The following is a 72,089-nucleotide window of genomic DNA, read 5'->3' on the forward strand; positions in this document are numbered from 1 at the left end:
TTTTTTTACGAAAGCGCTTACACATTACATTTTTGTGGAATTGGAATAACAAACAGACTTGTGGAATCTTTACCAGTGTACCTGTTTCCATACCTCGGGAATTTTTCTGATTTATATCTTTGGATTTTGCTCACTTTGGTTTGAGATGGCTTTTTTGCTTATATATATATATATATATATATATATATATATATATATGTATATATATATATATATATATATATATATATATATATATATATATATATATATATATATATATATATATATATATATATATATATATAGATAGATATATATATCTATATCCTTATGTGTAAACATGAGTGTTGTGTATACCTTCCCAGATGTGTCCCACCATATTTATCTATGTGTATATTTAGCTATAAGAACATGACTGATTCAATGCTATTTTCACTTACAAGTACTAAACAATTGTTGTCAAGGCAGTTGTTCACTACTATTCATTATGTGTACTGAATGATATATTTGAAAAAATAACAAGCATCTTCACAGCTTAGTGGTTAACTGGTGTGTCTATAGTGTACAGGGTCCTGGGTTCAAGACCTACAAGGGGTGTTTGTTGTTTTGCTAGGCAGAACAAGGACTGTTGGATACAGAGTGTTTAAGGCAGTTTTGAGCAGCTTTAAGTGGATTTTCGTGGGTTTGCATGATGGTATACTGTGCTAATGTATGGTTAAACAAAAAGGCGCTTACACCATGTAGGCTTCACTTACCAGTGCGCAAATGTGCTTAGCATTTATATTTAAGCAATGCTTACACCTGCTAAACAAAGCTCAGCCCTGGTAACCAGTGATCACATTCCAGTCTGATGAAATAGCAGGGAATGACATCTTTAATAAATGTATTTAATTCAATCTACATAACATGCTTCTATGTGCTGTCATTACAGTAGCTAGGGGTGTGAGTATACTGTATGGGATACCTGAGTATATATGGCTATTACAACAGTCTTTTCTCTTTGTATGTGTTTCATACATGGGTAGTATCCCAGGTCATATGCAGTCACACTTGCATGTATTGTATCATTACATTACTACGGTTAACAGTGCTTTCACAAGTAAGAGTAGATTACAGATTGTAGTACTGGAACCATACACCCCCGCATGGAAAGCTGGACTCTGAGTACTGACTATTGTGTTCTTGGTGTGTGAGCTGTATGTTATTAAATATTTGCTACTGGATATTGATCTGATATGTGGATATCAACTGTAGACTACTATGTGTATAGGACATGTCATTGAGGGCTGCTGTCATGTAGTAATGGCATAAAACATTTTTTGTATTAGAACAAGTTCCCTTGAATCCTAGAGGTGGGGACTGGGAAGCCGCTGTTGAGTACAAAGAATTAACTTGGCAACTTAGGCTAAATGCAACCAAACCACCTGGTTTAAATGATGCCATAAGTATCAGCAGTCTATTGAAATTGAGACGAGCAAAGCTTTAGAACGATTTTATATGGCAAATCTTGTTATAAGGCTTTAACAAGTTGGTTAAGCCTTACAGTTTTTGAAAATTATTGACTTGCTGCTAAGGGGTACATGTATTATTTATTATTTTTTAACATAAAATGTTTAAGTACTGAACTAAGTACCATAATGATCAGTGTAGTAGGATATAGACAAGATTTTATTATTGGCATACATTTTATGACATGTATAGATTCCAGATTTTCACATATTTAATATTTATGGCTGTATATTTATTAAGCTAATTGTTTGTACGATATACTATCAGTTTTTTGACATTAAGAGTTCGTATTAATTTATTTATTCACACACAGTGTATAGAACAACATTTTAATATTTCAAATATTGTTAACAAGTTACACGCATACATTTATCACTGGTGTGGCGTTGAGGTCAAACATATTTATGTAGTACAGTTTTATTTGAAACTATTTATACATGACATCTTAAAATATTTACGTATGATATTTTACGTACATATTGGGGGTTTTTATGACAAAGAGCAATTTTAAAGAAAGAAATTTTACGTTTATGGTTGTTTATGATTTATCACAGTTAACATGTGGTTGAATGTTTGTTTTTATTCATTTTTATTCAATTTTTATTCAACTTTGTAGAAGACACTGTTACAACTATATTCAGTATATTGACAAAAGGTTTTAGTTTAATTTCCAAACAAGTCACCTTGATTAAACCTAATTAAATATGCTAATGGTTAATCAACTGCCCTACTTAAAGGGAATCAAACATCCTGCTGTTGTATCTTGAAAAAGCCTGGTATTTACACAGGCGAAAGCGCTTGATGAAGTTGTTTCTATCTACCTTATTGTGTTGTTCGTTTTAAAATAAAGTTATTTTAGAGTCTTGAAGAGTCTTGGAAGAGTTTATTGGGCATCGACGTGCTGTTTGCAGTATTTTGTGGATCTGTGGGACTCAGTTCATTTTTTTGCTGTTTTATTGGATATTCTACATGGCAGAGAGCACAGATGTTTCCGACTTTCCAAGCACACCACTGATCTTGCGTGATGCGTCAGAGGACACGCCGGTTACGAGAGCTGAATTCCGGCAGGTTGTCTGCCTGCTCACCCAGCTAAGTAACTCTTTAAAAGATAAAGAAAGCAACTCCAATTCTGCTTCTGGAGTTGCAGGAAATCAAATGCAAGAATTTGGTGCGAGCAACACGGGAGTAGAGAAAAACGGAGAAGTACATACTTCAAACGCTAATGGACATTCAGTTGGAACTGTTGCTAAGAACGGATTATCTTTTCAACAGCAGGGTTCATCTAAAGTTGCCGACAACAACCTGAGGGCATTTAATTTTGGGGCATGGACAAGCAAAACATTCACGTTTCAACCAGGTACTGTGGATAATTCTTCGACAATGAATAAAACGGATAATGACTTTTTGTTATTTAAAGAGAAACTGTATGCATTCAAATCAACACAGTTAAAAATAGACTATTTGTATGAATGTGTTAGGGTTAGGAGAGTCCCGAAGGGCCTCCGTTTAAACAAATCCCTTAACAATGCCACTCCTGGGTCACAATTATTTAAGGACATTTCACTTTTATTTGATAATGCAGGTCTAGACATGATCCAACTTATGATTAAAGATTATGAAAAGAAAATAGATGGATTGTTACATGAACTTAATGACTTGAATGATACAATTGTTTCTGATATGCATTTTTCTAGAGTAAAAAAAGAGTATGACAATGTGTTTTTTGATGTTGACCAACATTGTATCAAAATTATGGACAGAAAGATTAGAAAGTTGGAAAGGGATCTGAATGACTACAAAAATGGGGTGGCCTATCAATCGCTTGCCAAAGGAGGGTGGTTCAACAAACAGACTAACAGTAAGGGTGTCAACAAAAATGTTCATAATCATGACAATGTACCCCCCCTTGGATGAACCACCAAGACGTAGTGAACGCTTGGCACAGAAGCAAGGTAACAACAGTAATACAAATACTCCTAACAATAACCCAAATCAGGTTTTTTATTTTCCTCAGGGCAGACAGGGAAACAGGGCTCAGTTTCAGAACAACCACATGTGGGGGAGACCACGGAGATGAGTGTATTATTACCTATTAATGACACAGGCATAGTTGGATCAATCACTGACCCCTATACAATTACAACAAAATGCAATTTTTCAATTTTTAATTTTACTGACATGGATATTTGTGATACACATTTTGAATTGTTTACAAAAGGATTCCACTTTGTTCCAACTAAGCCTTTAGAGATAACTAAAACTATTTTAGAATTAAAATTGTTCACAAGACAACTAAATTTGAACTTATTTTTTAAAGGTGCGTCCTTTACAAAAGAACCAGTTAGTAGAGCTAGTACTTTCAACCCAGCCCTCCACCCGGTTGTTAAGATTTTTGAAGAATTAGTGGAAATGGACATTAGAAAGTTAGGGAAAGCTAACAAGATAACAGAGAATTTATCTGCTAAACTGCCTTTCCCTAATTGATCAACTAAGAGAAGAGCAAATCAGGGTCATGAAACCTGGCAAGGGTGGTGGGGTGGTTTTAATGTACAAGCATGACTATGATGAAAATTTACACAACATACTTCAGGATACTGAGCAATATAGTATCACTTCTTTAAATGAAATTAACATAGCATATGCTAAAATAAAGTTTTTACTACAAGACCACTTGCTACAAGGGGTGATTAATGAAAAATTGTTTAACTTTCTAATGGTCAACAAACCTCTCACACCGGTTATGTTTGGTATTCCCAAGGTCCATAAAGGGTTGGACCCTCTAAAATTTAGACCCATTGTGGCAGGATCTGGAAGCATTACAGAACCTCTGGGCAAATTCGTAGACATTACACTCAAGAAGATGGTTTCATCTTTTAGCCACATTTGCAAGGACTCTTGGGATTTTCTTAGGAACATCAAGAAAGAGTTTTACGAAAGCACTGATTTCATGGTCACCGTGGACGTAGTAGAGTTGTTCCCTAGTATCCCCCATGTTACTGGACTGCAATGGTTCAGTGAAGTTTTAACTGAACATTCAGGTTTAAACACAAATTTAATAAACCTGTTAGTGGATTTTATGGAAATTATTTTAAACAACAATTTTATTTTTTTCAATGGGGAATTTTTTAAGCAAAGAAAAGGTGTTGCAATGGGCACACCTTCTGCCTCTGCATATGCAAACATTGTTTTATTTTATTGGGAAAGCAAGTTCATCCTTACATTACCCTGGAAAGAAAACATTATTCACTACCAAAGATATTTGGATGACATCTGCATATTGTGGAGAGGCAACAAAGAATGTCTCCAAGAGTTTTTAACTTACATTAATAACACTACTCACTTTTTAAGGTTTACATCTAACATCAGTGATTGTTCTTTAAATTATCTAGACGTAATGCTGACCAAGAACATTGAACTAAGGATGTTCCAAACATCGGTTTAGAAAGAGCACCTTTTCAAATGCATTTTTACATTTTTGTAGTGGTCACCCATTTCCACAAAAGAAGGGCATCCTGAAAGGCCAATTTATTAGAGCCTCTAGAATGTGTAACACAGACAAATTGTTTTTTAAGGAAGTGAATACACTAAAGAACTTATTTTTAGAGAGAGGTTACCCCCGGGCCTTGATTGACAAAATGTACCAAGAGGTATTGAGTAAAAGAGTGGATACATACTCTCCTTTATTAGGTTCAGTAAGGGATGATACAACATCTGACAACAACCTAACTCACAAACAAGGTAAAGGGTTTGACTCTCAATCTGCATTTGTGTACACGTTCAACAATGATGCTTACAAAATAAGAAACACTGTTGTAAAATATTGGCCAATTTTAAGATCAAATGAAGACACTAACAAATGGCTACCCACCCAACCAACATTTGTTAATGCAAGGAACATGAACCTTAAGAACATGTTTGAAAGACAAAAGCAACAACTAAAACATACTAAAGGTGCAACAACGGGCACCTTTAAATGCAATTCTTGCAAACAATGTGTATACATAATGAATACTGACTCTTTTTATATTAAATCAAGAAAGTTTAGGGTCAAATCTGATTTGTATTGTAACTGTGCATCTAAAGGGTTAGTCTACTTAGGCGTGTGTCAGGTTTGTGAAAGTTTTTACATTGGCAAAACTGAGAGGACGCTATGTAGAAGGATATACGAGCACCTCTACGACATTCAGAGAAAGAGAGAGTCCAATGCCTTTTACAGACACCTGACAACATGTCCTGAGATGACTTTAAAATTTTTTGTATTAGAACAAGTTCCCTTGAATCCTAGAGGTGGGGACTGGGAAGCCACTGTTGAGTACAAAGAATTAACTTGGCAACTTAGGATAAATGCAACCAAACCACCTGGTTTAAATGATGCCATAAGTATCAGCAGTCTATTGAAATTGAGACGAGCAAAGCTTTAGAACTATTTTATATGGCAAATCTTGTTATAAGGCTTTAACAAGTTGGTTAAGCCTTACAGTTTTTGAAAATTATTGACTTGCTGCTAGGGGGTACATGTATTATTTATTATTTTTTAACATAAAATGTTTAAGCACTGAACTAAGTACCATAATGATCAGTGTAGTAGGATATAGACAAGATTTTGTTATTGGCATACATTTTATCACATGTATAGATTCCAGATTTTCATATATTTAATATTTATGGCTGTATATTTATTAAGCTAATTGTTCGTACGATATACTATCAGTTTTTTGACATTAAGAGTTCGTATTAATTTATTTATTCACACACAGTGTACAGAACAACATTTTAATATTTCAAATATTGTTAACAAGTTACACGCATACATTTATCACTGGTGGTGTATGGCGTTGAGGTCAAACATATTTATGTAGTACAGTTTTATTTGAAACTATTTATACATGACATCTTAAAATATTTACGTATGATATTTTACGTACATATTGGGGGTTTTTATGACAAAGAGCAATTTTAAAGAAAGAAATTTTACGTTTATGGTTGTTTATGATTTATCACAGTTAACATGTGGTTGAATGTTTGTTTTTATTCATTTTTATTCAATTTTTATTCAACTTTGTAGAAGACACTGTTACAACTATATTCAGTATATTGACAAAAGGTTTTAGTTTAATTTCCAAACAAGTCACCTTGATTAAACCTAATTAAATATGCTAATGGTTAATCAACTGCCCTACTTAAAGGGAATCAAACATCCTGCTGTTGTATCTTGAAAAAGCCTGGTATTTACACAGGCGAAAGTGCTTGATGAAGTTGTTTCTATCTACCTTATTGTGTTGTTCGTTTTAAAATAAAGTAATTTTACAGTCTTGAAGAGTCTTGGAAGAGTTTATTGGGCATCGACGTGCTGTTTGCAGTATTTTGTGGATCTGCGGGACTCAGTTCGTTTTTTTGCTGTTTTATAGTAATGGCATACTTATCAGTGTCAGATGTCTATCTGTCAAAACATTCATCCTAATGCATAATCTATTAAGATAGCTGATTTCTGTCTGTCCTCTGTACAAATTTGTAGATGTCAGGTATCCATCTTGGCGGCATACAGGCAATCTATGCTTAACTGACACTGACATGTCTGCCCAGCTGTGTTATGACTGCCACAGCTAGGAAACCCCACCCTGTATGCACCACATGCCATGGATACCTCAATTAGACTACCACAGTCAACAGAACATGCTTGGGTACAGGTATCCAACCCAGACACTGGCCAAGTTATGTAATATATGTTGCATACATGTCAGTTGGAGCCTCTCACTGGCCCTCTGCAAGAGAAAACCAGATGATTGGATATTGCATTTAAATGTCACCCTGGGGATCACTCAAGTGGCATCATTTGATAGATGGCCTGCTGACAAATTTCAGGTGGCATGATACTAGTGTATCCAAATCCCCTACTCTTCTCATCTCTCCATGGGCATTAGCCTGGTACACACCTAAGAACACCTGCACCTATGGAGCCGAGTACTGATAAATGTGTCAGTGTGCATTAATGAGAATAACAGTTTCTGTGTGTTTGTAAACTTGTAGTTGATAACACTCTGAGGGCCTTCTCACCCACTACACTCATCATTTCCATAGTTAGAAAAGGCTGCTGCTATAATTGACATTAAATGTACCTTGTTACACTCTTTTCCCTATGGGCTACCTGGAGCTTACAGTACCAGCATAACACTGTTGTACAAATTGGTAGATAAGTGTGGGTTACCCTCTGAGTCCTGGCAAGTGTGTGTACATGTGCAAGTGTGCATATTTGTAGGATACAGCATTCTGGAGCCACATTCTCCATATACAATACACCTTGCCATACATTATAAGGGGTTGTGACATTAGGAGAGCCATGACAAACCCTCACGTTACAATCCCTGTGGCATGTGCAATAAATGCATATCCCAGTAGTAGCACTGATTAGATAGACAAGGGGTTGTATTTCCATTATGGTCAATGTATGATTGTGGGTATGTCAGAGCATTATCATGGGTTTCAGTGAGTAAAATATCCAATGTGGGGTGTGGGTGCTGGGTATACTGTCTTTACACCATGGTACCCCCAGTATAGGTCCCAAGGTCCACTGTATGAGGACCACTGTCACCATCAATCATACAGGCAACTGATTACACTTTCCAGCCCAATGATGCATGTGCTGTGTGGAAATTCTCTGTAACAGAATGGACTCACTGACAAGGTAGTTAGCACTGATAAACCCAGGTCTCTCAGATGTGTCTATGACTGTTATGTGTTTGTTGATGTGTATATGACAGTATGTCATACTATGTATTGTTCATTAACACCCAGTACATTCCCCATTATCATACTGTACAAGGCCTGGTGATGCTGTTCACTTAACAAGAAACTTGGGACACACATCATCCTAAAAGCTGTGTGGTGTGTGCAATTAAGGCCAAACACATTAGTAACAATAAGTACCTAGGTAGGAGTTCTACTCTCAGTGTTGCCAAGTAAGTGTGTATGTGTATCTGAAGGGATCTACTTCAGTTTGCAGAAAATAGATGTTCCAGGAGATCATTTGTCCGAGAACTGACTCGAAAAAGCTAACATTTCAAAGGGATCATCTTGTGGAAATTCATTCCATCAAAACTAGTAGTAGATGTGTAATTGCCCACTTCCCCACTGTACAGCTGTACAGTGATATTGGAGTTGGTATATATATTTGGGTGTGGATGTTCTGGGCACAGCCACCCTCGTTGGGGTTATTGTTGTGTGTATCCCCCCACTTAGTCTGCTGTAATACTGTACAGTTTATGTTAACAGGTTAAGTAGTTATTAATCACATTATGTGTGGTTCTATGCCACCCCACACCCTCCAAAGTTGAGGGCTGTGCCACCCGCACCAGCACACCTATGTTTACCAACTCCAGGATTGTACTACATTGGGGAAGAGGACATATACCCTGCCAGTACCATCATCAATGACATTAAATGGACAGACTGTTTATTTACTGATGTGATGTTTTGCCTATTTTGTCTTGGTGGAATTACATAGACCAAAATTAGTTAACTGCAAAATTAAGTACATCCATGTGTACAGTATTCTCTATGAATTGCATCAACACCAAAGCCTCTGTGTGTGTGTGTTATTCATAGACATTTGGCATGTGCCACCCAGTACACTTACCATTGTCCACTGTAGATGAGCAGCTGACATCAGCCACCATGCACTCACCTGTATACACCCCTAAGACCTATCAGACATGTGGTACATGCAGTAACTGTTATACAGACCTGTGACTTGTGTTCAGCTATACCCAGGATATGACACAGTCAATATGTCACCACAGTGCCATACCCCTTGTAGGAAACAACAGCCGACCAACATCCTGCTGACACATAGACACCTACAACACAAACTGAATGCATTATGGAGACCACAATCAGTCAGTGTTAATAACAGCTATAATGCATCATGGCTGGATAGCTACACACCCTGACATGTAAGCATTAAACTTTCCAGCTGAAACCATGTTAAACATAATTATACTGCTAAACCTTAATACATTCACTCTGTGCATTAGAACCATATTAGCATGTCCCTGCATCGATGGTATGGATGACAGAGATGTGGCACAGGTATCTTCATATGCACAGGGTGTGTTGTGGGTTTGCCAGAGACCTAGGCTGAGGTGTTTGGTTGACATCATGTGTGTGTTAGGGGGTTCTTTATCAATTGTGCTGTGCAGATGTGGTGTATGTAGGTATGGAGGTGCCCTGGTAGTGTTGGAGATGTGTGTGTGTGTGTGTGTGTGTGTGTGTGTGTGTGTGTGTGTGTGTGTGTGTGTGTGTGTGTGTATGCACACAGTTCTGCCATGTGGTTGCCCTATACAGGGTTTGTTGAACAGCTGCAGACTGTACATGGCAGGGTGTACAGTTCACCATGTCCAGCCATGGACACAGGAACTGTGCCTGCCAGGGGTTCCACGGGCACTACCAGGCAGATGCCCAAATATGGTACTCTCCCTGAAGATGACAAATGTCTGCTGGATCTGCGTCCCTGTTGGGACCGGCCAGGACCATGTGCACGTGGCCTGCTGTGTTGTGGTGTGGACAGCACTCCCCTGCAGTGATGGTGCTGGTAATGCCACTACTGGAGTGGCTGTGACTTGTTGTATGTCCACATAGACCTCCACCTGTTGATGTTGCTGACCTACGTCCACGTGGCTGTCAAACCACTCCCACCATATGCTCTAACAAAGACACCACACAGTCGAGAATTCCCACCATCTTATCCAACCATCTATCCTGGACCTCTGAAAAATAACAGAGGGCACCTGCAAGATCACGGATGTTGTCAAGTACAGCAGAATGAGTAACCCTCTTGAGCCTCAGAATCTGTCTCGTGTAATGTTCCATACATGCCTGTACCTCCATGATGGCCCAAAACATGCGTCTGCTGACAGCTGCTGTGGCACGTCTGCCAGGGGAATGATGGCCAGCAGCCCTCCTATGAGCACCCCTGTACACCTGCCTGTGTGGTGCCTCACTGGTCATCCGGCTATGGCTACTGTGTACAGACACACTTGCCATAGTCACCACACTGTCTTGTTCCATGCAACCACCCACCAACTGTCCTTCCTCTATGGCCACTGCTGATGGGGTATGTATAGGCATTGGGACTGTGTGCAGGGATGGGGTGAATAAAAGTGGGATGTCAACCAATGGCACAGCTACAGCCCCTGACCACCGTTCCTGTGCATCACCACACCTAACATAATTGTCAGAGTCTGTATGGACACTTAACATCAGTTTGCCTGCAGGAGGGACCCTGACCCATCTCACCACCTGTGAGGGGAAAACAAAAAATGTACTTTAAGACCTGTACATCATTGCTTGCCTCTACACATACATTCACGCACACACAAACACACACACACGCACACACATGCACACACGCACACACGCACACATACGTACACACACACACACACACACACACACACACACACACACACACACACACACACACACACACTTACAGGTGAGGTGACACAAAGATATTACACAGACCTCTCATTACCCAATAGTCAACATGCATGACATATAGCACTCAACAGCATGCACTGCAGTTATACAAAATCCTTCTTACCAACTTTATACATCTCTGTGATGCATGAGTTGTGTTAGTAGGTGATGCCCCTTCCCCTGGAACACACTGCATCAATGTACAAAGTATTGCTGTGCACCTGTTCAGCACCCTGGCATGTACTGTGCACCATACCTCACGAGTGTACATACCATTGCTGAATGTATATATGTGTGTGGCAGTTATGTTTGCTCTGTTGCTCACAGCCCCTATGTGTTTGTTTGACACATACCTGGGATGATATGAGGATAGATGTCAATAGTGAATGCATGACCTCTGATTTGCAGATCTCATCAGCAGCAGTGTATGTATGAGCAATAAAATCTGATTACACTGACAACCTTCAAAACTTACTGTGGCTATGAAGAGTTTATACACCCTTGTTGACATGCCAGCCTCTTCCATGATATGCAGTGGAGCCACAATACTGCATATGTTAACATTACACACACCTGATATGTGACATATGACGTGTGCAGCCAAATGCAGTATCAAACAAATGGGTTAGTTGTGCAGATGCTGATTGAGATGCATACAATATGTGGGTTGCATAAGTGTGCACACCCTTAACATAATGGTTTGTTGCAGCACCTGTTAAGTGAACTAAAGCAGTTACTATTCCTGGAAGGGGTATACTAGCATGGCCCATCTTCACTTGCCATTATTTGGTCACTCTGCCCTACAAATGTCCCCCAACTCTGCCGGATTGAAAGGTCAGCTCATGTGCACAGCCCTTGGATTTCACACAGTGCCTTTACTATTGCTGTGGAGTCAGGGTTGTGTCTGGCACAATTCATGACCTTGACTGTGTTCAGATACAGCCATACAGCGAGCTTTGGATGTATGCTTCAGTTCACTGTTGTGTTTCAGGATGACACCCCACTTTATCTTCAGCCTTATTGCAGATGCTTGACAACTATGGGTCACAACACAAGTGCCATTTTGCAGTGTTCCAAATTCAGAACGCCATGTCTACCAGCCTAGTTCTTGCTAATGAACAGCAAACTTAAAAGTGTACACTGGCACCAGCAAGGTAAAGATGGGGATGGTGGGCCTTAGGTGGAGAGAGGTGTTGCTTGTGCACGACAAGTATCTTTATAAATACTGTCTGTAGGTTTCAGCCTTGGTCTCAGTACACCATTACACATTAGGAGACTTTGGGAGACTTGATGTTATGCATATGCTACCTGCAGAGAGCCCTGGATGATGTTTCCTGTGTAAGAGCTCTTCCATCTTATTACCCTAATCCATAGGCCACACTTATGCCGATTCCAGGTGATTGTTGACACAGGCACTGCACAGGCAGTACTTGCAAGACATTCCTGCAAGTCCCTCAGTGCTCCTGCATGTTCCTGGGCAGCCTCCATGACCAGTTTGCAACATGTGTTGTCATCTGTCTTAGATGGGCATCTGTTTATTTTCTACATTAATGTTGTCCCATACTTCATAGTCACATATATGACTGTCTGCCCTGTTTTCCATGGTATATGCAATGGTGAGGTAAGGCTACTTCTCCCACTCCTGAGTGCTACCTTTCGGATGTGGGATCTATTCCATGGTTTGTAAGATGTCTGCAAGCCATGGCTGCCTCTGTTGCAAGTGAGTGGCCAAATGTCTTGGACATACTTCTTGGACAGCAGACCATTACATGGTGTGACATTGAGGCCCTGTACTTGATGGAAGGTGTGTACTCAAGAAGAGTGAATGCTGTTATTACCTCAAAAGCTGCTTCCACAATATGTTGTTTTGTGTGTGTGCACACGTATGCTTCCAGTGATTGTTAAGGTATGTATTCCCCACATTTGTTGTCCTAACATAGGGTTCCATATTACATATTCATTGCTCATGTTAGGATCACATTACAGGTTGTAAAAGGTGTGGAATGCAGTATTGGGATTTGCAGTTGTGTAGATCTGTAACAGTTGCCATTGTAACAGTGGTGTATACACTGTTGCAGTCACTGTATAAGGGTGATGTTTCAGACATGTCCCTACTGTAGGCCATTTATCCCACCATTATGTTAATTTCTGTCCACACATCTTGCACTGACAGGTTGTTAGGTTTACTGCAGGACTCTTACATACCCTTCAGATATGCCATGATAGTGATCACTGTGATGCAGTGCAGTTAACTGCGACAATAAGTGAACATGTACAGCATGCATTATGGGTAGGTGTGTTAAATGTGTGCATGGCAAATACCATGGCCATAACATGACCGGTGTATTGGCAAACCTGAACAAAACAACTCCATACTCATCAGCTACAGGCTGCTGCCCCAGCTGTATACCAGAGGGACCTACATAGTTGTGTGAGATGTAATATCAGTAGCTACATCTGTGGCATTAGAACAGGGTGGGAGCAGCATTTCAGTACATCAACAGTACAAACCCGCAATACTAGAGATTATGCACATCTGTTTATTACTACACTGCAGCAAAAGACTATGTTATCTGAAATATGCATGAAGATACATTACAGATGATGGATAAGCAACAGTGATCTACTAATGTGCCCTGGGGCCTTTCCTTCACACTCCTTATTCATTATGTGGGTGGCACCCACCTCCACAATACTATCTTCAGGTTCCTGGCTTGGCTGGTGGGCAGGTGCCCCAAGGTTGGCGAGGAGCTCCTCAGCATATGTCAGTGGGGGCTGGATGGCATGACCTCCAACTGTGGCTAGCTGGTACCTCCTAACTGTAGCAGCACTCTGACAGGCATGGTGGATGAGATCAGTGCAATGATGTTGCACTTCCTCATAACTGTGGTTATGCAGGCCAACATTATTTACTCTGTGGACAAGCTCATTCCACAGGGCGGTCCTCTCCTGCAGTTCATGGGCCCTGTGTCCAAAGAGGGTTCTGTGATGTAGTACAATGAAGTTTATGATAACATCATTTTCTTGGGGTGTATATGCAGGAAGCCGTTCATGGGGCATTGTATCTGGAAGACATAAACAGGAAAAAGGTCAGTGGACCTCATACTGCAGGGATATAATCGATGTTAATTGACATCCCCCCACCATATCTGCAACAATAATATAAACACACAAATCAATGGGTAAGTTTACACCAAACCTACGGTTGCAACATATAACCTATTGTTCAACAAATATTGAAATGTGTTTCTATTCATGTTCCATGTTGAAACACTATAATTGCTGGCCTGTTGTTATCAATGTAACCTGCATACTGTTGAAATGACACATATCTGCAGCTTAGATGGCTTAGTGGTAAATTGCTGTGGCTGTGGTGTGCAGGGTCCTGGGTTAGACACTTGCAAGGGCTGATAACATTTTTGCTGGCCAGAACAAGGGCTGTTGGATACAGAGTGATTAAGACACTTTTAAGCAGTTGTAAGCGGGTGTGAAATGGACGGTTATGCATGGTGTGAAATTCTTTTTGGGAACAGATTAACCTTTTTTTAAGGTGAGAGTGGAATGTTGTGGAAGGATAGTAGGCATATTTGGGGAGGTAGGTTGGATCAGATGACAGACAAGACAGACAGAATAGCAAACAGGGGTGGTATATGACACATGTGGGGGGGGTAAACACCTTGGATGGGGAGGGGTGTTTGGAAATCGGCCCCCAAATGGAAACAGTGAGACTGAGGTCCCCACCCATGGGCAGTCACCACTGCACCTACACGGCCCTGAAGGCGTCTGTGCTGGGGGCTGAGCAGGAGGGGCAGGCTGGCCCTCTAATTGCACCACAAGGCCATCCAGCTTGTGTAGCAGATCTCCCAATTTTCTGCGGAGCTCTCTACACACCAGACACTGGACCTGATTTCAGGTGACAGGATCTTATCTGTGCCCGCTCCTGGGGGGGGGACAAGCCTCATGAGGTGGTTCCACCTGAAGGTAGTGCAGGACCAGCAGATGAAGAAGTCCCGGGGTGGATACCAGATGTGCTGGAGCCCAGTGCCACAGCCAGATGAGGTGGGAGAGGTGAGTCCGCTGGGACCGGCCTTCCCAAATGTGCTATGGTGTTGCAGTTTTAAAACATATGTGGGTTAGTAATAGTCAACACAATCCAGGTTTAGTTATAACAGCATGCATAGATATTCCCATTAACCCAAAACACCAGATTTGGAACAGTGGCATAGCAAACATATATGGAACCACAATGGCCATTGCAATGGCATGCAGATTACATTGATTGCAACAGGCCACCAATGATAGTATTTCAACATGGAACATTAATAGAAACACATTTCAATATTTATTGAACAATAGGACATATGTCCCAACAGTAAGTTTGGTGTAAACATACCCATTGATTTGTGTATTTAGATTATTGTTGCAGATATGGTGGGGGGGAGATGTCAATTAACAATGTATATATCCTTGTAGTACTCACAACGTTAATGATCATTGCTCTAATCATTACTGTACAGTTATTATTACAATAGCCCATGGCCTTGGTTTGGGCAGTGGTATGTTTGTATACAGTGTATACTTCAACTGTCTTATAGCTAAATTCTACATCTCTTACCTGGTATACCTTGGAGAGAATGCTTCTTAACACTACATGACTGTTTTTACACATATTCCCAGATTCCAAGATAATATTATGGACATACCTCTCAATCTCTTAATGCACACACTCTGGACAAAGCTTGACAACATGGGGTACAAATAGGAACAAATTTTGAATATTGCTCTCATAAACTTGGAGAGTTGCTAGAGTGACAGGATTTGTTTTCTGATTTTTTGAGGTCTGAAAATCAAATGTATGTCATTATTTAGTGACTACTATTCTGAGATCATCCCACTGATTTGTCAGGGGGACATAGGAACAGGCAGAAAATATGAGCCAATTATCTGGACATTCTGAATAAAAATGTGTACAGTTGAGAGGTATGATTATGCATATCGCTAGTACCACTCCCAGGATACGAACCATGGCTGTATCTGCTAAAAACACAATTTAAGTTTCAGCAGAGTGTGCTATTTAAATATTGCTGTCTAGCACTTCAGGGTTTTCTGTCTAAGTCTCTTTTGGTTGTACAATCTGATCTTGTACTTACAACAATCTTATACAGACATTTCTAGACATTTTGTTATGAAACATAGTGTGGGTAACAGTAGTTAACACAGCATTACTATTTAGAGAATGAAACAATAAATGCCATACAATAGCAGAGTAAACACAACCAGTCCAGAATTTAGAGCTTTATTGCCAGGCAGTTACAGTTTTATTTAAATATGACCTGCATGGGACTATCACTGTCATATTGTCTGGTTTATTCAGTACAACCCATACACATTTTTTATACTGCCAGGTGACTTTCTACTACTTTATATTTATTTGGTATGACTACTACAAGCAGAATTGTTACTCACTAGCCTCATGATGTAGCCTTTGTAACCTACTAGCATGGGCTTCCTGATGCATAGCCCATTCATCTGCAGCTGTAAGGGAAATAGAGAAATATTTAGGCATACCTATAAATCATATACACAGGCTGGACATTAGTAAACAGTTATTGGTATGAGTACTTACACACTGCTGGGACATCACCCCTCTGCCTTGCTTCTTGGACCCACTCATTCAAGAGCTCCCTGTTTCTCTACTTCAAGTCGGCATAGAGGTGGCGGACCTGTCCACCAGTCTGAGGGATGCCAGTGGCACTGGTGAGATCAAGGGTGAGATGGTCCCAGGCTTCCACTTTATATTGGGAGCCTTGGTACTGGCCCTGCAGCAGTCTTTTGTTATGGTTTTGTACCAGGAGTCCTACCATGACCTTGGACTCCTGTACGCCCCAGCGCTGTGCACAGAATTGCATGCCCTCACCAACTCCTGCCATACTGTGTACAGTGTAAAGCTGTGACCAGTTATGAGCTGTATTCCTGTCTGTGGGGTTTAAATACGGCCAATTTCCTGCCCTTTGCCATGATTGAACAGTTTTGAATATGCTGAGCTAAGCTAAGATATGGGCAAACCTGCTTAGCTAAGGTTGGCAGTGCTTAAAGGTGCAGGTTCAGCACTGCTTACCAATGGGCAAATCCACTTAGCTAGGTTACTTATTGCTTAGCAGTCATATTTACACAATGCTTACACCTGCTAAGCAGAGCTGTGCAATGCTTAGCATTGCTTATTTTTTCAATTTATAGACTATCTGCTGTATGGTATTGATTCATCATTCATTACATATTATAAATTTGTTTACTATCCCTGACATCCCTGAATGTGCTTTCATTACATTTATTTATGTGTGACTATACTGTATGGGCCACTTGTGTTTATATGGGGGGTTTCATAACTTTATTAAACTGACACCTCATATCTGGACCTAATACAGTACTCTGGTTAACAAATATATATTATTTAGTAGCTAATTATAAAAATAAATATTTATGTACTGCTTTCACATGTAAAATGCAAATTGGTTATAGTGGGGATTGAACCGGGAATGGCTAGCTATAAAGCATATGCTCTAATTACTACACTATTGAAATACTGTTTATGCTGTTGTTGTTGTTGTTGTTGTTATGTTGTCTCTTGCTATTTAACTTCTTGTGCTGTTTAAGCTGGACTAAGCATAGCTAAGCAATGGGGACACCCAAGCAGCCACACTTAAACTTTATCTCATTTATAAAATATATATATATATATATATATATATATATATATATATATATATATATATATATATATTTGTTGTCTTATTTTATTTGTACCCTTCAGAATATCCCTGCTAATGTGGAACCACACTTAAACTTTATCTCATTTATAAAAAAAATATATATATTTGTTGTCTTATTTTATTTGTACCCTTCAGAATATGCTAATGTTGAACCTGTTATTCTATCAACTTTCTGCTTTGTGGGATGATTGTCCCTTTTGGCTTTGTCCACATTCCTTACTCTGATGGGTTGGGAGGTGTGCACTATGTGCTTATGCTACATGTGCTACTCTGACAACATTTGTCTTGGTAGGGACGATTGTCCCTTATCGCTTTGACCATATTTGTTATCCTGATGGGTCGGGGGTCTTACAAGCATTCTTGCTCATTTTAAATTGCCAAAAGGCAATTCTGGAGTGCAGGGGGCATGTATATTGTGAAAGCTCTGCTCTCACACACACCCCCTGTGCTCGTACATGGAACCATGTCCGTTTTAGAGCATGGCAGCACACCTTCATACATATGCATGGGGCGCTGCCATGCTGAACAGGAATGGTCCCTGCCTTGCAGGAATAACTTTTTCCTGCACGGCTGCTTGCTGAATCCCAGGGACTTTAAAACATCACATTCTTTTCTGAAAAGCATATTCTACAGACCTGAAAACAATGGTCTTGAGCATCTGCTCTTTTAAATAAATTGGTATAGTTTTACAAATTCTAGTTAAATGACACCATAAAGTTTCCCATCAGAAATTCATAATAAATTATGCAGGACTCATTTTAAACATTTTAATTTGTTTTTTTTTTTTTTTTTTGCTCACAAGCACTTTCTATCCATCTCATAAGTGAAAGAGGCAATTATTTTTGGGAGCGTCATAAATACTCCTTAAACAGTATACAGATTTGAAGTGCCTGTCATGGAAGATGTCCAAGTAAGTAAGAATAGCAGAGGAGAATAAAGAAATCTTAAGCATAATAAATTGACTCTGGAATTTCATAGGAAGATATTTGTAGTGAGTTTTTATTGTGGATTTATTTATTTTAATTTTCTTATGCAAAAGAATTGGGCAGTTTGAACCCATTTTTTTCAGAGGTTTCCTCCATTTGCTATGCAAAATCTACATTTTTGCAGCAGTTTCTTTTAATTTATTGTCTGAAAAAAAATCTAGGAAAGTTCTTTTTATTTCTTTGTCCTTATGCTGCCTAGATATTATATCTGTTTTTGCATTACTTGTTACTAAATTATTTTGTTTTAGGTACTTGGAGTTGAGTTTGCACTGCCTATACTATTTTTATATCATTCTAATTGTTTTTGGCTAATACTGCCTTGCCTGACTTTACTTTTTGCACTTCAGCTATTCTGAGCTGTTATGTTTTTTTTAATAATGTTTTGTTTTATTTAAATTGCTACCTTGAGCGAACTTCTTTGGCTAGGGGTTGCAGCCATATTAGAATCAACTGTGAGTCATGTATGTGATAGGTAGGCTGATTAATGCAGGCTTTGGGTGGTTTGCAGAACTAGGGCTTCAGATTATCCTAGTATTCATTGGTTATTTTGATTTCTTCTGTTGTATTCACTGTGGTACACAGAGTGCAGTGGTGCAGTAGCAGTATTTCCATAGCTGGTAATACCTGCAAGTATAATTCTCATTTCATGTACTACTGGAAAGGCACCCTCTTATAACATTAGTAAGCTCCTTATCCATTTCCACTTTATGTAAACAGTTTCAGCTGAGTTGTGTGAGTTTTCTCTTAGTTACACTAACCTTCTCATTCTGAGAACCAGTTGTACTGAGCAGCCTAGGCTTATGCAAAGTATATAACCACTGAGCCAGCTTCCATAACTGTAATATATTTTCTTAATCCATCTTTAGGTCCTCACTTACTTTAACTCTAGCAGCACCAGTCATTCCCGGAGTTAAGACACAAACATCTCCTCTATTGCAACATGATAGGACTTGGAGTCTTGAGGCAGTGAATGAACTACCTCACAGTCACTGATAACAAATTCCCACTAAACCCAAAGGACTTCATCTATGAGAGGTACAAATACTTAACTGGAGGTGTCCCTCTCTCAGTTAGCTTTGCACATTGCTCTCAGCACTGTCCTACCTCCACCCACATCTATGCAAAATCCACTGATTCCATTAAATATATTTACCCAAGCTTCCCAAGACTCCCACAACTAGGCATCAACCTTAACGCTCAGATTTACCTTTTGTAGCCAATCCATCACCAGCTTGCATCCAAGATACAGTTCATTCTGAAACTACACAAAATATTGACACTAACAGTGGTCACATAACTATCAACATAAAGCCCTTAATGCATTAAGACCAAGCTAGTCCATCTAGTAATCTAGGTAACTCCATAGTTAGACACAGAAATGTGTAACTCACCAGGTCATGCAAAGACAGGGTAATGGTTAGTTGCCTCTCAGGTGTCAGGATAAGATACATCACAAAAACCATTATGCCCCTTCATCCCAGATACATATACAATTTGCTTATTGTGTGCATGCTAGGGAAAAGGGAATGACTTGAGATGCATGTCCTTGGAGCATATTATGAGGTACATGATGAAGCTAGATTAATATGCATCTGAAAAAGGAATGATACTAGAATTCAGCAGTATCCTACAGGTACCAAGGATAATGACTCCATACAGGTAAAAGAAATTGACTTTATTTGACTACTGGCAGCATTCTAGGGGGCATGCAATATGTATCAGGCTAGGTGAACATGGTTGACAACACCAACACCTTTGCTAGGTATGGTATGCATCGCTTGCTCCTCATGGCCTGCATATACTGGCTAAGACTTTTTTCTTCTCCAATAGTTCCTTTCTTAGGCAAGATCCTTTTCTACAAATTACCCGTATAGCCAACCACAATCAAAATCAGAGGCATTAACATGAAGTTGTACTCATTACAGGCATTCCTAACAAATGAAACAAAATGTATATATGTATATGTGTGTATAGATAGATAGATAGATAGACAAATTGATAGACAGTTAGAAAGATAGGTAGATAGATAGATGGATAGATAGATAGATAGATAGATAGATAGATAGATAGATAGATAGATAGATAGATAGATAGATAGATAGATCAAAACAACTCTCACTTTAACATCACAGCAAAAGACAACACCACTATATACCCAACTGAACACACCAAATTGCTACGAGTGGAAATAAACAATAAACTAAAATTTGACATTCACATATCCATGACCATAAAAAAGCCCACAAAAAACTAGGAGCATTATACAGAAATAAGCATCTTCTCACCAAAGCAGCAAAGATTTCAATAGCAAATTCCCACCTTATCTCCACCCTACTTTATGCCTCTCCAATATATACCAACCTAAGGCAATGCGATCTAAACAAGCTAGAGACCTGCTACAACAAAATTGCCAAATTCACCACAGGGGCATCCTACCATAGTCACCACTGTCTCTCACTTGCTGAACTGGGCTGGCTTGAACTCCCTCACCTCCTTCAATGGTATCAACTCTTACTCACCCACAAACTAGTAAACCATCCACTAAATGTCCCATCCCTCCAGAATCTACTCCAGCCCTATTGCACCACCAGACCACTAAGATCCAGCAACAAAAATCACTTGCAGATCACTAAAGCCAATAACTCTACTGGTGAAGCACTATTCTCTTGCACCATAGCCAAATTATGGAACTCCCTCCCACACACAATTACCACCGTACCATCATGCACCCACTTCAAAACTTTACTAAAAGCGCACCTAAAAACATGCTGGCTATGACCTTGCAACTCCCACTCTAATATCACCCACCCCATCCAACCACTACCTTTCTTTCCACTCCACTAACTACCTTGATTATAGCAAGCTCAGATGCTCATAAGCATAGTACTTATACTTTCCACTCCACTAACTACCTTGATTATAGCAAGCTCAGATGCTCATAAGCATAGTACTTATACAGCAGGAACGTCTTATTTTAACATTTCTTAATGTCTGTTATGTACTTCACAGATAAAGATTCTAGTTGTCTACTGATGTACTATGTTCTTCATCTGTAAATATGTTGTAGGTAATTGCTATGTAAATTGTTAATCGCTATGTAATCCAATGTAACTACTGTCTGTTTATTTTAACTGTGGAGCTTTTCTCCCTGGGCCTCCGCTCCAGGGCAGGAAGCTATAGTTATGAACTGTTAAACAACTTATTCTTGTATTCCAGGAGTCAATTCCCTCAGCTTCCAATTGCCTAAAGTGTCACTCTTAGCAAGACACATAACAAGGCATTGCTTCTAGGTTGCTCTTGAAATGGGACACTTTAGTCCAATGGTCTTACCAAATAACCACAATAAAAAAATATATGTGTGTGTATATATATATATATATATATATATATATATATATATATATATATATATATATCATAAATGCATTGACAGTCTTGACTACTGGTATTCATTAGTCAGTCTGAATGTTTTACTGAAAGCAAAAAGGCTAAGATGGGCAGTTGTCAGTCATTTTGAATATTCATATGTAAGGTCACCTAAGAACATAAACATGTATAAACTTTTTTGTACCTTCCACCATTTTGGGTTCCAAATTTCAGTCATTACCAGCAGTAGGCATAGTATAATTTCAGTCCTTCCTCTGTAAAACCAACGCCCATATTAAAAAAAAAAACATGCAAAATGTTCTTATATTCAAAATATTCTTCAAAAAAAAATCATACAAGCAAACATAATAATTACAGTTCTTCATTCCCAATATGCCATCAAAAATAAACTCATTCTTCCAAGTTCATCCTCAAGAGATGGAAAAAGATTGTTCAAAAATATTATCCTCAACATTCCCCCTAAGACTGACCAACTGCTTATGTAAACTTTTGCTTGCATGCCAGCTGGACATAAATATTGGAAATGGAACTTTGTGCTCCAGTCATCGCAACACCAATGAGTGTCGTGCCACCTGTCCATCTTAACTCTATATTGCCATCAGTAACCATCACACTCAATTCACTTCCATTTTAGTATGCAATATCATACTACAAACTCACCCTAAGTGCTGCTATGAATCATCAAAACCCTTAAAACTTTCTGAAAGCTAAATCATGAAAACTGCTGGATACCATATACAATTTTATATGCATTACCTTAATAAGCCACCCAGACTACTCTCAAAAATATTTTTGTCTCCAATTTGATATACTTTATTAAGGTACCACAACATTGTCAGCATTTCATCTATCCCCATAAATGATTCAAATCTCACCTAGATATGATGGGGGTATTCCATTTGCAGCAGTTGTTCTATATATAAACACTCTGCGGGCCCTTTCTCTTTTAATGCGAGTCACATACAACACAAAATCCTTAGATAGCTTAATCTGTACATAGCTCATCTAATCACTTCCTTCCACCTTCCAGGGAATATGGCAATCTCAATATTCTTTTCTATCTTTCTAGCCTTAAACATTATTTTGATCATTTGGGTAACCTCACCAGGACTGTGGTTGTTTAAACCCTCAAACATGCAAACTTATGTCTGCCACTATTTTGTATATCTTTTATTCAACAGAGCTATAAAGTTGTCCAATCAATCTTTAATCTCCATACATCTCATCAACAATTCCTTCCTTGGCACAGCTTCACCAGAATCTAACCCATTTATCTTTATATTCCTAGGAACATCAGCCACTGTCATGGCCTTTTCAGTCCCTGCCATATGGCTAGTTATCATATCTAGTGTCCCACAAGATATAAGCTGTTTTTGATTAATTTCTTATCCCATTTACCAAGTTTAATCATGGCAGTCATTTCTCAGCAAAAACTGTTTAGAACAGCTGAAAAATATCCTTTATTACATACTGACAGCAATAAACGACAGAAGGATTGTTTACTTACTCCCAAACCATCACTGGAAATTTCAAGTATATCATTATTAAGCTCAGTTGTACCATGTAACACCATACAACTGGTCCAGATCAGTATTATCAACAGGTATGCAGCTTCAATCTTTGGGTCCATTATACCTACAGCAGACCAAATTTGTACAGTCTTGTTTATAGCCATGCAGTAGCACAGATTTTTTTGAAGTTTTCAATGGTTAGATCTCAAGCACAGATAGATTTTTAGAAGGTAGCTTGGTTAAGATTGCGATGGGACGATTAACACCAGCATGTACAGGAAACTGTGCTGGAGAAATAGCATGTTGTACCAGACTAGTGTGTACCCCAGGGGCATCTTTAAGAATGGTGTTAAAGGGAAATGACTGTGAATATCTAGACTGCATACTGATGAGAATTTAGAAGGGGCCTTTGACACGATGGGGGGTGATTTTGGAAATAGAGGCTACTCATCTAATGAAATATTGGAATCTACTGATTAAGTGCATGCTATGAGGAAGGCAAAGGCTAAACCCCAATTCTCAAATATTAGTTAACAACAGAAACAAACATTTGGTTAAAAACACACTAGTAAGCCAGGTAATGCTAAGGTGACATTAACATATTCCAATGATATTAGCTTTATTTGTGATGCTGCGAGGAGAAATTGGCCGATATTAATGGCCAATAGTAATTTAAAGACAATTGTGGGTGATAAACCTGATTTTTGTTTTAAGAATGGACTTTGTTTAAAAAATGTTTGTGCTATGATTTCACTAGATTTACTACTGTTAAATCGGATAGGGTAGGAACCTATCCATGTTGTAACTGTAAAGCCTGTGATTATATTTCATCCAAAAATTGTTTTATACACCCTATTACTGGTAGGAAATACTTGCATACACTTTATGCTGACTGCAGAAGCAGAAAGTTAGTGTATTCAGTGATAGGCAGAAATTGTGCACATTTCTACATTGGGAAAACTAATAGCTCTCCTTATGAGAAAGTATGCGAACATCTAAGTAATATACACAGACAACAAATCTGCAATGCTCTTGCTAAACATATTGCTGAATATGAATCTCATATATTCTGTGTCATGGTATTGCAGCTGGTTAAGAAAGATCTGAGAAAGGGTAGAATACCTAATAGAACTGAAACTGATGAAATTAAATGGATTATAACATTACAAGCAGATTGGGGTTATGACCTTAATGGTCATATAGCTTTAAAGCCAATTCTAAGATCATTAATGCTACATCATTAATCATTAGATGAACTGCTTGATTGGTTATGATTTGTTTTTGATTGTTGTACTATATATATTGTTGATGGTGACTGAGTTTTATATGGTCTGACGAAGCGCAGTATGGGTGAAACCACTTACCTGTTTGCAATAAATTATTTTGCTTTTAGCTTTGGTGGTTCATTTCTTTTCATCTTGTTGCTATAATCATGCAGACACCAGACATTCAAGCAGTATGAGTGATACTTTTCACTGGAAGAGAAACAAGATACCATGGAATGGATTTTTTAGTGACATAGGATGAGGGTTAGTGGAGGGTACTTCTAAAAGTCACAGTTTTGAAAACGTTAATCAAAATTATTTTTGCTAATGATTCAATAGATGTCATTTTCCTTTTTTGATGTAGGGTATACTTATGGTAACTACTGACATTCTGGATACTTATATATTTACCCCAGCAATAAAGTAGCAGGCGGTTTCTCAGATTTCTTGCAGGAGTCTCACATTACTTATTCATTTCCTTGACATCTTTTTACTGCAACAATTGATTTAAGTCTCAGCAGTTACACACACCTTAGAAATAATGGAATTAACATATGCTTTCCTTGATGTTTATTCCATGCCCATTTTTCTTAAAGTTTGCTGCTTGCGGAATAAACTCTGCACTAATAACAGAATGTAGGAATCTCTTTCAACCTTTCAAAGTCTACCAGACCAGAATATTTCAAGGGGATACTCTAGATAAAATAAATTCTTCATAATTACTGTACTTCAAGACATAAAGCAGCTGATGGTGTACCTTTTTAATGAAATAACACCTTATTCACAACTTCTGTATTTATATGATCAATAAAGGACTGTGCTCTAGTTTTAAGTGAGAAAGTAAAATTACTTCATGTGGAACTGTACCTTTGTAATGAAATGTTGCATTTTTCTGAATAGCTTTCAGTCATTGCAAAGTTTGGTTAGACATTCCTCTAGTCTCCCTATGAAGATTATATATATATATATATATATATATATATATATATATATATATATATATATATATATAAAATACGTATGGTTTACTATCAACATGTCGATCGCCCATCTGCGAATGTGCATTTTGTTGACTCCTTTTAGTGAATTCTGTAATGCTGGTTTCTCAGAATGTTGCAAAAACACTGAAAATCAACATTTCCGACTGCTCCACACCTACAAACAGGTGCTAACATGGGTCAAAAATGGGGTGAGATTTTGTGGTTCGGAATGCCGTTGTTTTACATTTCATTTTCATATTTCCAAATATGTTTCATTTCCAATCTAAAGCAATCAGAAACTTTCCTTTTGTGTTTGTGTGTATCTGTTTGTGTTCTAAATGGTGGGAGGAAGAAGAAAGTTATTCTGCAGTATAGACCTTTTTCTGCAGCATTCTACAACTGGACATTTTATTACTTATTTCTCCTTTGCTTTGTTAAAGACAATATGAAGTAAATTAACTGCATGTAATATTGGTGAGACAGGTGCCTTTATTGTCTGTTGGTGGCATGAACATTCTTCAGCCAATATGCAGAGAGTACTTCAGTATTAAGTATTCTATAATTTACTTCATTAACAGCCTTGAGGATACCAGTGTATGTGAATGAAATTTTACCTCTGAAGCCCTCTTAGCATAAAGATTATGAAAGTAAAATCGGTGCACAAATATACAGCACAAATAATAAGAAGACGAATGTAGGTTTTTCAAGGCAATTTTTATTGAGTGCCATTAGTGATTATACTGTTAATTATTGTCTAACAGTGATGAACCGTATTATTATAGAATTTGACATTTGTAATTATTGCTCAGAGGATCACGTGGCAGTCTCAGACTGTTAAATCCACATGGTTTGCAAAGCATGGGTTCTGTAAATATTATTGCATACAGTCATAGCTGTTGCAAACCAGTGACCTTTTTAGTTCAACACCGTAATCTGTAATTGGGATTCCTACTGTACTTTGGGGATTGTTTATATGTGATTAAAATGTCAGATTGCTACAGAGATGCTAGTCTGTGCTGTCTTTGGGATCCAATACAATTTTTCTGCATAACAGTGCTAGAACACACAAGGACCTAGGTGTTCTTTTTTACCTTCCACCATAATTAAAAAGCTAATAGAATAGAATGATCCTCAAAGTTTTTTGGCTTGTGTCCCACTTATCTATACAGACGTACTATGCTTTGAAGGCTGCTTGGGACCTGATATCCCATATCAGTAAGTTTTTTCTTTAGCACTGATACAGTGTGTCTTGCAATTATGATATAGAAAGACGTCATAGCATTAGTCATGGCACCATACACTTTCTGGCTCACACCACAAGGATAATATCCACTTTTGGGGCTGAAGTCTATAAATGTTACACCACCCAGTGTTCTGTGTTATACAGTTATGATAACCATTCTCATGTCAACATTATCATTTCGAGTTCCTGGCAATTTTTGGCTACTTAGCAAAACTTAAATAACTTTGCAAATACCTAAACAATTTTATTGCAAAAATACATTATTGCTGAAGATCATAATTTTGCAGATGTAAAAGTATGAAAACAAACAGGTTATGCTTTTCAACTTCATCTGTACCCCATATTATAGTCTGCCACCCTTAAATGCACACCGTTTACCATCTAAACAGCCGCATAAGAATAAACAGAAACAGAAAAATGTTGCATCTGCTATGCTACTGTATCTTAATTTTCTCACATATGAGGATCTGGGAAAGACTGTAGCATCATAGCTGCATTATTTTGATTTTAACTTGGTATGGACCTTAGCTGTTATGTGTGTGTGTGTGTGTGTGTGTGTGTGTGTGTGTGAGTCTGTGTGTGTGTGTGTGTGTGTGTGTGTGTGTGTGTGTGTGTGTGTGTGTGTGTGTGTGTGTGTGTGTGTGTGTGTGTGCATGTGTGCGTGTTTGCGTGTGTGTAGAGCACCCCACTGCATGGTTCACTATATTCTGAAATGTTGATGCAGAGTGGCAGTATGTGAAATCAACAGAGAGAAGCAGAGATAGTGTGTGTGTGTGTGTGTGTGTGTGTGTGTGTGTGTGTGTGTGTGTGTGTGTGTGTGTGTGTGTGTGTGTGTTTCAGAGGCTACATGGGTTGTGACTATGACTGTACATCTTGTGTTATGTGTGGAACACCCAGATGTACTATTCACTATATTCTGAACTGAAATGTTGATGCAGCGGCAGAATATGAAATTAATAGAAAGAGAGAGAAAGAAAGAGAATGCATATGTTTGTATTTGTTTGTGTGTGTGCATCCATGTGTATGCATGTGTGCCAAAGGCTAAGTGGGTTGTGATTGTACTGCCTGAGGTGTGTGTAGAGCACCACAATGCACAGTTCACTATATTCTGAAGTGAAATGCTAATGCAGAGCATGCAGTATATGACATCAAGAGAAAAAGAGAGAGATGCACAGTGTGTGCGTGTGTGCATGAATATGTGTGTGTGTGTGTGTGTGTGTGTGTGTGTGTGTGTGTGTGTGTGTGTGTGTGTGTGTGTGTGTGTGTGTGTGCACGTGCGCATTTGTGTACACATACCTACATATATTGTGTATGTATTAAACATGAATGAATGCCATTTCTTGTCTTTAATCATCACTTTCCTGCCAATCATCTTGTGGTTCAGTAAATTCCTTATGTTTTCTGAAAATATTTTATTCTAAGAATTGATATTTGTGTTATATTTTCTGAAGCAGTCTATTGAAAAAGGCACTCATTCCATTTTCTACAAACAACTAATTCTTTCTTTTTTTTTGTTTGCCTTTTTTGGTTAAATAAATCAACTCCCTTATTCTGTAAACAGTATTATGTTTTGGTCAGACAAATCGATTCCGTTATTCTGCAAACAGTACTGTGTCAGTGTTAACACTGTAGACAAATTCTTAAAATTCTTCTGCCTGTCACTTTTCCTTTTGCTTCTTCTGCGAACATTATTTTCTTTTGCTTCATTCAGCTTCTGTATTATCTTTGTTGCGCAAGGCCATTAGTAATTGTTTATAGTTTTCATTACCTTTAGTCTTTGGTGTTGAATCGCATCAGTTCTTTAATCATGGTGCTAAGAGTATGACTTCTTTTCCGTATCTGGTTCTTTTTTCTTCCAGCATTTAAATGCGTACTTGATTAATCCAGTTATTTGGCCTGCCTTTATTGGTTAACTGTGAATAATCATTCTTACTGATTAATAGTTTGTCTGTTTAATCTCAGATGGAATAATCACATATGTATTGATTTCTACTTTTAATGCCTTGCCTTTCAATGAAGTCTAATTCATTTTATGCTGACTAATTTACTTACATTAATTTATTTTTGGTCCTTTTCATTTAATACTATTGTGCCCTGTATTACATTATTTGCTTATTGTTCGTCCCACTAAATCTGAAGAACCTTTCATGATATTCTGCCAGCTTTTTTTTTATTTGGTTAAGTTTTGTATGATATTTTATTAAGTGGAGAGGTAATCACTTTGAGTTGTTTAATTTGAGTTTTATATCACTTTCTTTTCCTGATTATGAGTGAAGAATGTGTTTTACAGATAATGAAGCATAGAAGACTTTGATATTTCCTGTATCATGATAAAATACATGGAGGGGAGGGCACTTCTTTACATACAATATAATCATAACTGTTTTTAAGACTCGATTTAAAACTTAGAAAGCTGAATACATTTTTAGAACTTGTGGAACTAGTGGAAATTGTGATGTGTTGTGCGACAAATATACATCAAAGGGGATAGATAGGGCAAAGTGTGAAAGGTAAAATATTTATAGGTTTGCCTCACTGAGGTTTATTTACTTTCTGCTTTGGGTTCATGGGTGAGTACTGGACTAGCTGCACTTGTGGGCCATTTTTTACTCTAGACAAATCTTCTTAAAGATAAGAATCAAACCTTGTACCTCATATCGGTGAAGTAAACACTTTAATCACTATGTCATTCCTCAATCCCCAACCCTGCATTGTGCAAACAAGCCAATGCCTGACCAAAACTGTTGATCTGCTTTCACTAGATAACAAATGTGTAGCTGAACTTCTTAGCAAGTGGTAGGATTTTGAAACCTCTCTGTTAAATAAAGTTATTTTGCCTTTAAATATCGTCAATAAAAGGAAGAAAGGAAGTCTGTACACATCCATTAATCAAAGCTGCTGGAATATCTATGTGCACCTTTTTTAAGCTGAAGATGAGCTATTATCTGTTTAATGTATCTGTGGCCTTTTGTTTCTAGAAATGGGCTACAGTGTAGGCCATAATTTGATGAACCATTGTACATTTTATATATCTTAAGCTGTATTATTACGCATGCATGATTTTGTGAATTATACTGATCAGTCATTATTGAACAAATTGTATATATGATATATATTTTACCCACAGCTGGACATGCCTACGTATGATGCACTGAGTAAAATACCCCCAAACAATTACAAATATAGTTAAAACAATTCAACCACTCACAAAAGACAATTCTAATGTTTCAAGAAACAAAAGAAAGTACAGTTGTGTAAGTAAACTTACCATAACAGTAGATGCTTGAATAATCACTGCTGAAGCAGCCTTAGCTATATGGGGTATATCTTGTCAAGAATATAGTGACCATCCCGCTTCCAAAGCTTCAGGGCACATTTGCATGCCCAAACCATTAGTCAGCTTAAGGTGAGCTGACTAAAAAGACAAGCTTGCATGCCAGACCTTTCAGAACTTTCACGGAGGCTGATCCCCATAAAGACAATGCTAGGAACAACAAAAAATAAATGTCCACACCCCAGCATAAACAATACACTCAAAAAACAAGTGGGATGGAGGGAAGGAGCAGCCACTGCAGCAGAGATCATTTGAACATCTACTGTTATGCTAAGTTTAACTTACACCACTGTACTATGTTCATCATGTTGATCACTGCTGCAGTAGCCTTAGCTATATGAGCAGATTACTTTAGATTACTACAGTTGGGAGGTGGAAGGAGAAGGATCCAGGAGATCCTCAAGAATGGTCCTAGCAAAACCTGATATAGACCTAGAGAAGGAATGAAGCTTGTAGTGTGTTGTAAACATATGTATAGAGGACCAAGTTGCTGCTTTCAGAATGCTTCTAGAATCCAACCCTTTCCAGATGAAGCTGATGTCCTGGAAGAGTGGGCATTGACCCTGCCTGGAATAGTTTTCTTGTGGTGAGTATAATAAAAGGTAATAACATGAGATAATTATTTGGAGATTGTCTATTTTGACACAGGTTGTCTCTTATTCCTGCCTTCACAAAAAATATATGAAAGATTTAGTTTTGTCAACATAGTACATGAGTTGTCTGTGGACATCCATGGTATAAAGTATCTGTCTCCCTCATTTTCAGGTTTAGAAAAGAAAACTGGGAGATGAGCAGTTTGACTTAAAATATACTTGGGGTGGCACAGTGGTGCAGTGGTTAACATTGTCACCTCACAGCAAGAGGTTCTCCGGTTCGATTCTCGGTTGGGGTGCCTTCTGTGTGGATTTTGCATGTTCTCCCTGTGTTCGTGTGGGTTTCCTCCGGGTACTCCGGTTTCCTCCCACATTCCAAAGACATGCATCTGGAGCATTTCTCCCCGGGCCTCCACTGAAAACAGGCTCTGTGGAACCTAGTCGGACATTCCCGGTCAACAAATGTTAAATAAATAAACAAAAAGAAATACTCAGATACCACTTTAGGCATAAAAGAATGATTAGTTTTCATAGAAACTCAATCTATATGGAAAATGAGATAACTTTGACCTAGCATAAGAGCTTGTAACTCAGATATTCTTTTTGCAGAGGTCACAGCAATCAGTAAAACAGTTTTTCATGTTAACAAACTCAACACAGCCATATTAACTGTTGCAAATGGAGCAAGTGTTATCTTTTCTAACACAAACCTAAGATCCCAAGGGGGTGCCAACAGTTTTCTTGAAGGCCCATTATAAAAAATAAAACTTTTAAAAACAGTTAGACATGTGACTGCATTGTAAGAGGAGGGTGTACTGGCAGATATGCTGAACTAGCCAAAAAAATTACCTTGACAGAGGAGTAAGAAAGGCTATAGTTCATAGTTTAGTACTAGCCTAACTGTCCTTGTGAGCCATTTGAAGCCTAACTATTGCCTCATGTGAGAATCAAACCCTGCACCTTGTCTTTATAAGGTAAACACCTTAACCATTATGCCACCTCTTCCAAAAGAAAATGAATCACATAAATATTATAAAACCAGAGAAACACTAGTTGGCACCAGCAAGAAAACCTTTTCAAATTGCTAATATATGATTTTGCAGTAGCAGCCTTTCTTGACTGCATCAGTACCTGCTGCACTTCCTCAGAAAACAGGTGCCTAATGAGAATTAAGACCCAATCATTCAGGCAGTCAGCTGGAGATGATTGGGGTTAGGATTGGAGTTGGGGTGCATCAAACACCACTGATCTTGCATAAAAAGATACATTCTGTGAAGAAGCTTGTGGTAATTGCCCCTGACTATTTCCAAAAGAAGGGAGAACCACTGTTGTCTGGGCCAGAAGGAAGTCACCCCAATGACCTTGAGGGATTCCTTTGGAATCTTAAGAAGTGCCCTAGATATCAGTAGAAAGGCTGGAAAAGCATACAGGAACATCTCTGCTCAAGGAAAGGAAAGGCATCTGTCTTCCAGACCTTCTTGCATGGAGTTCTGGTGCAGAGCTTTCCCATTTGAATGCTCAAAGAGAAGACAAAATGATCTACTTGAAGAACTCCACACAGATGGATCAAATCTTTGAAGACCCGTGATCTAGTTTCTATTTGTGAGGTTCTACCCTTGTCCTTTCACCTTGTCTGCAACACAGTTTTTCTCAGACAGAACTGTACTATGCCTTTTATGGAAAATTTGGATAGGTGTATAACTATGATTAAATAGCTTTTCATCAAACAGAAAAAAGAATCATACAATGTCCCCCCATTAATATTTCAAAACTTGCACGCTGATTGGCCAGCGTGCCCATTGTAAATCCGACAATATACCAAAGGAAAAGGTCTGGTCGCCCGGACTTTTTTTTCCGTTGGTATATTGTCCAAGTTTTCATTTTAAAAGTTACCTGTTTGCTTGTTTTAGTTTATTTTGGAACCTTAGTCTTGTATTTTAATGTGCAGATTTGCAGTTTTTGGAAGACTGTGTTTCTAGATTATTCTATATTACTATTTCCACAAGTAGCATTACTTCTAAAAACTATCCATTTGTATTTTAAACCCTGCTTGTCCATACTCTTGTAGTTTAATTCACAGCTGTGTCAGGACTCTGTACTACTGCAGGATTTGGGACTTAGTAAATTATTATTGCATTTTTCTATAAACAGTGATACTGATATTTCTCAGGATAGTCTGGTTCTTTAAACTGCAGCAAAAGTTCAACAGTGAGAGATTTGTGTTTCAGTGCTTTTATATTCTGCTTATCATTTACCTGCTTAAAGTTGCATTCTATGTCTGTCCCATCACTGACTAACACATTAAGCTAAAGATTTTGAAAAAGCTTCAATTTTGGCTTTATTTGATTGGATGCCTCTCTAGCTAGCCTGCTTGTTCCTTTTTTTTTTTTTTTTTTTTTTTGCAACCCCATACCCTTTTGCTGTGATGATTTAATAAAGATGCGTTTCTGGCCTCCACCCATACCTCTCAACCTCTTAACCTCTTAGAGCATAAAATCTGGACAAAGCCATAAATAAAAGTGGGTCAAAGGCCAAAAAAAATAGGAACAGTTTTTAAATATTGCTCTTAAAACTTAGAAAGGTGATAGAATAACAGGTTTTGCATTAGCTTGGATTTTCTGAAGGGTATGAAGTCTGAAACTCAAATGTCTGTCATTATTTTCTAACTTCAGTCTTTAATGAAAAGCACAACTTTATGAAAAATGGACCAAAAGTATGAGGCAACAATCTGGACATTCTGTAAAAATTTCTACAGTTGAGAGGTATGCCTCCACCCCTTGTGGTAATCTGATTTCCAAAGTCCTTCCCCCCTGTCTTTCATTGCTATTGTACATTGTATAAGTTATTTATGTACTCTTCCCACCCATTGTTTTTCATAGCTCCATGGTACGGAGTGCCCACCTGGGAAGCCAGTATTGTTCTTGAGTAAACCTCCTGCTCATTTTCCTAAAACTCAGCAAAGCTTGGAGTCCTAGTCTGCATTCCATAAGTGTTTTATTTGTATTCAGTTCCAACCAGACAATGTTAAGTGCCTTTCCATTGCTAAATCACACTTGCTTAAGTTATTTTGAGTGTTCGCTACTGTTCCCTGCTTTTTTGTATGGATTTCACTGTATTTTTTGTAAAATAACTGCTTTTCCTCTCACTGTTACTGCTGTAAGACTGTCTTGAAATCACTTTCAGCAAGACATTTCCATCTAGCTATTTATCTGTTTTGTGATAGTGTTGCACTTGCGGGTCTCTTCTATTAGGTTTTCACATAAGGGGGACTGAATTTATTCATGTTTTGACATAAGTTGTTTGTCTGGTCTATCAGAATGAGGAAATGCACAAAAGGACAAGTAGTGCAGTCATTTTATTGGCCAGAGGGCCCGTTAGTTAGTTTTCAGTTTTTTTTCTATGTTGCAATTAATTTTGTGTGTTTAAGATACTGTGGTAGTGGTGCCGCGGTAGTGTTGTCACCTCACAGTAAGACGTTGTCCTGTTCAATTCCCAGTTAGAGCGTCTTCTGTGTGGAAACATGCATGAATGGGCGTGCTTTCGTTGAAGGTTGTGCGTCAGGGCTGGCAACTCGGCTTGTAAAAATCCACTGCCAATCATTAGCAGACCGGAGTTCCGCTGTGGCGACCCCTAACCGGGAAAAGCCGAAAGACACAACAACAACAATGTGGATTAGCAGTGCCCTCTAGAGTAGCAAACACCAAGAAAGCAAATTTCCCCTGTATAACAGTCCATAAAACTGTATCCTGTAAAGCAGCAATATAGAGAAAATACCCTGGGTGCCATCAAGCTTAGATCAGCTAGCTTGGTGTTGAGTGGCAATACTTTTATTAGTCTATGCCCACAAAGCACCCTTAATAGCCTTTTAACCCCAATACACCACCCTCTTGTAGCTCACCAATCAAAGTTATGGATAGTATGGCTATGCAATTTTCTAACTTCTCTGTAGCCAGCTTGGTGAAATAGGCATCTTGAGACAATGTAGCAATTGTCTCATGTTATCAACAACCACTTAATTCTTAAAAAAGCAGGTGGTGTACTTACACAATGACATTTGAGGCTAAACTCTCACATACAAGTGCATACCAGGTTGTTGAAACCACATACACAGCACCAACCTCACATAGAACACAGTATGCACATAGACTGACCTATGCTGAGTTTGGTGATCAGCTACTGTTCTGCTGTGTTTATCTGATCAATCTATGGCATCTGCTGATCTCTGCAAAACCTAAGTAGAATATTTCACTGAATATTTTACTTCTGAACTGCAGGTTTAACATATCACTGCTTATTTGAACTTTTTTTTTCTGAAATTGTTGTGCTTTGTTTGCTGTAGCATAAGACTAGATTCAGACCTGCTGAATCTAGCTCTGTTTCTATAACTTGAGCACTAAACCAGGCCATCTTTTGTTCAAGAAGGTTCCCCTGCACCCTAGTGCTAGGAGTGTGCAGTTAGAACTCATCTGATTGAAGGTTGCTGGAACAGGGCTCAGTTTTGAGCTTTTTTATTGCTTAATTTGTCTAAATCTGTTTGCTTTTGCTTGCTACATAAGCAGCACATTTGCATGGGTTTGCTCTTGTTTGCAGATCACACAGTGCCGAACAGCTGTTGGCACTGTTGGCGGTTATAGATGTAAACACTTCTGCCTGTAAATTCTCCCTTATTACTCTGCTCGGGTCCCTATTAATTTGATGAAACTTTAGCTTTTCGAACTACAAAAGATCGACAGCTAAAGATCGAAACGTCCAAACCGCGAAGGGTCAGCTAAGCAAATTTTTTCCCATGGAAAGAATTCGCTTGGCCATTACACAAAATAAAAACATTTCAACCTGAATTAAGTGGGGGGCTTCACCCCCACGTAGGGTGCTGTGCCCCCCCACACACCCCATAACTAAATATACTAACTCCAAGATCTCTCCACATCAGGGAAAGGGCAAATTCCCATTAACGGCCAAGCAAATTCTTTCCCTGAGAAAAAATGTGTTTAGCTGGCCATTAGCGATTTGGCTCTTTCGATCTTTAGCTGTTGATCTTTTATAGTTCGACAAGCTAAAGCTTCAACAAATTAATAGGGACCACTCTGCTGGTGCTCCATCAGATAGTTTTTGTGATTTCCCCTCACTGACAGATGAAACATTTAGTGAAGCTGCTGAGGTACCAACACAGATCCTACCCACTAGCCCTTTGTATATTTTGTCCAGTTCTCATGTCCTCTACTTTACCTGGTACTTCCTGTCCTCTCCCTGTTTTCTGCCTGCATCAACTTACCTGGCATTATGGACAGATAATTTCCTACAGTTTCTCCAGCCAACCTGGTTGACATGAGCATTATGAGCAATGTAGCAATTGCCTCATGTAAACTGACAACCCACTTCTTCTAGTCCACATACATTCATTATGTGAGAGATGCATATATATCAAGAACCTAGAATCCAGGCTCTCTTACTCACCAGTGAGTTCATCTGATACTAAGCAGATTGTCAGCATGCACACCTCACTTCTTGCACCTACCAAACCAGCAACACATAAACCTATATATACGGAAGTCCTTAGCAGAAGCTTACTTAAACATCAGCATTATTCACTTAATACATCTTTTGTAGAACATAGTGCACATAATATATCACATACAAGTGTCACACCAGTCAAGCCCCTAAGGCATTACACAAAAACAAACATCTTAGTCATAGGCAACTCAGTTATGAGACACAAAGATGTCCCTCTCACCAGGTTGGATAAGGAAAAAGTCACGGTCAGCTGTCTGTCAGGTTCCAGAATCCACTACATTACACACACATTCATGTATCTCAACAACAGGAACTGTTATGACTCCAAGCTGGTGTGAATGACTTGAGATGTACCTCACTGGACTATATGAGGAGAGACATGACTAAGCTCTCTGATTATGTGTCTCAGGCAGGTATGTCCCTAGCCTTAAGCAGCATTTTACCTCTGCCTAGGAAGATACCTCAATGCAAACAAAAACTGATTGACTTCAACAATTGACTTAGTTTCTGGTGTCATTCTAGTATCTGTCAGCCTGGGATGACATGGTTGACAGACCTCGATGCTTTGCCAGAGATGGTCTTCATCTGTCTCCCCTAGGATTTCAGTTATTGGCTAAGGCCCTTGCCACCCCCATATGGCTTTTTGTAGGCAATGTCACAAGAACAAAATTCCTGACATAAAAATACCCCCTATAAACAACCTCAAGGTTATGTTGCTAAACACTAGGAGTCTAAATCAGAAACTGCACTCAATGGAAGCAGTCCTTACCCTGGAAGATGCTAACATTTGTGAAGTCACTGAGACCTGGCATAAAGCTATCGAGAGCACCCCAGCTATACCAGGTTACATTTCCTTCCACACATTCAGACCATACACTCTGATGTCATGACACTAAAGAGAGGGTGGTGTAGCAATATTCATTAAAGATAAATACACCTCTAGATTGGTTAAACAATACAATTTCCTTGAATTACTTTAGGTGCTATTGACTGTAGGTAAGACCCCTATTCAGGTCATTGCCAGCTATAAGACCCCCTCCATGAATCAGAATATCTACTCAGACTACTTGACTCTGCTTGAGTTAATCAAGATACAACTAAACACCCTGGCCTTTGGTGAATTTAAGTACCCATCCATTGACTGGGTAAATTATAGTTGTTCTAACTCACTTGCCCTAAGATTCCTGGACTTTGTTAACTCCAATGCACTGGACCAGTTGGTTGACACACCCACAAGGGGCACAAACATCTTGGACCTGGTGCTTACCAACATGGGGAACCACTGCACCACCCCAAGTTTGTGGCCATCCTTGGTGAAATATGACCACAAATCAATCTCGCTAGAAGTAACTATAACTCAGGAACCCCCCCCCCCCAGCAACAACTAGACTAAAAAAAGTCTCTGAGGCCAAATACAACCTCATACATGACAGCATAAATAGCTTCATAGCCACCCCCCCACTGAGACACCTATGCTGAGTTATACACCAATGCTTTACATGAGCACCTGTACAATTGTATTGATGCTGCCATTCTTGATAGAACCAAAACAAGATCTTCAAGGAAAAACAAATCTGCCTGGTGGACAACTGCCATTAATAGGCTATACAATAGGTGAAAGAAATTGCTAAGAGTAGGAAGGAATGGTCTCAAAACTGGAAACAGTCTATCCTCAACTTAATCAAGTAAATAAGACTCTTAGTGAAGTTCTCCAAAGCTAACTATGAATCAAAGTTAGCTTCCCTAACTAAGGATAACCACAAGACATTCTTTAGTGACATCAGTAACCTCAAAGGTAAGGCCCAGATTTGAGCTGAACTCGTAGTTAATGGTACCACATATATAAAACCTGTGGATATAGCAAACCTGCTGGCTGACAGGTTCAGTGAAAACTTCACTCTCCTGGCCCAGCCACATATACCCCAAAGTATCCCTAACGCCTGACCCCCACCTAGTATCTGTGAGTATCAGGTCTTAAACATCTTCTCCAAGGTCAAAAACACAGCCTCTATGGGACCAGATAACATTTTGGGCTGTGTTCTACATGAGTTAAAATAGGAATTAGCATCACCATTGGGTAAGCTTTTCGGTCACAGCCCAAGCACTGGCTTCATACCAGCAGAATGGAAAACAGCTGCCTTTGCACAAAGGGGTTGCATACATGGACACTGGGAACTATAGACCCATTAGCCTGACCAGCCTTATCTACAAGACCACAGAATAAATCATCATGGATCTAATTAACAAATATATAGGAAATCTTCAAATGCTTGACCCCACCTAGTTTGGCTTTGTCAAGGGAAGATCATGCCTATTAAACTTGGTGGACTTCTGCGAGACAGTCACCAAAGCCCTAGACAAGGGCAAGTTCAAGGCCTTTGACACAGTCCCCCACTCAGGCATCATTGCTAAACTCAACCCATATATTGTTGGGTAGGTTGCAAACTGGCTCACTGATAGAACTCATACAGTCAAAATAGGGGTCTCTACCTCCTTCAGAAGACCTGTAACCAGTGGTGTTCCACAGGGTTCGGTTCTGGCACCCCTACTGTTTAGAGTCTACTTCTCCAAAGTACAGGCAAAAACTAAAGAACTATGGCTGACAAAGGTTGTTGATGACTGCAAACTGGGAGTGATCATTGAAACCCCTAGCAATGTCAACATCTTGCAAGAAGGTCTTATACAGACTAATGACTGGTGCCAAAGTCATGGTCTTAAATTTATTACAAAAAAAATGCATTATCATTCTCTTTGGCAAGAGTGACATTCCTGCAAACTACCACATCAATAGCCTAAGCACACAGTCAGTGGTGAGAGATCTGGGCACAATCAACAGCAACCATAACTTCAATAAACATGTCTCCACAGTGGTAAAAAGGGCATTTTATATTGCTCATCTCATAAGTAAGGGCATTGCCTCCAGAAAAAAAAGGAGGTTATACCCCCTCCTGTACTCTTCTCTCATCAGGCCAATGATAGGGTAAGATGTTCCCTTTGCTATGCTCCTTTCCAAACACCTGCTGCAATTGGAGAGACCACAAAGGTTCCTTACAAAAATGTAGGGTCTTCAATATCTTTCTTATGTGGACAAACTGAAATCATTGTCACTTTACTCTGTTCCATGCAGACTGCTCAGAGGCGACATGTGCCTTGCATATAGAATAATCTTTGACCCAGCTTTAATGGAAATTCTGCACATTCACAAGTCAAATGGCACATGGGTCTCTCACTCAAGGTACCTTAACCTGGTATGTGACATCAACAGAACTTGCTGAAGAGACAGATTTGTCTCACAGAGGTTGCCCCACCTTTGGAACAAACTTCCTATTGATGTTAAACAAAGCCTCTCATTGGCCCTATTTAAGCATAATTTGGACAATTGGATGGGTAACTGGAAATTCACCCCAGGGGTTCCACCTGTTTTTCTCTTGGAAAGGGGCAATAGGTGCTGATTTTAGTGTCTGCTTGAACCAGACACCCTTGGGAACATGGGTTGAACTTAGCTAGGCTTGTAAAGGCCCCGTGCCATTAGCCTAGTGACCTCCTATGACACTTTGACCTAAAATCAATCTTCCTAAATAACAAAGATCACCTAGACCATCTGCTGTATTCCTCAACAAGTCCAAAGGTAGACAAAAAAGACAACATCTAACATCATGTATACTGTCCCTCTCAATAGAGCCAAAACACTAAACCCCTAAGGCAAGCAAGTGCACTTCTGAGGATTCTTGTCAAAGTGGGCTCCATTGCAAGATATACTGATGCCCCTCTAACCAGGATAAACAAGAAGATAATTGTCAACTTCTTATCTGGTGCCAGGATCCACCAAATCATGCACACACTCAAGCCATTATGCCACAGGTACCAGTATGATTCCATCATAGTGCATGTAGTTGTAAATGACCTGAGATGTACATCCCTGTTCAATATGAACAGAAACATTCTGGAGCTTTCAGACTACGGTTCACCGGCTGGAATGAGCCTAGCATTGAGTAGCATATTACCATCACTGAAGATGATGCCACAATATGAGCAAAACATGGCTGATTTCAACAAGTGGCTACCTTTCTGGTGTCATTTTAAGGGGATCAAATATTTGTCAGTTTGGGATGACATGGTTAACAAGCCACTTTGCTTTGTCAAGAATAGTCTGCCCTTTTCCCCTCTAGGCTTTTGAGTACTGGCTAAAACTTTATCCACCCCCATAGTGTCTTTTTAAGGCAATGCTAAATTGACAAATTTGCCAACATTAACTGCTTTGAGAATTGCCCACAATGTGGCTGTAAAGTACATTAACAGCCACCATGTGGCTGTTATTGTACTTTACCAATTCAGGTTGCCTATATTTGTTTTTCCTATGCATTTGGCTTATGCCTTCCATTAAATGGATGAAGTCACCCTCACTGATTTTCAGAATTTTGTTGGCATGACTAAGCTACTGGGATGTTATAGTCCATTCTATTAATACTTGCAACCTTACCACAGTACTCCATTTTCAATATTATTTTTGTCTGTACGTTTTGTTTGACATTAGGTAAGTTTGATTATTTTTTCTTATTTGATTTTTACAATACTGGAGCTTTTCTGTCCATGCCATCCCTGAAATAGGGATATTACAGCTTAGCTGGACAACCCAAGAAAACAAATGGAAATAAATATACCACATAATCATTATTTTTCTTTTTCTTAAATTTCAAAAGAATATCATAGAGTTGTAAAACTATAACCTCTAAAAATTATGCAAATTCAATAAAAAACAAGTGGGTCAGTAGGGATATAGCAACAAAAGGAGGAGATGTAATAAGCAGAAACAATAATAATGAATGGGTTAATGCCCAAACCATTTAATGCATTTAATGAATGGTGAGCACTTTTATTTTCACTCTATTTGCAAAACAGATACACTTAGTTTGGATCCAGTCTCCATTTGTTTTATTTTGTTTTCCATTTCCTGTATTGATAACAAGCTCAATGATCATGGTTTACTGCTCGTTTATGGAAGAAATCTTTCTTAATAGCTCTGAATCTTGGAGACATGGTTTTGGCTGTTTTAACATTAATTAGCAGTTGAAAGCAGTGGTAGCTGAAAGTTATCTAACAATTAAATAATTTTAACATATTATTCATCAAAATGAACAAGAAAGAGCCTTATGAAATTAACAGACTCAATGGTCTAAGCAAAACAAGTTTCAAGCCACTAGAAATTAAAAGACGGCTACATGATAAATAGGAAAAGGTAAATAAAGACGCTACATTGAGTTGTTTAATCTTTCTTCAAATATAATGAGCTTGAAATTTCTAAGGTTAATGGAGAAATTGATCTAGCTTTTAACAAAATAAAGAATGGGTTGATACCTTTTGTACTTTCTAAGAAATCAAAATACATTTTTAATAAGATTTTTAGTAATATATAAATCCAAAATATTAGGTACCACAACCCAAAACAGTCAGGTGGCATAAAATTGTTTTATTGAGTTAGTGCTTTCTTGGCTATCCAAGCTGCTTCTTCAGACACAAAAATACAACAAGCATCACTCCGTTTTTTAAAAAAGGAACAACCAATGAAAAAACACAATTAATCTTGCAATTAATTCATAAATTAAGTATTTAAAGATACATCACTTATAAAACCAGAATAAACATGTTTATGTGTATATAAAACACATATAAAAATGTGCTGGTTTTGTGGTATCTTGTTTTGGTACTACATTAATCCCTCTGGTGGTACTCTGCTGTTACTTTTTTATTTAAGATTTTTAGTAAGTCTGGGGGGGGGATTGCTCAAAAAAATTAAACAGAGAAATTCAAGAAGGACTATAAAAAATATATAATTTGGAAGTTTGTGATTTATGAGTAGTATGTTATTTGTTATTTTGTTAAAGTACATCCTCTCTGCCTGTGAGTTGTGTTTTATTTTTACTGTGTTTGTTACAACTTGCACAATTAATTTAATTTGATACTCCACTTTTGTCTTTCATTTGCCTATCTAGTTGTTTGTTGCTAAATTGCACTTCAGAGTCCCTTTCCTGTGCTTTTACTTTAGAAAGTCGTGGATCATACATCTTATAGCAGAAGTGAAAGAAGGGTGTGTCTTAAGCCCTTTATTTTCACTCCGCTGACACATGACTGCATGGCCACACATGAGATGAGTAGGATCATCAGATTCATGGATGACATCACTGTTATAGGCCTGGTCAAAGATGGAGAGGAGGAGGCTTACAGGAAAGAGATTGATCAACTACTGGTCTGGTGTGACAGCAACAATCTAGCACTGAATGCCAGCAAGACAAAGGAGCTGATAGTTGATTTCAGAAGATCTCAAGTAGCACACAAACCTCTTGTGTTGAAAGGGATGACAGTGGAAAGGGTCAAAAGTACAAAGTTCTTGGGTGTTCATATCACAGAGAACTTATCCTGGTCAGTCCATGTATCCAGCACAGTCATAAAAGCTCAGCAATGCTTGCACTTTCTAAGGAAACTTAGGAAGGGAAAATTACCAAGCACTATACTTCAGACCTTTTATAGAGGCACCATTGAAAGTGTCCTGACCAACAGCATTGCAGTCTGGTATAGGAGCTGTAACAATCAGGACTGGAAGGCTCTCAAGAGAGTTGTAAGGTTGGCAGAAAGAATCATTGGCACCTCCCTTACATTTCTGGAGGATCTACACAAATGCCAGTGGATCGACAGGGCCAAAAAGATTTCTGGTGATCCAACACATCCTACCAATGGTCTGTGCACTCACCTATCCTCTGGATGGAGATACAGAAGCCTGCATTGTAAGACCATCAGACTAAAAAACAGCTTCTTTCCACTCTCAGTTAGACTGTTGAACTCTTGGGAAAAATGTAGGTAAGAAAGAAATTGAAGTCTGAAGAAGCGTTGTAAGGACGTGAAAGCGCTCACTGTTTTTGGTTTTGTTGTTTTAATAAAGAGTGAAGCTATTGCAGTTTCATTGGATTTTCTCCAGCATTTGGTGTGCCCTTGGAATTTCTTTCTTACCTACAAGTTTATTGCTGTTATCTAAGGGCGCTTTACTCGACAGAAGTGTTTGTTTGTTTATTCTTGGGAAAAATTAACCATGATGTCTGTTACATAACTAGCCTATCAAGGGGCTTATTTTATGGATGTGTAATAATTACTAAGTGTAATACTAAGGTAGCTCACCTACACACTGAAGGACTGTAAAGTGCAATACACAAACTGTGCAATAATTCAGTCTAGTCATAGATATGCTGCTATTGTTTCAATTTTACTTTGACAAAATTACCTTCATATTGTTCTTTGTCTTCCTTGTCTCCTGTTCTGGGATGGGTGTGGGTCACTGCTGTCCTACTTTACTTAACAAATTGCTTATTATTAAAATTCTACTGTTATACTTTATTAATTTTTCTCTGTCTATATGCGCAACTGATTCCTGCATTTAAAATGAAGTATTGTGATTTTGTTCAGCTACACTGCTGTGTAGTTCTGAATGACAATAGTTTTCTTTGACTTGACTTGACTTAAGAACGTGTTTGCCTGGTTACTGTGAGTTGGGAATCACTCCAGAAGAGCTCAAAGTGCAGTCATTTATTGTTCAGAGGACACTGGAATCAGTTTTTGGCTTTGTTCTGTTTGCTATAAATTAGGAGCATTTGCACAAAGCTGCTCAATATGCAGCAGCCACTGGCTGTGTCCTGTACAGAAGCAAATGCTTGGACAGTAAAATTTATCTATAAAGCTAGTGTATAGGACAGTGAAGCACTGTGTGGAGTTAAGTTTAGAGAAGCTAGTCTGTGCATCAAGCAGCACTAATACTAAATCCTAGCACTATCTAACATCTTTCCTTAACCCTAGAAACCACCCCAGGAGTCCTCTGTAAAACCCAGTTCTTAAACCATAATAGACCAGCCATATACAGGTTAAAGCAACATGGATATGCAATTCCCAAATGTCTCTGTGGCCAGCTTGGTTGATATGGGCATCCTGAGACAATGCAGCATCTATTTCATCTTCTCAAACAAATTATTAATTCTTAAAGAAACTAACACAGTATGTGAGGGATGTAGATAGACTTCTTCCTTGGAGGCAAAAATCTCTCTTACAAACAAGGTTGCCAAGAACACACACTATATCCTCTACACATAACACTCAGCCCCCTACACACACACACACACACACACACACACACACACACACACACACACACACACACACACACACTAAATTATTCATACATAACCCACACTGTAAAGGTTGCACACTCCAAATCTGACCTCAAACCAGTGACAAGTGGAGTACTTGTTTGGCATCTACTTCTCTGAAGTACAGGCCAACACTAAGGGATTCTGGCTAACAAAGTTCGCAGATGACTGCTAACTGGGAGCCATTATTGAATCCTCAAATGATGTGGATACTCTACAAAAGGGCCTTACAGAAACAGATGCTTGGTGCCAGGGCCATGGGCTCAAGCTCAATGCCAAGAAATGTATAGTTATCCCCTTTGGGAAAAAACATGTATCTGTGAATTACCATATAGGTGGCAGTACACTAAACACCGAAAGTGGCCAGTGGTCTCACCTTCGATAACCACATCGCCACAACAGTCAGGAAATCCTTCTATGTGGCACACCTCATCACTAAGGGCTTTTCATCCAAAAAAAAGGAGGTCATTGTCCCATTGTACTCATCCCTCATTAGACCCAGTATAGAATACAATGCCCCGTTTGGTATGTACCTCTCAAGACATCTGCAACAACTGGAAAGGCCGCAGAAATACCCCACTAAAAGAATCACAGGCCTAAAGCAGATGCCCTATGCTGACCGCCTTAAAAAACTCTAGCTATACTCTGTCACATATCGTCTACTCAGAGGCGATCTCTGCTTAACATACAAGGCCATGTCAAACCCAGAGCTGTTGGACATGCTACACTTAAAGAAATCCCAATCCCTCAGAGCCACATGCTCCAGGGATCTAAACCTTGTCATCACAGCAAACAAAACATGCTGGAGGGATAGGTTCCTGACCCAGAGACTCCCCAGACTCTGGAACAGATTGCCCATACATGTCAAGCAGAGTGCCTCTTTGGCCCTCTTCAAAAGGAACCTAGACGACTGGATGGGAGAAAGGAAATTCATCCCGGGGATCATGTCAGTTGCCCTGCTAGACAGGGATCCAGGGAAGTAAATAGTGTGGGAAGAAATAACCAGGGAATTGTTATGGCTAGGCTTGTATAGGCCCTAGGGATGATAGCCTAGTACCAAGTTATGAACCTATGAACCACAGGGTTCAGTCCTGGGACCTCTCCTGTTTGGTATCTACTTCTCTGAAGTACAGGCTAACACAGAAGGCCTCTGGCTAATGGAGTTCGCAGATGACTGCAAACTAGGAACTATAGTTGAGTATCCAAATGATGTGGAAATCCTACAGAAGGGACTTGCTGAGACAGATGCCTGGTGTCAGAGCCATGGCCTCAAGCTCAATGCCAAAAGTGCATTGTCATCCCCTTTGGTAAAAACTCTGTACCCATGAGCTACTACATAGACAGCAGTCTACTTAACACCGAATGTGTAATAAGAGACCTTGGGACACAGGTGGACAGTAGTCTGTCCTTTGATAGTCACATCGCTACAGTAGTCATGAATTCCTTGTACGTGGCACACCTCATCATAAAAGGGTTCTCATCCAGGAAAAAAGAGGTCATTGTTCCCCTCTACTCAACACTCATTAGACCCATTATAGAGTACAATGCCCCTTTTGGAATGTACCTCACATGACATCTCCAGCAGCTGAAAAGGCCACAGAAGTACCTCACAAAGAGGATTACTGACCTCAAACAGATGCCCTACACTGACCATCTCAAAAAACTCCAGCTTTACTCCATAGCATATCGCCTTCTCCGAGATGATCTCTGCCTAACATATAAAGATATGTCATACCCAGAGCTGTTGGACATGCTACATCTAAAGAAATCCTAGTCCCTCTGAGCTACACGGTCTAGATACCTAAACCTTGTCACCACAATAAACAGGACATGCTGGATGGATAGATTCCTGTCCCAGAGACTTCCCATACTCTGTAACAGGCTACCCATCTATGTCAAGCAAAGTTCTTCATTAGCACTCTTCAAGAAAAATCTTGATGAGTGTATGGGAAATAGGAAATACACCCCGGGGATCACTTCTGTGTCTCTGCTCGACAATGGAACAGGAAAATAACTTTCTTGGGTGGCGTAAACCAGGGAACCTTGTTGGCTAGGCTTAAGTAAGCCCTCAGGCCAATAGCCTAGTACCTACCTATGAACCTATGAGCTGCTTACCACACACACATACACACACACACACACACACACACACACACACACACACACACACACACACACACACACGCACACACACACACACACACACACACACACACACACACACACACACACACACACACACACACACACACACACATGCATATACACTACATCCTCCACACATACTGCTCACCACACACATAGATCATCTTATGATGAGGCACTTAAAAGAAACCTTCCCAAACTTCAAAGACGTCTTAAGTCTACAAACACCAATACCTATCCTCAGCCATCTCTAAAGCATACACCATAAGCAGTGACAAACCCCACACATTAGCCTATACCACTGATCCCCCAAGATGCACATAAGGCAGGCAAACATTTTACTTAGGACTCTTGTCCTAGAAGATTCCATTCTGTCACACACATGCCCCAATGACCAGGCTAGACATAAAGAAGGTAGCAGTCAGTTGATTATCTGGAGTGCATCCACAATATCATGCTTGCACTCAAGTCAATACACCACAGATACAAAAATGATTCTGTTGTAGCCCTGTGGGTCTAACTGACTTGAGACATACCTCACTGGAATATATGAAATGAGACATTATGGATCTCTCTGAATGTGTGTCACAGACAGATATGTGCCTTGCTCTGAGCAGCATTCTACCTTCACCAGGGATGATGCCACATTACGATGAACAAATGATTGACTTTGATAACTGGCTTAGTTTCTGTTGTCATTCCAGGGAGACAGTGAATATCTATCAGCAGGGGGGGGTACATGGGTAACAGACCATGTTGCTTTGACAAGGATGGTCTGTACCTGTTTCTCCTGGACTTTTGGATATCGGCTAGAACTTTATCCACCCCCTTGCAGCCCTTTTTAGGCAGTGCCATAATGACAAACCTTCCAACAACAACAAAAAAAAGACTCAAAGCAACCTTAAGGTGTTATTACTTAATAGTAGGAACCTCAGCAAGAAACTCCACACACTACAAATTCTCCTTATTCTAGAGACTATAGACATCTGTGCCATTACTGAGACTTAGTTTAAAGCTAAAGAAAGTACACCAGCACAACAAGGTTACAGTGTCTTCCAAACATTTTGATCAATAGCAGCACAGACAGGGTCTAAAGGTGGAGGTGTCTCAATCTACATCAATAACAAATATATCTCCAGGATGGTTAAACAGGATGATGCCCTGGAGTTTCTCCCTGTGCAAGTCACCATAGATAAAGTTATTTACCATATCCTAGCTAACTAAGGGTCACCATCTATGGCCCAAGAATCTTATAACTCATACCTACATCTACTGTTGACACTCACCAACTACCACTGTATAGATTGGAAACTTTCACTGCCTCAAACATGTAGGTACAATGTTTCCTAGACTGTATTAACAGAAATACCCTGGAGCTGCTGGATAGCTCTCAACCCATAATATACCTAATACTCACCAGCATGGGAAGCACTGCAACCCTCCCTCTCCACCTCTACTACCACCCAGCTGTCTCCTTTGCAATAAAAATCAACTCAGAAAACCCAGCTGAAACTGTAACAGTTAGGAAGTATTCTAAAGCAGCCTACATCCTAATGAGTAACAGTTTGGCAAATTCAATACCCTCTGAACTGTGAGACACAGCAACCTATACAGAATTGTTCACAAAAAACTGCACAAACGTGAATGGCTGCATATAGGCTGCATTACCTACCAGAAGTAAGCCAGTAACAAATACCAAAAGCAAACTGCACTGATGGAATCCCAACCTTAAAAGGGTATATAAAAAAAGGAAAGAAGCCATGGACAGAATAGGAAAGATCTACTCTCATAAAGGCAAGAGCTCACTAATTAAACTAAACAAAACAACTAAGATTACTGATTAAGTCCAACAAGACCACCAGTGAGGTCAGGATAGCTTCTTAAGCTAAGGACAACCACAAGGCTTTTTCATTTATGTTTGAAACCTTAAAGGTAACACACAAAAGTGTGCTGAATTTGGTGGTAAATGGCACCACCTTCACTGAAAAGACAGACATGGTGATTCTGCTGGGTGACAAATTCAGCTCAAACCTTAACCTCTACTCACCCTATGTGAAATCCCTTCCAGCATATCCCCCCCAGCTATCAGCAGTGAGCAGGTCTTGGTGGTGATTGCCAAAGCCAAAACAATGCCTTAAAGGGCCTCAACAGTATTCTGAGTTGCTTGCTAAATAGCTTAAAATATGACCTTCCAAGACCACTTGAGGCCCTTTTCAACTACAGCCTCAAAAGTGATTACATCCCAAGTGAATGGAGGACTGCAGTGGCCATCACTCTTCACAAGGGAGGTCCATCAATTGACCCTGGAAAATACTTCCCCATCAGTATGGCAAGTCTAATATGCAAACCATGGAATGAATTATCATTGAAATGATCAACAAGGACAAAACCAACCAACAGAAAAACTGGGCCCATCCCAGTTTGACTTTGTCAAGGGAAGGTCTTGCCTACTTAACCTGGCAGACTTCTTTGAGAGGGACTACAGAGCATTTGAGGAGAAGACAGTGCACACTGCCTACCTTGACCTGGCTAAGGCATTCAATATGACCCCCCCCCACCCTCAGATATTGCTGACAAACTCATCAAACTAGGCATAAATCCCTATAGAACTCAATGGATTGCTAGCTGGTGAACAGATAGGACCTAAGATGTCAGGATTGGTGAGACCACCTTCACTAAGGGACCTTTAAACCTATAAATCTATTACATACCAGCTGCTGGCTTGGTTCATTGGTGCATACTAGGCTAATGACCACTAATGGCCTTATAAACTTAGCTGTGCAATCCAAATGTGACCCACAAATTTGATTTATATACGGAGTGATTTACTAACTCCCTTGGAGACATAGGCACCAGGCCAAAGGTGAATTCCTAATTACCCATCTATTGGTCTAAGTTGCACTTAAATAGGGATAGAGAGGAAGTTTGCTCACATAGATGTGGAGTTTGTTCCAGAAAATGTGAATTTTCCAAAAACATATCTGTCTCTCCAACATGTCTTATTTATGATGTAAGTAAAATTTAGGTCTTTTAATCTAGTAGTTCTGATGCTGCTTGTTTTGTGGCTGTGCAAAAGGTGCATCAAAATAGGGTCCAGGGATGCCTTGTATGTCAAGCAATGATCAACTCTCATTAAGTCTGTATCATACTGAGTAAAAAGACAGGACTTTGAGGGGAACAGTGAAGAGCATTATGTTTATACCAGGCCGTCTTGCTGTAGGGAATCTTTGTGGACATTCCAGTTGCTGCATGTGTCTGTTCAGGTGCACACTGAAATGGGCATTATACTCTATGATGGGTCTGATGAGGGTTGACTACAGTGGTATGATGAGCTCTCTGGGCCTAGATGCCATGCCCTTGCTTATAAGCTGAGCAACAAAGAATGATTTTCTTACTACATTGGACACATGTTGATTGAAGGGTAGGTTACTATACACATGTGTTATGAGATCCCTCAGTAGTTAATCAACTTTTAAGGGTGTTTTACTGATGCATAGTTACCTGGGTGTCTGGCTTCTCAAAAGGTACTGCAAGGCATTTCTTGGTATTGAGTTGCCATTTCTTGGCATTAGTTGTTAGTAACATTGCATTTACAGTCATACTGAGCAGCTGTCATTGAATCAGGAGTTTTATTTTATTTTGTTTCATTTTATTTATCTCTTTATTAACCAAATAAGTGATCTTATCCAAACACTATTTCTTTGGACAAGATTATATGACCCAAGCCAAGAAGCAGTAACCATATTTCAACACAATAAGCGGAGACATCGTCTCAAAACTGCATTTATGAACAGATTATTTTCCAAGTTGCTTTTCAAACCATTTACATAGTTTCAAATGTTCATAGGTTGTTACTAGACAACCACTAGGGCCCTTACAAGCCTAGCCATGCACCCCAAACCATTTGGGTCCCAAGTGTCATACAAGGGCAGCATGTCAGTAGGCAGGTAGCTAAGAATTTGTAGGGGGTTGTTAGGATGATACTTTACTTATTGATGGTCTCTGTCCATAAGGGACATTGGGTCCAGACATGGGACAAATTTATGATTTTCCATCCAATTGCAAAAAATGCTGAAAAACGACCACAGGTGGCAAGAAAAATCCAAGGAACAAAAGATAATCCACAGCGACAAGTTTTAATTCACATAAACGAGTAGTGTAAGTGCTTTCATCTTGCTTCTATGAGCAACACTTCATCAGAAAAACAGAACTAATGCAAAATGCAGCTATTTAAATTGTCACATGCTGAACATCAGTTAGCTTCTAAAAGCATAAGTTGCAAATATCAAATATTTAAAAACATTTCAATATAAGTACAAATACTAAATGAATAAGCATGAATAAATAAGCAAGCATGAATAAAACTGACCAAGAATAAACATGCAGGCTGAGGATGACCTGACTTTAAAAATATTATAAAAAAATCTTTATTTAAAAACTGTGCCAAATAATTATTTGATGTGCAAAATGAGCAATTCATTTAAAAGAACTACCCACTAGTAAAATCATGCATCCACTATTACCCAGCCTGTCAGTTAACTAATACAATGCAAAAAATACAGAAAGTATAAAAAATACAAAAGTAATTCTACTAAGGTACAGAAGAAATAATCAATTACCTCTGCAGACTCTTCAGTTTTAAAACACAAGACAAGGAACATAAACTATTTAACCGTGGAGCATTGCAGGCATTCAATTTTATTTGCTATAATAATATGCACAACTCTAGCTTAAGGGTGAGGGGTCCCACCTGGGATCTTGTTCAATTTGATCAATCACCGTAAACTTGAAACTGTGCGGAGGATGTTCGTGCACATGCTTAGCCAGTGCCTTCTTCAATTTTAACTTCCTGATGCTGTAAATATGTTTGTAGACCCTGTCTTTGAATCTATGATCAGTCTTACTGATGTAGAAACAAGGGCGGAAGTTACAGGTTTCTAAATAGACCATTTCCTTGGTGACACAATTAAATATTTCATTAATGTAATATTTTCTCCCTCTAATGGAGACGGTATTACCCACCTCCATAAATCTACACTGGGGGCAGCTCTCGCATTTATATATGCCTGGAGCTCTTGCAACTGGGATCTTACCCCTCTCCAACCAACTTTTAAGGTTCTGCCCTCTTCTATAGACAACTGTAGGTCTGGATTAGAGAATAGAAGTCAGATCTGTATCTGAACTAAGTAGAGTCCAATTGTTATATAAACTTTGTCGCACTAAATTAGCATCGATACTGAATGATGTGATAAAAGTCACCTTGGATGGGTTCACTTTATATGACTGGCCCTGTTCAACTAAAGATGTCAAAGTGTTGGGGGCTACATGCCTAGTTGAAAATATTGGACTAAATACTCCATTGTTTCTCTTGTGTTGAACCTCAAATATCATCTATTCTAAAAGTTGGCTAGGGTACCCCTGTTTGAGAAACATTCCCCTCAAGGTTTGACAGTCCACAAAAAATTCATCATCTTCAGAAACCATGCAGGCCGCCCTCACCAACTGGCCCTTAACAACATATTTCTTTTGCTGATATTGTTGACTACTGGTGTAGTGAAGAAAGGAACTGGAGTAAGTGGATTTTCTGTGAATCTTAGCTTTGAACACTTGGTTCCCTCTATCTTTATATAAATCTACATCAAGATACGCAATGTTCTCTGTACTTGAACTGTATGTGAATGACAAAAAATTTGTTGAGGCATTCAAATAATCAATAAACTTAGCAATGTCTTACGATAGTGCCATCAAACATGATGAGCACACTATCCAAATATCTAGTGTTGTAGTAGTAGATATTGGCACTAAACGCGTTGTTGTTAAAGATGAAGTGTTGCTCCCAGTTGGCCATTATGAGGTTGGCGAAGCTAGCCCCACATGGAGAGCCCATTGCAACACCCGTCTTTTGTAAATAATTTCTCCCTTTGAACATGAAATAATTGCTTGTCAAAATTAACTCCAAAAATTCCTGTACTAGCTCAATTTCTCTTACTGAACTGCCCTTATCCAACATGAACTTGGAAACCAATTCAATCCCTGTATCCACAGGTATGACAGTATACAGGTCCTTAATGTCAATGATCAGGAAAACAATGTGGTCTCTGTATTCGAGGCCATTGACGTTACTTAGAAAGGGCTAAGAGTCTTTGCAAATATGGTCCATACTTTCAACCAATTTCTTCAAAACTGTGTCAACATACTTAGCAACGGGATAAGTAATGGAATTTCTTCTGTTCACAATAGGCCGGAGGGGTGGATCCTCTTAGCTCTTGTCAACCTTTAGAATTCCAAAAGGTATGGGCATCAGTAGGGCTAAGCATGAAAAATAATTATACAGGTCCAATGAAATCCTAAACTCTATGAACAAATCATTCAAACAAACCTTCACTTTCTGTTGTGATTTGTTCATTACATTCAATGAGGCTGATGTATAATTGTCAGTATTCAACAATCTCAGCATACGATCTCTATAATTGAATTTGTCAAAAAACACAAGGCCACATCCTTTATTTGGTTTAACTATTTTAACATTCTGAAAATGTAAGTAATTTAACCTATCCCAGTCTAACTCGTTTAAATGCAAAGTTTTACTGGAAGAAACAGATCTACTTCTATCTAAAATATCACGTAAATCTAGTTCACATACACGTTCAAAAGTCACCAAGGCAGGACTCAAAGGTGGGTTAAATACACTGGGTATTCTGCATTCTCTATCTACTGTGGGTTGGTTCTTAAACATACTTTCCAAATTTAATTTACATGTGAAGAGTTTTAAATCAATGACTGTCCTTTCTAGATTAGCTCTCTGGTCAGGGACAAAAGTTAAACCTTTAGCAAGAAGGCCAGCCAAAGGTGTTTTCACAGTCCTGCTTGAATAGTTAAAAATCTTAAACTCCTGGTTGCTATTAAACACAATACTATAATGACTTGTGTTGGCTATATCAGAGGTGCCAGCTAGGTTGTAGCTAGTGGAATAGCAACTACCTCTGGGATGACCAGTTTGGTCTTGGGCCCTGTGCATTAAACAGTCTCGGGTTGTTGGTCACATTGCTTTGGAAGTGGCCTCAGTTGTGAAAATTTTGAGAACTGTTCTTGTGATTCTGAGGGTTGTTGCCAAAAATAGGTTCTTCATTGGGTGAAGCAAAATCCCAGCTGTTGTTCCTTTGATTGGTGTTGTTCCCTTGGTTGGCATTAGTGACAATACCCCTTGATGTGTTCTTACTTCTGGTGCTGTTCCACAACCGGCCATTCCAACTAGAGTCCTCAGGTTGTTGCTCCCGTGATTCATTTACTGCCTCGGCATAGCTGTATTCAGAGGGCTAGCCATGTGGTCTATCTGGACCTTGGTTAAATTCAATACCATTGGAACGAATTGAGTGATTAAGTCAAACCTGGGCAGGTGGAGGTTTAGGGTAGTCTGATCCCTTAGTGTAGTCATTACTGTCCCTTACCAGTTTTTTATTTTTTGTGGCTTTTAGCTTGGATATCTGACCATTAATACTTGTAAAAATATGGTCATATTCATACTTGTATCTATCAAAATCTGGGTCCATTTTAATACCTTGGTCAAGTGCTTCTGTCTCTTTATTCAGTGCCTCAATAATGACTGTATAATGTTTAATGTAAAATTCAATCAACTCAAAGCCATGTTTATCAAATAAACATAATAAATCGAAATGAAAAACAGAATTGCCTACTAGACCTGCTGGAAAATGCCAGGATCTCAACCCTTTAGGTATCTGGCATCTTTGTAAGCATTCCCTGAAGCAGGCAATCTCTAGTTACAGCTTTTTAACTTTAAAGAGTTTGTCGTCAAACATTTAAAATTTTTCTGCAATGTTGAAATTAATGGCTTCACTAGACTGATTGTCATTCAAACTGGAACTGTCAGTATTTAATGAAACAGGCTCATTCAGCCAATCTTTAAGGTGCATACCAGCAAAAGTATTTGAGACAGTGTTTAAAGCAATGACAGGTTGGGCAACAGCCATATACCTATGAGTTCCCAAACGATGGTTAGAATCTGCACAAGCAATGTTATTTAAACTAGCAGTGTTATTTAAACTAGAATTAAGTTGGGAAATCCTTGTTTCACTCTGGGCTCCCAAATTGAACAGCAGAGTCAACTGTAAGCAAAGATTTACCTCTACAGGCTTCAGCCTTTGTTACAGGATTCCCCTTCGGGTCAGGCTCACCGTTTAAAATGCTGACGTTACCATTGCTGTTGGCAGGTTCCTGCTGGTGATTAGAATCAGAGGTACAAGACTTCACGGATAAGTTGTTGACAACAGTTGTAAGGACATCCACTTTCTTGTATGGGCAGATACAACATTCAGCAACTGTTTTAAATCCAAACTGTTGCAGCTAGAATCATCCAAATATTCTATTTCTTGTGAAAAAGAAAGACTTATATACTTACCATTACGTTCCATGTTTGTAGTCCATCTAGCCTACATTCTTGCTGGATGGGTTCAGAGCCGATTCTCAGCTCTGCTCGGCTGATACTAAAGCTCAAGAGCTTTTACTGGCTTGAGGCTAACCCCTATCACATGGTGCCTTACAGCAATTCCCCAGATCTTGTTTGCAAGAAAGTAAATAGGTAGATAATAGTCAGTAAACTATCAATAAGTATGCACATACAAACAGAACACTCTCTATTACTATCCATGTTAGGTGGAAGGACAACTACAACCAGGTCAGATAGCATAATGGATAGTCCACCAATTCCTCCAGGAAACAGGAAGGGGGAAGGAGGGTGGGATGCAGGAATGTAGGCGAGATGGACTACAAACATGGAATGTTATGATAAGTACATAACTTCTTTATGCTATGTAGTCCTAGCTCACTGTAATTCTTGCTGGATGGGACAGCGTCCCCACCACCTTTATCCCGGGTGGCTCAAGCAAAGAGACTCTTCAGCACAGTGGACCCAAAGGATGACCTGTCTCAGGAGGCCAAATTCAATTTGTAATGAGTGGCAAAGGTATGAGGTCTTGCCCAAGTAGCTGCTGCACAAATGGTATAAATTGGGAGTTTTCATCTAAAGGCATATGAAGTTGATACTGCTCTGGTTGAATGGCCTTTTACTTTAGCTGGTAATTGTTTGCCAACAGTTTTGTAAGCAAATGAAATGTAGTCTGAAAGCCATTTAGACAAAGTGACCATAGAAACAGGCAAGCCTTTATTTTTGTCTGAAAAGGAAACAAGCAATTGGACTGATTTTTTGAATTCTTTAGTCCTGTGCAGGTAAAAACAGAGAATTATGTGGACATCCAATTGGTGTAGTCTGTATCATGATGTATTAGTATGATTTGGGAAAAAAACTGGTAGATCGAGAGTTATGATGAGATTATGCTCTAAACATACCTTAGGAAGAAAGGAAGGATTAGCTCTAAGCGAGACTCTATCCTTGTGGAAAACAATGTAAGGAGGTCGAATGGTGAGGGCTTGCAATTCTAAAACTCTCCTAGCAGATGTTATAGCCACTAGGAACAATGTCTTCCAAGACAAGAATTTTAGATCCGATAAAGAAGAAGGTTCAAAAGGTGAAGAAAATAAAGATGTAAGAACTAGGTTTAGGTCCCAGGGCTCCAGTGGTTGCCTGATTGGAAGTTTGAAAAGGAGGATTCCTTTCAAAAAGGTTTTGCATAAAGAGTGGGACATGATTGGATTTCCCGTGTAGCCAAAATGATAATTAGAGGTGGCAGCTAACTGAACTCTTATAGTAGCAGCTGCAGCTCCTTCATGAAAAACGGATGCCAGGAAGTACAGGATAGACTCTATAGGAGCTGAGTAGGGATCTATGCCTTGGTTTGCTGCCCAAATGGAGAACCTTTTCCATTTACTGGAATATAATTTCCTGGTGGAAGGTTTGTGTTAAGAAATCAGAATGTGTTTGACTGTGGGGGAAAGGGAAACACACCTTGCTATTTATGGAACTGCAGTAGCCATGCTGTCAATTTCAGGGTTTGGATAGTAGGATGGAACTGCCCTGACTAATGAATCAGGAGGTCTGGAGATGGTTTCAGAATCCATGGTTCCTCCAAGAGATAGGGCCACAGGAAGGGGAGCTAGACTTGGCAAGGCCAGTAAGGACCAATGGGGATCAGGGTACTCTTCAACAGTTTTGCTTTCTGAATCACTTTTGGTATGAGAGGAAAGGGTGGAAAAGCATAAAGGAGTCCTGGAGGCCAGTTTTGGACCAGAGCATCCCTGGGTGACATCCCGGATAGGGAATTAGGGTAAAGTAGCTGCTGCATTTGGTGTTCATGTACATGGCGAATAGGTTGCAGCAAGGCTGGCCCTATCTGTGAAAAATCTCTTCCTCAACTTCTGAATTCAGGGACCACTCATGAGGCATCAGAATTACTCAACTGAGTTTGTCTGCTGTCACATTGGACTTCCCGGAATGTGCATTGCTACCAGAAAGCGTTGAGTGTCCATCACCCATTTCCATACTCTTAAAGCCTCTCGACAAAGTGGGTAAGATATGGTTCCTCCTTGCTTGTTTATGGACCACATTACAGACATGTTGACTGATTGAATCACAATTATCCCAGTGGGAAGAGAACTGTGAAGTGCTTGCAATGCGTATAACACCGCTGTCATCTCCAGAACATTTATGTGCAAGTGGTTCTCGTGAGCCTACCAAATACCTTGGACCATCATTTCCGGATAATGCCCCCCCCCCCACCCTATCTGGGAGGCATACATGGTCAAGACTGCATTTTGTTGAGGGGGAGCAAGTGGCCGACCTAGATGAAGTTGATCCGTATGTAACCACCATATTAGTGCCTTCTTGCAGGAGTTTGTGATGAGAATTTAGTGAGACAGGGGAGATCCTGCATTGACCAATGGGCAAATAGTAGCCACTGGTGTACTCTCATGTGCAGATGGGCTAGGGGAACTAAGAGAATGGCAGAAGCCATAGTCCCTAGGACCTGAAGGACTATCCTGGCCTGTAATTTTTCTTTTTTCAGCAAGGATCTGACTTGGTCATGGAATGATTCTATCCTTTCTGGTGTCAGTTTTGTTGTCATGGTGGTTGAATCTATTTCTGAGCCTAAGAATACAATGTGCTGGAATGGAGATAAGGCTGACTTTTTTAGGTTTATTGTAATGCCTAATCTGGCGCACAAGGATAGAGTCTCAGCCCTGGTTCTGATTAGTTGATTCTTGGTGGTAGCAGTGAGGAGCCAATCGTCTAGGTACAGAAACACCTGGAAACCTTGACATCTCAGGTGAGGTGTTATCACTGCCATTCATTTGGTGAACACTCTGGGGGCTGTAGTGAGGCCAAAGGGCAGTGTTCAAAATTGAAAATGACCGGCTCCCAGCTGAAAGTGCGGGTGTCTTCTGGAGCACCTGTTCATTTTGATGTGATAGTATGCATTCTGAAGATCTATTGAGCACATCCAATTGTCTTTCCCGATAAAGTGAAATATTGACTGCCGAGTGATCATACGGAACTTTGATTTCTTTATAGACTTGTTGAGTTTGCTGAGATCTAGAATTGATCTCCAGCCTCCTGTCTTTGGAACTAAAACGAATCGTGAGTAAGTTTCGGATCCTATTTGCTCTGTGGGGACTTTTTGGATGACTCTTTGTTGAAGCAATGAGATGACCTTTGATGTTGCATGGTCTAACTGAATGGGTGGCATGTCTGGTAGAGACTGGTTTACCGGGGTTCAGAAACAAAGGGAATAAGGTAACCTCTGGATATTATGGTTTGTACCCAACAATCTTGGGAAATTTGTAGCCAGGCACTTGGTTACAGTGAAAGATGACCTCCGACTGCCTCCAGAGATGGACAGTCAGGCAAACCCTCAGGGGCAATGGAAGGGACAATCAGAGAAAGTATCTCTATCTCCCTGATGTTGCAGCCCTCCTCTGCCACGAGGGCAGCATCTTCCATTATATTGTCCCCTCTGCCTCTAGGGGAGGGTTGACCTTGAGCCTGAGGGAAACCTTTTTGGGATTTACGGAACCACATTTTCCCTCCTGTATGGCCTTTGGGATAGGGTCTAGAAGGAAGGGAGAAACGGACTCCAACAGTAGGTAAGGTTTTCCCTTCCTGCTCGCACCTGGTCAAAGTCTCTTTTACCTGTGATCCAAAAAGAGTTAAACCATCAAAGGGGTTGCTGGTAAAGGAAGACTTAAAGGATTCTGTGAAGTTACATAGATACATCCAGGAATGTCTCCTAAGAAAAATTCCTGCTGCGGCTGCCCTGCTCACTCTGTCAGCTGCATAAGAAATCAGCTTCATGGGGGAGTTAACTATAGATGTAAGGGTGGAGAGCTGCGCAGATACCTTGTCCATGGATCCCGAAGCTACTGAACCCTGAAGGGTGTCTCCCAACACCTTCAGAAGATCCCTTTGAAGTCTAGTAAAAATGGGACAAGTAATTCAGTGATCGTAAGGTAAATGCAGTTGAAGAGAAAGCACGCTTTCCATACTGATCCATTGTCCTGGACTCTTTATTAGGAGGATGAATATTAGAAGATGTCTCGGACAACTCCTTTTTTGTGGCCGCTGCTACCTCCATAGCATACACAGGAACTCCCTTAGAAAGAAAGGACTTCTGGGGCAGTCATAAATTTGTCTGGCCTCCTTGGGACAGGCTCCACTGTGTCCAAGAAGGTGCAGGCTTTCTGGGATATGACCCCCCCAAGAGTTGGTCATATGGCAGTGTCACCCAGGAGGTGAAAGGTAGGGAACCAAAGGCCTCAAGATACACTGATTTGTCCTCATTAGGGTTAGAGGTCTTCTACTCACCCCTCTGTCTAATAATTTCAATGATGTCAGCAAAAGAGACATCCTCAGAGGGGGTTCTAGGGGACCCTTCTGACTCATCCAAATCAGTGTCTGACATGACAGACTCAGGTGAGTCAATGTGCTTCCTCTTACAAAGTCTCTTCTGAGGAAGCTCTCCAGTGGAATAATCTGGGAGGTTTCAGAAGAGGGACACCTCCAATGGGGGCTGCTTGAGTCTCTGGTTCCCTACACTGAGGGAATGGTGGGGGTGAAGAGGTTACTGCCGGCTGTTGGTGGGACATCGGATCCAAAGGCAGGGCTTTGGCACTGTACAAAGCTTTCTCTATTGCGTTGAAGGCCTTTCCACCCCACCCTGAAGATGACCTCCTCTCTGAGGAGACAGAAGGTTGGCTCAGAGCAGGAGGGATAGGTTCCAAAGCAGATGTGGGAACTGAGCTCAGCCGAGCTGAAGCACCGAGAGGGAGGGTCAGTTCCAAAGAAAAAAATGGGGTGACTATCCCTCCCGGAGTTGACTCGAGAGCATCGGCTCCCAGATCCCTCAGCTCCAGATTGAGCCACTGAGGATAGAGTTATCTGTTCCGAGGAAGTAGGAAGAATTCTCAGAACTGAAGGATCCAACACAGAAGGACCCGAAGTGTTCAACTCCAAGAACGAAGCAGTCAGAGGAGGAGCAGTAGTCTGGGGATGGGACAGCTCCGAAGCCTTTGGGTCTGGAAGAGCTAACTTTTTAGCCAAAGCCAGGTCACAGAGCATCCTCTTCACCACCCACTTGATATCCTCATCTGAAAGTGTCCTGGATGAATGGGTGCTGACAGAAGGAGATCTCCTCCTTTCTAAAATAGGAGACCTCAAAGTTGGTGAAATAGGGTAGATAACTGGTGAGTGTCTCGATACCAAAGGTTGCCTCTGCACCAAAAAAAAACGACACCGAGACAGAAGTGAAATCGGAGCCAGAACTCCTTGACTCCATTGCTTTAGACTTTTTAGATGGCTCTGAAGCTGGAACCGAAGATTTTCTCTTCACAGTTTTGGGAGCTGTCTGACCAAGTTCCAGCTGTTCCTGGAAGGAACTAGTCATAAGACCCCTGTTTATCAATTTATGTTTTCTCTCATTAAGAACACTAGCACTGAAGGTATGGCAAACAGTACAGGGTTCTTGTAAATGAGTCTCTCCCATACAGTACACACAGCTAGTGTGATTGTCAGTCAATGACATTTTTTGTGAACACTTGTCACATTTCTTGAACCCAGAAGGGTGGTGTTCCTTATGTTCTCTATCTTTCTCTATAGACATAACGAGAAAACAAGGCTAACAACAATAACAATAATAACAATACTAACTATAACCAACAGCAAAGTTATGAAGAGAAGAAAATGTTTTTTTTTTTTTTTTTAAAGGGAAGAAGGACTAGCACTCAGGGAGGAAAGGCCCTCTAATTTAAATGGGCAACTACGGCCCCCTAACTAAAATGTACCATAGAATCCTAAAAAAGTGGAATAGGGGATCAAGCACTCAACAACAATCACACAGGTAATAGATAACAACTATTAAGGTAGAAATATGAAGAAAATAGATGAAAAATAAGATTTATCAAAACATCTTCTACTTAGCCAATGAGCAAGTAAGGCGACAACCTCAAAGCTTTCACGGCAAATGAGATCTGGGGAATTGCCATGAGGCAACATGGGCTAGGGGTTAGCCTCGAGCCAGTAAATGCTCTTGAGCTTGAGTATCGGCTGAGTTGGAGCTTAGAATCGGCTCTGAACCCATACAGCAAGAATTACGGCGAGATAGGACTACATAACATCAAAGGTTCTGGAGTGGAACTTGCACTTGCAGCCATGTGGCTAACAGACAAAAAAACACTAACAAACTTGTAAAAAATAACTGCAAAAAATGCTTAAAAATTCACAGGTGGCAAGACAAATCCAAGGAACAAAAAATCCACAGAGACAAGTTTTAATTCACAAAAACAAGTTGTGTAAGTGCTTTTGTCTTGCTTCTATGAGCAAAACTTCATCAGAAAAGCAGAACTAATGCAAAATGCAGCTATTTAAAGTATCACATGCTGAACATCAATTAGCTTCTAAAAGCAAAAGTTACAAATATTTAAAAACATTTCAATATAACTACAAATACTAAATGAATAAGCATGAATAAATAAGCAATCATGAATAAAACTGACCAAGAATGAACATGCATGCTGAGCATGACCTGACTTTAAAATATTATAAAAAACATTGTTTAAAAATTGTGCTAAATAATTACTTGATGTGCAAAATAAGAAATTCATTTAAAAGAACTACCCACTAGTAAAATCATGCGCCCACTATTAGTCAGCCTGCCAGTTTACTAATATAATACAAAAAATACAGAAAGTATAAAAAAGTAATTCTACTAAGGTCTAGTGATGTAAACAAAAAAAAAAACAATGTACAGAATAAATAATCAATTATCTCTGCAGACTCTTCAGTTTTAAAACACAAGACAAGGAAAATAAATCATTTAGCCCTGGAGCATTGTAGGCATTCAATGATTTATGTTCCTTGTCTTGTGTTTCAAAACTGAAGAGTCTGCAGAGGTAATTGATTATTTCTTCTGCACCTTAGTAGAATTACTTTTGTATTCTTTATACTTTCTGTATTTCTTGTATTATATTAGTTAACTGACAGGCTGGGTAATAGTGGATGCATGATTTAGTAGGGGTAGTTCTTTTAAATTAATTACCCATTTTGCACATCAAGTAATTATTTAGCGCAGTTTTTAAACAAAGTTTTTTATAATATTTTAAAGTCAGGTCATCCTCAGTCTGCATGTTTATTCTTGGTCAGTTTTATTCATGATTGCTTATTTATTCATGCTTATTCATTTAGTATTTGTACTTTTATTGAAATGTTTTTAAATATCTGTAACTTTTGCTTTTAGAAGGTAATTGATGTTCAGCATGTGACACTTTAAATAGCTGCATTTTGCATTAGTTCTGTTTGTCTGATGAAGTCTTGCTAATAGAAGCAAGACGAAAGTGCTTACATACTTGTTTTTATGAATTAAAACTTGTCTCTGTGGATTATATTTTGTTTCTTGGATTTGTCTTGCCACTTGTGGCCATTTTTCAGCATTTTTTGCAGTTATTTTTTTACAAGTTTGTTAGTGTTTTGTGTCTGTTAACCACAAGGCTGCAAGTGCAAGTTCCACTCAAGAACCTTTGTTTTCATAACAAAAAGAACATTGGGATGAGCTGCAACAGTTTGGATTTAAAACAGTTGCTGAATGTTGTGTCTGCCCTGACCAAGAAAGTGGATGACCTTACAACTACTGTCAACAACTTATCTGTGAAGTCTTGTACCTCTGATTCTAATCAACAGCAGGAACCTGCCAACAGCAATGGTAATGTCAGCATTTTAAGTGGTAAGCCTGACCCGAAGGGGAATCCCGTAATAATGGTTGAAGCCTGTAAAGGTAAATCTTTGCTTACAGTTGACTCTGCTGCTCAGTTGGGAGCCCAAAGTGAAAAGAGGGTTTCCCAACTTAATCTGAGTGTAAACAAAACTGCTAGTTTAAATAACATTGCCTGTGCAGATTCTAACCATAATTTGGGAACTCATAGGGATATGAGTGTTGCCCAACCTGTCATTGCTTTAAACACTGTCTCAAATACTTTTGCTGGTATGCACCTTAAAGATTGGCTGAATGAGCCTGTTTCATTAAATACTGACAGTTCCAGTTTGAATGGCAATCAGTCTAGTTAAGCCATTAATTTCAACATTGTGGAAAAATTAAAAATGTTTTACAATACACTCTTTAAAGTTAAAAAGCTGCAACTAGAGATTGCGTACTTCAGGGAATGCTTACAAAGATGCCAGGTACCTAAAGGGTTGAGATCCTGGCATTTTCCAACAGGCCTAGTAGGCGATTCTGTTTTTCATCAGGATTTATTATGTTTATTTGATAAACATGGCTTTGAGTTGATTGAATTATACATTAAACATTATACAGTCATTATTGAGGCACTGAATGAAGAGATAGAAGCACTTGGCCAAGGTATTAAAATGGACCCAGATTTTGATAGATACAAGTATGAATATGACCATATTTTTACAAGTATTAATGGTCAAATATCCAAGCTAAAAGCCACAAAAAATAAAAAACTGGTAAGGGACAGTAATGACTACACTAAGGGATCAGCCTACCCTAAACATCCACCTGCTCAGGTTTGGCATAATTCCTCGATTCCTTTCAATGGCATTGAATTTAACCATGTGGCCAGCCCTCTGAATACAGCTATGTTGAGGCAGAAAGTGAACCACGGGAGCAGCAATCTGAGGGCTATAGTTGGAACAGCCGATTGCGGAACAGCACCAGAAGTAAGAACACGTCAAGGGGTATTGTCACTAAAGCCAACCACGGAAACAATGCCAATCAAAGGAACAACAGCCGGGATTTTGCTCCACCCAACGAAGAACCTATTTTTGGCAATAGCCCTCAGAATCACAAGAATAGTTCTCAACATTTTCACAACCAAGGCAGGTTCCAAACCAATTCAACCAACAACCCGAGGCCATTGAATGTGAAGAGCCCGAGACCGAACTGGTCATCCCATAGGTAGTTGCTATTCTGGCTAGCTACAACCTAGCTGGCACCTCTGATAGAGCCAGCACCAGTTCTTATAGTACTGTGTTTAATAGTGACCAGGGCTTTAACATTTTTAACTATTCAAGCATGAGTGTGGACACACCTTTGGGTGACCTTCTTGCTAAAAGTTTAACTTTAGTCCCTGACCAGAGAGCTAATCTAGCAAGGACAGTTGTTGATTTTAAACTCTTCACACGTAAATTAAATTTGGAGAGTATGTTTAAAAACCAACCCACAGTGAATAGAAAATGCAGAACACCCAGTGTATTTAACCCACCTTTGCCTCCTGCCTTGCTGACTTTTGAACGTGTATGTGAACTGGATTTACGTGATATTTTAGATAGTAGTAGATCTGTTTCTTCCAGTAAAACTTAGAATTTTAATGAGTTAGACTGGGATAGGTTGAATTTCTTACATTTTCAGAATGTTAAAATAATTAAACCAGATAAAGGAGGTGGTCTTGTGTTTTCTGACAAATTTGATTATATAGATCTTATGCTGAGATTGTTAAATACTGACAATTATACATCAGCCTCACTGAATGAAGTGAACAAATCACAACAGAAAGTGAAGGTTTGTTTGAATGATTTACTCATAGAGTCTAGGATTTCATTGGACCTGTGTAATTATTTGTCATGCTTGGCCCCACTGACGCCCATAATTTTTAGAATTCCAAAGGTTCACAAGAGCTTAGAGGATCCACCCCTCTGTCTTATTGTGAATGGAAAAAATTCCATTACTTATCCCATTGCTAAGTAGGTTGACACAGTTTTGAAGAAATTGGTTGAATGTGTGGACCATATTTGCAAAGACTCTTGATCCTTTTATGTAACGTCAATGGCCTCAAATACAGAGATCACATTGTTTTCCTCACCATTGATGTTAAGGACCTGTATAAGTCATACCTGTGGATACAGGGATTCAATAAGTGTCCAATTTCATGATGGATAAGGGCAGTTCAATAAGAGAAATTGAGCTAGTACAGGAATTTTTGGGTTAAATTTTGACAAGCAATTATTTCATGTTCGAAGGGAAATATTATTTACAAAAGATGGGTGTTGCAGTGGGCTATCCATGTGGGGCTAGCTTCACTAAGCCTTGTGATGGCCCATTGGGAGCAACACTTCATCTTTAACAATGAGTTTAGCACCAATATCTACTACTACACTAGATATTTGAATGATGTGTTCATCATGTTTGATGGCACTATTGAAGACATTGCCAAGTTTATTGATTATTTGAATGCCTCTACGAATTTTTTGTCCTTCACATATAGTTCAAGTACAGAGAATATAGCGTATATGGATGTGGATTTATATAAAGATAGAGGGAACCAAGTGTTCAAAGCTAAGATTCACAGAAAATCCACTTACTCCAATTTCTTTCTTCACTACACTAGTAGTCAGCCATATCAACAAAAGAAATCTGTTGTTAAGGGCCAGTTGGTGAGGGCAGCCCACATGGTTTTTGATGACGATGAATTTTTTGTGGAATGTCAAACCTTGAGGGGAATGTTTCTGAAACGGGGGTACCCTAGCCAACTTTTAGAAGAGATGATATTTGAGGTTCAACACAAGAGAAACAATGGAGTATTTAGTCCAATACTTTCAACTAGGGATGTAACCCCAACACTTTGACATCTTTAGTTGAACAGGGCCAGTCATATAAAGCGATCCCACCCACTGTGACATTTATCACATCATTCAGTATGATAAGTTAGTGCAACAAATTTTATATAAAATTGGACTCTTCTTAGTTCAGATACAGATCTGACTTCTATTCTTGGATCCAGACCTACAATTGTCTATAGAAGAGGGCAGAACCTTAAAAGTTTGTTGGAGAGGGGTAAGATCCCAGTTGTGAAGTCCAGGCATGTATAAATGTAAGAGATTCTTCCAGTCTAGAGTTATGGAGGTGGGTAATACCTTTTCCATTAGAGGGAGAAAATATTACTTTAATAAAAGATTTAATTGTGCCACCAAGGGAGTGGTCTATTTAGGAACCAGCAACCTCTGCCCTTGTTTCTTCATCGGTAAGACCGATTGTAGATTCAAGGACAGGTTCTACAAATATATTTACATCATCAGGAAGTTAAAATTGGAGAATGTACTGCCTAAGCATGTGCACGAACACCCTTAGCACAGTTTCAAGTTTAGGGTGATTGATTAAATTGAACAAGATCCCGGGGGGACCCCTCACACTTAAGCTAGAACTGTGTGAATTATTATGGCAAATAAAGTTGAATGCCTACAATACTCCAGGGCTAAATTATTTATGTCCCTTGTTTTGTGTTTTAAAACTGAAGAGTCTGCAGGGGTAATTGATTATTTCTTCTGTACATTAGTTGTTTGTTTACATCACTTGACCTTAGTAGAATTACTTTTGTATTTTTTATACTTTCTTTATTATATTAGTTAACTGATAGGCTGGGTAATAGTGGATGCATTATTTTACTAGTGGGTAGTTCTTTTAAATGAATTGCTCATTTTGCACATCAAGTAATTATTTAGGACAGTTTTTAAACAAAGTTTTTTATAATATTTTTAAAGTCAGGTTATCCTCAGCATGCATGTTCATTCTTGATCAGTTTTATTCATGCTTGCTTATTTATTCATGCTTATTCATTTAGTATTTTTACTTATATTAAAATATTTTTAAGTATTTGTAACTTTTGCTTTTAGAAGCTAATTGATATTCAGCATGTGACACTTTAAATAGCTGCATTTTGCATTAGTTCTGTTTGTCTGATGAAGTCTTGCTCATAGAAGCAAGACAAAAGCACTTACATACTTATTTTATTGAATTAAAACTTGTCTCTGTGGATTATATTTTTTTCCTTGGATTTGTCTTGCCAGCTGTGGTCGTTTTTCAGCATTTTTTGCAGTTATTTTTTACAATTCTGTTAGTGATTTCCCATCCAATTGTCAAGGTTTTGATTGAATAGGGTCAGAAATTAACTCTGTTTTGCATAGATGGGGGAGCATATTCCATAGTGTGGTGATCCTTTGGGACACATATCTGTCTCTCCAGCATGTTCTGTGTATGTCACTAGCAAAGTTCAAATACCTGGATCTAGTGTTACTGGTGCTGTTTGTTTAGCACATGTACAATAGATCCATCAGGGCTGGGTCTGAGGAAGCCTTGTAAGCTGGGCAAAGATCCCCTCTCAACAGCCTGTAGGAGAATTCAGAGATAGAATCTTTAGGTGGTCAGTGTATAACAGGGTATTCATACCCTAAATTCTTCTGGTGAGAAACATTTGTGGACATTTCAACCATTCCAAGTTTCTGGTTAGCTACATGTTAACAGTGATGCTGAATTCAATGACAGGTCGGACAAGGCCAAGTAGAGTGGTACTATAACTTCCTTGGACCTGCATGCCATACCCTTACTTACAAATTGGGCAACATACAATGATTTTCTTATTACTTTAGTTACATGTTGGTCAAAGACCAGATTGCTGTCTAAATGTGTTCCCAGATCCCTTTCTACTGGGTTGACTTTTAGGGGTGTTTTATCAATGGAGTAATTAACTTGCATTTACAGTTTTTCAAATGATATTATAGTGTATATTTTGGCACTGAGTTTTAAGTCGTGGTTTTGGCACTGGTCATTTGTCTGTGTTAAACCCACTTGCAATATGTTTGTGTCTTGGTAGGAATGTATAATAGCTCCCAATTTACAGCCATCTGTAAACTTGGTAAACCAGAGGCCATTAAAGTCTGTTTTGACTTCCGAGATGTAGATGCCAAAAAGGAGCAGGTCCAGTTCGAGCCCTGGGGTACTCCACTAGTGAATGGTTTCTTTGCAGAAGCAGTCTCACCATTCTTGACTTCTTGGGTTCTGTCTGTGAGCCAGCCAGCAATGCAGCGAGTTATCTAAGGATTGTCAGCAATGCCTAATGAGGGTATTCTCTCAAATGCCTTGATAAGCTGTATGCACTGTTTTGCCCTCATAAATTGTCTTGGTAACCCTCTCAAAGAGGTGTACCAGGTTCAGTATTCATCACCTTCCCTTAACAAAGCCAGTGTCTGTAGGTTCCAAATGTTATTGTTTATCATTTCCATAATAATTCAGTCCATGAATTTGCATATTAGGCTTGTTAGACTTTTGGGTCTGTAGTTTCCTGAGTTGGCTGATTGTTTGTCCTTGTAAAGGGAATGAATCTTGGGTTTGTTTTATCAATGGTGAAATTAACTTGCATTGACAGTTTTACAAAGGGCATTATAGTGTAATTCTTGACCCATTCATTTGGAAAGTAGCCTGTTTTTAGGCTGTAGTTGAAGAGTGCCTCTAGTGGCCTTGATAGGTCACGCTATAGACTATTTAAGATTTGGCCATGAGTTTTCTTCTTTTATTATATACCTATTTTAGGTGAGGATTCCACAGTTGGGGTTTGATTTTAGTGTTTGTTTTGGGTTTATTTCTGGTAGGTATTGCAGCCTCTATGTAGCCATTGACGTTTATATAGTGACTGAATAATTCTGCATTGGTAGCTGTGTTCTCTGGTTTGGAGGAACCATGAATTTTGACAAACTGTCATTTAATAGGATGTAGCTTGCCTTTGAATAGTTCCTAACTGTTACCGACTTAGCTGGATTTTCTGGGTTGATTTTTGCTTCAAATGAGAATGTTTTGTGATCTGATCTCACTAGTGAGGATTGACATGGTGGGACAAGGGTAGTGGGTGGGGGTTCAATGCTTTCCCATGTTGGTGATTACCAAATCAAGTATGTTTGATCCCCTGGGCGGAGTGTGCACTATCTGTTCCAGGGTGTTTGTGTTAATATATCCCAGGACATGGTGTCTATGGTTGATGTGGTTGAGGCAGTGTATGTTTCCCAGTCTAGAGAAGGGAAGATAAAGTCACCCATTAATTTGGTATTTGGATAGATATTGGATCTCCCTGGAGTGACACAAGAAACTAAGGCAATTATTAAAAGCAATCATTTTATTTTCATATTGTTTCATCTTACTTGGTGAAGGTAGAATGCTGCTCAATGCAATGCTCATACCTATCTTTGACACGTATTACGAGAAATCCATTCTGTCTCTTTTCATATAGTCCAGTGAGGTATGTCTCAGGTCATTTACACCCACATGAACTATGATGGAATCATATTGGTAGCTGGGTTGCAGTAATTTAAGTGTGTGATATTGTGGATCCTGTGTGCAGGTAGGCAACTAACCACTATCTTCTCCTTGTCCAACTTGGTGAATGGGACATCTGTGTGTCACACAATGGAGTCCCCGATGACAAGAGTATTAGGTAAAATGTATGCTTGTCTTATGGGCTTTGTACTTTGGAGACCATTTGATGTAAGCTTATGTGAGATGTTTGGTGTTGCTTTTCATATGTGCTTTACTGATTGCTGAGGAGCAGTGCAGCCATTAGATGGCTTTGGAGGTCTTTGAGATTTGGGAAATATTATTTTAAGCACCTCAGCATAAGATGAACTGTGTATGTGGTGAATGGTGTGTGTGAGGGATGCAGTGTGGGTATTCTTGTTTGTATATGATATTTTTACCTCAAAGGAAGTTATATATTTCTAACTCTCACATATCATGTTATTTTCTTTGATGCTTAAATCATTCTCTGAGAACAGGAGATAATTGCTGCATTGCCTAGGATGTCTAAATTTACCAAACTGGCCAAAGAGATATTTGGAAATTCCATATCCATGTTGTCTGATCCTATAATAGGGGTGACATTTTAGGATTAAGGATTGGGTTTTGACAGGAGTCTCCCAGGGAAGTGTATAAGGTTAAGGTCAGGATGTTATATAATGCTAGGATATGGTACTTCTATTCGATGCATAAGCTAGCTGATCTAACTTATTTCTGCACAATGCCCCACTGTTTAATAGGTTTTGGATCTAATCCTAACTTTGTAGATACATTTTACTGTCTAGGTGTTTGCTACTATTTAGGGTACTGATAACTACCGCAGCCTGGTGGAAATCTCCTCAAGGAGAAAAAAAGCTTCAAAACTGACTCCTATGCCCTCTAGCCAAAACATAACCAATTTATGTGCTTCCTGCAGTTCTATACAACTCAGAGCAACCAGGTAATCACCTACTGCCACAAGACTTCTGATCCTGCAAATTGTTAGTGTAAAAGCACTGCAAAAGCAGCTGTGAAGTGCAGATTAAACAACAAACAATTACCAAACAATTAAGTCCCTGGCTAATTCACCCTTCTGCAAATAGATTTGCAGGCACATAGACTAGAAAAGTCAACAAACAGAGAAATTACTATTTTTGCCACAAAATTAAATGTAGGTCTTATCACACTATGATTAATATTTACAGTTCATAAACTGCTGTGGTTGTGCTTTTCACTGTATTATATGCAAGGATACTGGCACCATTTATTTATCTATTTACACTAATTGGATAACTACCTCTGTGTATCATTACTGCTTCACGTTGCATATCCCATTGTGATTTTTAGCAGATTACCTTAGTAATCAAGTCCTTAGCTATATACTGGTTCCATGTAACTACTGCATTTATATTTGCTAGTAAGGTGTGCAGCCATGTGCTTGGAAATAAATTTAGCTTGCTAGCATTTTGTATTTAATATTTTGCATGGTAATATTCTTCCTTAGGAGGGCCATTAGAATGCTTATTCTTTTGCTGCTGAGGTATATGGGGGGCCATTGTAGTTGTAGGTTTTCTGAACTTTTTAAGCTGTACTGTGGGTTTCTCATTAGTATTGTATTTTTAAAGGTGTGCAGTTGCTTTCATGTATTTGTAGGTTAGAGTATTTAGTTAAAAAAAATCTGTTCTTGTGTCAACTGACAACAATTTGGCATTGTGTATGGTAGCTCCAGCTTATATATTAATAACTTGAATATTTTGTTTTCAGCTGTTTGAATGGTAGCAATATTTTGATGGGAGTTCATGCAGATTTTGACTAGACCATAATCATGCTGTGAACTTGCAACATTTTTTGGCTATTGATACACTTGCTTCAGTAATAAATAGGTGGGAGTTCTACAGGATATATTTAGTTGCTTTAGAACTTTGTCAGTCTGGTATTCTATGTATCTGACAAAGGCTAACTTGTTATTTAATATAATCATTTGAGGGTATGGACATTCATTCTCATTCCTTTATATTTAAATGATGATCTTATGCAAGTATCTTCTGAGTTTCTGATATCATTTCAACAGATTTTGGGATATTAGGAGTTCAATTACAAGAAGTGAGTCAATTCTATATCAGTGCAAAATTCACTTGTAATGTCTTATTTAATGTATTGGGTGATTTAAGTTTTTTTGTAAATACACTATTAACTATGTAGCATGTGCAGCTGATATTTGAAACATCATAAACAAACTATTCTGTTTTTCCTTCCAGTGCCCTTTCACATTCAAGTCTTCCCCTTCCTGACTAAGCCCCCCCCCCCCACACTTTTTGTCTTATGTCTCAGCTTTGCATTTTCTTTTTTAACTTATCAAGGCCTTGGGCTGAGTGGAGAGAGTGGTGTCATTACCTGCAGGGTCTGGACATTTTTACTGGTCATTAACCACTCCTCTATGTGTCTTGCATAAAACTAAGGCTGGTAGGGCATAGGAAAACTACAGCATGTCCCACCCGTGAGGCCTAAGGGGCATGCACTAAGCTGTCTATACAACCTCCCAGCCTGCCATCTTGCCTGTTTATATTTTTGCCATCACTAAATCTCCACTAGATAGGCATCATCATGCAGTTTCCCTCCCAGGATAGGAAACCCTATCCTCCCTGCCATCTCTGTCAATCACCCCAGCCTGTAGGTGAATTTGGGTCGCCTGGGTTGTAGTC

This window comes from Protopterus annectens, chromosome 10.part0 (genome assembly GCF_019279795.1).
Source record: "Protopterus annectens isolate FY-2018-M chromosome 10.part0, PAN1.0, whole genome shotgun sequence".
In the NCBI taxonomy this organism is placed as follows: domain Eukaryota; kingdom Metazoa; phylum Chordata; order Ceratodontiformes; family Protopteridae; genus Protopterus; species Protopterus annectens.